Here is a 72089-nt window from a genome sequence, read left to right as displayed (position 1 = left end):
CTCATTCTTATGACCAAAAAACTGAATAGTCCTTATGCTTTCCTCAATGGTAGGCTGAGCCAAAAACCTCCCATTCTGGGGTCTATTGAAAACCACATCAATTTTTTATTTCCATATCTACATAAGCATCGATTCTCTAATTGTCTGCCAAATTTCATATAAGGTATCATTCAACCCCCCTTTGTCCCCTAAAAGTGCTATCTTCCACTAAACTTTGATGTGAATTTGCACACTACTCAAACTTCTGATCACTTCCCTCCAAACTTCTCGAGTGAAAGAACATTCCTATGAAACATGCATATGGGTTTCCTTAAAGCTATTGCAAATTTCTGGTTGATGTGCGCTGGCAAGATGTTTAGTCTTCACTATCATGTCTTTCTATGCCCCTAACTATTCAGCTAAAAAAGTATGCTTGTGGGAGAGTTTGAATAATCGGTAAGCAGGCGGTGCTATTTGGTGACTAGAATAATGTATGTTGTGCACAAGATAGATCCCATGGATTGCAGATTTGTCTTTGCATGAAAGAGAGGCTTGGCAAAAGTCTGAGTTAAGCTGCGAGCTATTTGACAGGATAAGCTATGATAGTTAGAGGGATTTACAAATGTTCACTTGGCATAACAAACATGTAGATTGCTCATGGAGTGCAGCTCACCTTGATAGAATCTACTTCAGCTAAGGTGGATGGTGGGTGAAGCCAAATGTGCAAGGAAAAATACTAGTTGAGTCCTGCAAATTTGATCATTGCCTGATCCTACTATATTTTGAGTTGGTTGAAGTGAGGGGTTCAAGCAAAGGCCGTATTTCTTTCAAATGGAATACATCCTTGATGGGTTGCAAAGAGTTTGATGAAAAAGTTTACATGGAGTGGAAGAAGGTAGTATGTTTTGCTAGACACCCAGTTCATAGTTGGGCTAAACATATTTGTGATATTGTGGTAGTTGCAAACGAGTATGGCAAAGCTAGAGCAAGAGGAAGATAACCAAAGAAGCAATTGTTGGTGTGGCAAGGATCTCACTGATTCATGCCCTTCAAGATAACCCAAATGATGCATGTCTACCTGCTTTACTAAACTCTACTATGCTCTTTCTATGAGCTCATGATCACCGTAGGCTGACTCATCAACTTTCCCTCTACTACAATAAGGTTAAAACTTTGTGTAATTGAAACTAGGTCCATCCAATCACCTCCATGTGGATCCCAAACTCGACTAAAAATTCTCAATCTTGTCCTTAACATTCTTGCAGCCAACTTGCGGTGTAAGATAGAAGACCCACTAGAAAAAGCCCAATTTGTAAGCCATAAAGATCTACCCAAAGAGGCATCTCTATAGAGTGATCTCAACCCCCCCCCCCCCAATAAACAGCCACTAGCCTTCTTCTTCCATATTTGAACCATTCTAGAATGCACCTCTGGCTAATGAGGCACTTTAAATGAGAAATCAGACAAACTCACATAATGCCAAGGATAGTTAACACCCTTTTGGGTATTCAAATAGACTGGAAATCTGGGATTTTTGGCCCATGGTTGATTACAGCCCAGTTGAAGTAACCATTTAGAACAAAGAGCCTCAATTTTTTATTTCATACTAACAAGCCCCAGACCTTTGTGTAGCCATTACATCCCAACCGTAAGCTTGCCACTTGCCTTCCCACACAAACCTTGCTATGTAGCTATCCACTTTACTTAGATTTGCATTTACAAAGGGTTAAACTGACAGCATGTAGATAAATAAAGATTCTAACATGTGCTTAACAAGTGTAAACCTTCCTGCAAGAGACAAAGCCTTACCAGTCCACTCTCAAATTTCCCTTTTATTCTTTGCAAAGCCTAATCAAATTTATCCTTCAGGGATACTAAAACCCCCAAAGGGCATCCAAGGTACCTTATTATTTATCCATTTGAAATCAACTTAAACTAAAATCTATCAGTCCAATTAGGCATGACATCCCATCCTGGCCAAAGAGCTATGGTTTTATAACTCTTTATTTTAAAATCTGACAGAGCAATAAACTCATCAACAATATCCAAGAATGTGAGAATGTTCTCCGCAATCCCTTCCAAGAAGTTCGTATTGTTGTTTGTAAAGAATTGCGAGAGAAAAGAGGACCCATCAGGCAACTTCAAACCTTTAATACTGCCACTGCTTATCTGATAATCTATTTGGGCAATTAGGGGCTATGTAATGATTGCAAACAACAGAGGTGCCAATGGGCAACCTTGCCTTATGGACCTTTGAAGAGAAAATCTATGATAATGATGCCCCTTAACTAAGACTCTAGCCCCTTAGTCATTCTGCAAAACCCCTTCCAAAACTTAGAGCATCCATAGTACACAATATGAATTCCCAACTATTCCTATCGTAAGCCTTTTCTAGATCTAAGTTCAGCATTACAATCTTCTCATTTTGTGTTAAGGCATAGGCTACTGCTAGTAGAGCATTTAAAATCACTTCATGGATATTTTTGCCAGCAACAAAACCAAACTAATTAACCTCCCAAGTATTAACTTAATCCTATCAGCCAACAGCTTGGCAATTATCTTATAAATGGGTTCAACACGGAGAGTGGTCTCCATTGACTAGGATCCAACCTATTATGTCTCTTGGGTATCAACTTAGTCACAACAGTGTTCAAGAGACTAGGCAATTCCCCTCCAAGTAGCACCAGTTAATCAAACTTAAGATCTATCCTTTATGCCTCAACGTTTGCTTGGTGTAGCCAATCGTGGAACAATTTTTGAGGCCATTTTAGGGCCGTGATGTGACGCATTGGTGGGTGAGATTTTGAATTTTGTGTAGACTTGTGCTCTCATCGAAAGTTTTTCCAACATCATGATTGCCACACTAGCGTGATAATGAGACACAATCTTATCATGGTCAATAGCACAGAGCTTGACAAATGGCACTATATGCATTTAGTCATGAGCACAGAGACTATTGCTCTACCTCTGGCCTAACTACATCACAGAGCCTTTGCCTTGCCATCTGTCATTGCATAGCTTGTCATTCTTTTGTTGCGCTGACCACCGTGCTGGTTCAAGCACAACCACCTCGATTTGATGGTGAGCTCCTGCACACTGATGCATGATCTCAGTGTGTTACAGCTTATCACCAAGTTGAGTTCTCCTTTCCTAGTGCTAAAGGTTGTGCTCAATTACGAGAGTCTCATCACCAAGTTGAGTTCTCTGCCAATGCTTCCTGACGGAACAACGACAACCCGTTTCCCTTGGCTCCCCATCCTGCAACTCCCTTGGTCATGGCTATGGCTAGTGGAGTGTTGCAGGATGGAGAGCCAAGGCAAACAATGGATCCCATGACTTGGGCAGCATTATGGGGGCATCAAGGTTGCAGTAGAAGATTCATCATAGGGGTAGAAGGGGGCTTGAAGAGAGCATGGAAGGGGGTAGCACATAAATTTTCCTGGGTGCAGTGTATTGTTTCTCTGCCCTTAAGACCTTTATATAGCTAGACTTGTCACCCTCCCACTCTTTTCCCCTTCATTTCTTATGTCAATTTGTGTGACTCTAGGTGCCTATCATTGCTAAGAGCACACAATCCACCCGCTAGATTTTAGTGGTAGCCCAGCCTAGCATAGGCAGTTATCTACATCATCATCTAGCCATGACGTGTGATTAGATGGTTGCCATGTTAGAATTTCTTGGTCATCGAAGCCAAGATTATGATAATTCAATGGGATGAGGGGGGAGGAGCGGTGGCACATGCACCCAGCTTGCTGGTAGCCTAACCTAGCCTAGGTGGTCATTTACATCATCGTCTAGCCATGATGAGCGATTAGATGGTTGCCATGGGAGAATTTCTCGGTCATTAGAGCCAAGATCATAATAATTCAATGGGATGAGGGCCACGTGCGATTAGATGGTTGCCATGGGAGAATTTCTTGGTCATCTGAAAATTCTAATAGTCTGATATGTTCTTACAATCTATCTGCAGCTTAATGCTAATCTGAGCGTGCGAATTTGATGGTCCCTCATGAAAATTCATTGCTATTACAATCTGATTCTGACTCAATGCTAATCTGGGCCTGCGAGCTAGATGGCCCCTCATGCAAAGTCATTGTTATTACAATAAATTGAAGAAAGGCAAGATCAAAATAGGACATCAGATTAGCATTGAGTCGGTTCATCAGGCTGTAATAACAATAGTTCTCATTCTAAAATATTGTTATTATAGCTTGATAAACCGACTGAATGCTTATCTAAGCTTTGTGAACTAGATGGTCCCCCATTGCAAACTCATTGTTATTATAATTTGATTTTCGCTCTCAATGCTAGTCTGACCTGTGAATTAGATGGTCCCTCGTGCACAATCATTGTTATTACAGTATGATTCTGATTGAATGCTAATCTAAACCTATGAATTAAATGGTCCCTCATGCACAATCATTATCACTAAAACAAGCTCGATGGTTGTTTGGGATTAGTATAATGTTTGGGATTTACTTTTTCCCTTGTTTGGGATTATTGATTGGGATTTACTGAAACAAGTACGGTGGTTATTTGGGATTTACCAAAGGTTATATTTTGTGGGGGTTTCAGTTAATCCTAAACCAAAAAAAATGCATTTCGTTGCCAATGCCTACCTCCTCTAGCCTTAACTATCATACAACTAACCTGTCATATTCATCAATATAATGTGTGGGGAATCTATCGATACACAGTCTTCAAAGATGGCAAAGATCTCACTAGATTATGTCATTGAGCATTTCCAGACGGCTTGATTTGACATATTAGAATATGTAAGCAATAACAACGTGGATAGTAAGAGAGCAAAATAGTTAAAAATCTCGACAGGTCTCAAGTGAAGGAATAGCGGAGGAATAAAGATGGAAAGCCACAGAGCCAATGACATTTTTCCTACCGCTTGTCCTAAGCTTGATGAAGCCATTTCGCAAGGGGTCCCTCGACAACCCAAGATTATCGTAGATGAGATTAATTGCTTGGAGGAGGAACATAGAATTCCCAAGAGTGTCATTCACAAGATGGTCATATTGCAGGAGGAACTGTGGGAAGGCCTTCAACACTATAAGAACCCACAGTTTGCGAAGTATGTTGCTGAAGGCTCCCACTGTGCGAAGGGTCGAGCCCTTGTCCTAGAATCCTTGCGTAAATATAAATTCCTTCAAAGATATCGGACTTGATCTCTTGGAATCTTGGATATATATTACCCGAGACTTTTTTAAGAGCTGACCACCCCTCTAATACAATCGGCTTTTCAATCGAACTTGAGTTAAGTAGTAAATTATCTTCTTTGAAAAAAAGAGAGTAGTATTTGTCTTTGTATTTATTCATACTTAGATACAATGGTGGTCTTTTTTTGAAATGTAGAGGAGTAAAACTTGGTTGTATACTACCTAGGTATATAACTTTAGGGATTGACTATATATTTGGCTTTTCTATATAACTACAGTTTTAAAACAATAATTCGCCATTTATCCATTCTTGAATATGACTACTTCACTCGGCTAGACTTTATAATTTGAAAATGTTGCATTTAGTTGGATTCGAAGGTTCTATTTTCTTATGATTGCTTCACTCAGTTGGCCTTTATAATTTGAAAATGTTTCCCTGAGTTTGACTTTATAATTCGATGGACATTTTCTAATAATACAATACGATTCTATAGCTTGCAATTTATTTAGGATTTGTGGCAGTGGCTGAATTCTAATAATAGATAAAGAGAACCAACCTAAAGGGGACTATTTTGGTATAGCACTTTGCAACAATACGATCCGTTTTAGGATAGTAAGGCAGTAGTGCAAGATAAGTGGTCAGGTTAAGTGTTTGCCAGTGCAATGGTTGGTTGCATACTAGGATATTAATTGCCACCAGCTTAGTGGTTTGTTTCTATTATTACAAGATCAATGGCATGCAATTCATTCGTTTAGGATTTGTGGTCACAACTTGGTGGTTGAAATTTGATAAGAGTTAAAGAGAACTAGCCTAAAAGGGACGCCGTAAACAAATGCATTTTCTAATATTTCACCAACCCGGTGGTTGAAATCTGACAATAGTTATAGAGAACATGCCTGTTTGTGGGAGCTATTTTCCTTGTGTGCAACCAAGGAAAATGCAATTGGATACCATGACGTCCCATTAGATAACTAAAAACAAGCACGGTGGTTGTTTGGCATATACTAAAAACAAGCATGGGGTTAATCTATCAAATTGGGATTTATTCTTGTCTTTGAGTTTTCTGACATACCAGGGCTTCCAATGCTCAAATCTCCTCTGCCTAATTGAAATGTTAGGATTCTGATCCATAAATTTAAGATACAATCCGTTTGCTGACCCAACATACAGGCCTCCTTTTTGCAATACGAGGAAAACAAAACAAAATAGTGTGTGCAAAAACAAAATACAGTTTGTATAAATTGTATTTAACTAATTTAAATTTAAACAAAATACAGTATGTGCAAATTAAATTTAAATAATTTAAGTACTAAGAAACACAATAATTTTAGCCACCAAGCTAGTCAAGAACTAATGTCTGTTCAACCACACTAGTGTTTGAGCTAAACCAACCAGGTTGCATGACGTTTCAACCACCGAGTTGGTTTAGTAAAATACCAATATATTGTTGGTCTATTGCAAAATATATTATTGTTACTTTCTGTTCAACCACACTGGTTCAGAACAATCACATAACTGGTGTTTGAGCTAACCCAACCACAATTGCATGATGTTCCAACCACCGAGCTGGTTTAGGACAATTACATTAAGTCTAAGCCAACTTGGTTCTGGTGTTTGAGCTGAAAATCCACATGGTTGCATGATATTCCAACCACCGGGCTGGTTTAGGACAATCACATTAAGTCTAGGCCAGCCTAGTAAGCTATCCCAAAGCTCACAATCACAAACAACCACCAGGCTGGCTTAGCTGGCTTAGGCAACCATTGACCTACATTGTATCAAGAAATGAAACAAGTAAATTATCCCAAAGCTAAATCACAAACAACCATCGGGATGGTTTAGGCAACCACTGACCTGCATTGTATCAAGCATGTCTATGATGTGCTCGTCAAACATCCTCCATCCCGTCTACTTTCTACAAATGTCCTTGTTATTTGGAGAAACTCTCGAGAGATGCTCAAAGAGGGGAAGTAATGCCCGATCATCCCAATCCGAGTAGTCTATGGGCTTCAACAGAATGCAAGAAAGGAGAGACATTCTAAGTGCAGAAGTCATTGCAATAGTGGTGACGTTTTGGCACGAAAATACGAGGTGTTGGTAGGGTTGTCACTTTATGAACTGTAGGGTGCAGGCTAAAGCTTGTGAAGACTTGAGACTGGTATTTACATGAATGGCTTGATGTTGCTTCCTCAAATGCTACCACCAATCGTGACATCACAGCTCGTTTTCTTCGCTCTGATGGCAATGATCAAATGCGTGCATCTACAAACTGCTTCTTGTTGTGATGCTCTCCAAGGAGTCTTCTATTTCTTATGCTAGACCAAGCTTTTCAGCTTTCCTATCTCATAGCCTCTGTTTGCTTCTCTTGCAAGCGATGCCGAGTTGCATGTTGCCATGGCAATGATCAGTAAAAGACGACAATACCAAACCAAGGCAAAGAGAAACTAGCTCGTGAGGCAAGCAAAGAATAGAAAACTTATCCGAAAGAAGACAATGGCAAACCAAAGTCTACGCAAGGTCACATCAAGATGCATGCGGGTTGCAGGGCATTTACAAGGTGGGGGCAGGTTGTAGCTACCAAGACTTGATGGGTGGGAGGTGTGAAAATTCAAACTTCATGGGAGTAGCGAAATTTCAACCATCAGTTTTCCCCCCTTCGGTGATACACGTCAACAAAATTGGATATCCCAAGCAAGTGCAATGTGGCCTAAGATGCTTCAAAACACAAATAGGCCAAAGGGCACGCTATCGTGTTTGATGATGTGTATTATTAAATTCAATGACCTTTGGCATGCTTATGAGCCATATAGCAAGCAAGTGCATGGAAAAATAAACAATTCAAATTTGTAAATAGTGTTGGATTTATTAAAATATATTTTCACATGCAGAAATTGCACTTTGCCAACTTCTTCCATTTAAGTGTGAATATATCTACCAATACCAACAATTATCAATATTTTAAGACCACCACGTAGAAGTCCCACTGGTTTGGATTCCAAATTTTCAATCTGTTTTGGTTTCCAACAAATCAAAAAAAAATTTATGGAGCGTGCCCTCAAATGGGTATGCATCACTTTAGCACAACATTGGAGGCCCATTAACCCATGCCTAATGTTCTCATTTAGGTGTGTTGTTGGGTTGAGGAGAAGCTCACGTAGTGTAATTTTGAATGATTACTTGGTTGCATTATGTATAGAACATAATTTGGATGTCTTTGAATAAATTGCTATATCATATAGTCTTCAGAATGCATGCTTCGCATGCAACATAGCACTTGTAATGCTTTAACGGTCTCGTTCCAAATCCTTATTCCATAACTTTTTGCTCTCATGTTCAAGTTTGGAATGTGTACTACAACTTGAAGACAAAGTTTGTCGAATTTCATTGAGCAATGTTATGGGTCATGCAAGATACCTATATACAGAAAAGTCCATGAACCTCACCAAAAATGGCTACACCCAAGCAAACAATTACCCTTATAAGTATTCCAATAATATTGAAAAAATTCAGCAGGTATCCCATCTTGTCTAGAGGCCTTGTCTTTGGCCAATTGCATAAGTGTGAACTTAAATCATTGTTGCTTCGTGAGCATATACTTTCCGAGGCATATTAGCCAGAAATCTCAAAATTCTCTCTCAAAAGTTAGAAGGCAAAGTTGGTCTAGCACCATCAATCTTAGACAAATGTTTTGCAAACCATCTTTATCTTTGATCATTGAAATGCATTCCCTTATCTTCTTCTCTCCGACAACCCTGAAAAAAGAGGGTCTATCCCCATCTTTTAAAATCTCAACCTTGACTACACTCGAGCCGTAGCAATATTCACCATCAGCATTCTAGAAATCACAAGAATCAAATGTTTTTCACTGATATTAAGGGCTATGCCACCCTTTCCTACATAGGGGAAGTTGCTGCACACATAGCCAGGCATTTGCAGACCTTCCAAAAAAAATTGGGCCAACCTTTAGTTCCTACATGTCCCCTTACGACCCTTTCCCCATAAGAGCATACTCTTGGGGATGGCTGTGGAAGCAATGGTATAGATGGGCTCTTGTCCAAGTTCTGGACTGTTTGAGTATAAATTATGTGATGTACATGTAGGTGATGAAGTATTTTCCAAATACTGCCATATCGAGCATCTTCATCGATAAAAGGAAAGAGTTAAATGCATCCTTCAAAGATCTCCTCGGGAAGAAGGTGGTCAAATTATTGGCAATGAACCAGATAGCATGGTCAAACCAAAGTGGTGGTGCCTTACAATCTAGCTTCTGCTCATTGCATCTACACTTGATATAAGGCCTCCCAACATTGAGAATGTCATTCGCATACTTCGGGGTTCTTTTTTTTGTTTATGTAATTTTGCTTTTACATCTTCCAAACACTTCCACTGGTGAGGGGCGCCTACTTGAAACAAAAAAAGACATGGGAAAAAAGTTTGCAAGAGGATAAATGTATACAATTGGGATATTAAAGTTCTTGGCTGCTCAAATTTCAAAGCTTTTGTTGAATGCAACGAGAATGCAACTTTTGTTGAATGCACCAAGTCTATTAGAAAAAGCTATGCATCCACATGAAACGGTGCCATGAGGTTCATATTGTGTAAGTCCTACATTTTGTTGTCATGAGCCATAAGCTCTACTTCCAATACTCTTATGGGGAAGAAAGGGTTGGTGTAAGTGGGGCCTACATTTCCCTTGGCACTGATCATAGGGATCACCATCAAATCTGATAAATTTTTTTCCTAGTCATCCTGAGGCAGGCCCTCCATGTTATAGAAGCTATGTTGCGGAGTGGATTCCAATTTCTACGGGGGGATAAAACATCTTAAGCCCATATTTTCTCCAGTAGTTGTGACAGTTGGGGGAGTTAAGTTAAAAGAGGATTTGAACAAACCCCCCCCCTCTCTCTCTCTCCCTCTCTCTGTGTGGCTGTCTCCCTCATGCAAGCACATAAAGGCACTAAAACATCTCTCTCTCTCTCTCTCTCTCTCTCTCTCTCTCTCTCTCTCTCTCTCTCTCTCCCTTCCTCCCTCCCTCCCTCCCTCCCTCCCCCTCTCTCTCTCTCTCTCTCTCTCTCTCTCTCTCTCTCTACCTATCACACACACACACTCTCTCTCTCTCTCTATAAGTGCATGTATAATATTTATCTCTTCATCACGTACTCACATGTGCTCTCTCTCTTATGACTGTCTTCTTGACATGCATACACACATGGCCCTCCCTTCTTGTTCTTGCGAACACCTCTAAAACCCGTATATTTTTGTTTAGGGACCTTTGTTACCTTTGTTTCAAGGAATAAAGTCTCTTGAATTAAAGTTGGTCTATGCAACAAATGTTTTGATAATAATAAAACATCTATTCATCATAGGTTATAGTAGCATCTTTCAATAAATATATTTTTTTCTTGTCCTTTTTCTCTCACCTCGGAGCCTTGCTATACTTCTTAAGCTGTGGCTCGCTTGATAGATCTCTCCACACTGACTCTGGACCCTATAGTGCAAACTTAGCCTGGATCCTACCTATCTAATACTTGGGTCTCATCTGAGCAATTAGTAGAGCCACTCTAGATAAAGATCCTTTTCAATTAGTTCATGAACATCTCATGGCATTGATTTTTGATCTATTAGAAGGATTCCTTTAACCAACGTCTACTATTTTGTACTTGCTCCATTTCTTATGAAAACATAGCAACTCATAGATGATCTTTCCATTGTTTATAGGGCTTTGTAGAATGAGGATGAGACCATGTTCTTCAAGTTTGCGAGGATATGCTCCCAAATTTTGTGAATCATGAAAATTTCTCCAATTTGTTTGGTACATACATAAAGCCTCTCATCCTTGAGTCTCACATGAATTAGAAAAAGAAATAATCAATGCTCAGTATATGATAATTGTCGGGGATTGCAGCAGCAACACTAGTCTAAAATATAGATTTATTTATATAAATATAAATATAAATATTTGTGTGTGTGAGTGTGTGTGTGTGTGTGTTTATATTTATATATTGATTTGCATAAATTTGTTTTTATATTTCACTACCTCTCCAAGGCTCCTTGGCATTGGTGCTACGATGTTAAAAGACCTTCTTCTTCTTCCTCTCTCTCTCTCTCTCTCTCTCTCTCAGCCTTCCCCTCCAAGTTTTGTAAGACTGATTGAGGCTCTGGTTTAGGTCGTGGGGTGTGTGTGTTCAATTCCTAAGAATTGCTTTGGATGAGTCCATTCGGCTCCTTGCATTTTTGCTACGAAGTTTAAAAACCTCTCTCTCTCTCTCTCTCTATCAATCAATATATATATATATACATACATACATACATACATGCATACATATATACATACATACATACATACATGCATACATATGTACATATATACATATACACAGTAGCAACACTCGTCTAAAATATAGATTTATATATGTAAATATATATATGTGTGTGTGTGTGTTTGTTTATATTTATATATTGATTTGCACAAATTTATTTTTATATTTCTCTGCCTCTCTAAGTCTCTCTCTCTCTCTCTCTCTCTCTATTTGTAATCTCCTCTCTCTCCTCCCTCTCTCACTGTCTCTCTATTGTCTCCTCTCTCTCTCTCTCTCTCTCTCCCTATCTCAGCCTTCCCCTCCAAGTTTTGTAAAATCGATTGAGGCTCTGGTTTAGGTTGTGGGGTGTGTGTGTTCAATTCCTAAGAATTGATTTGGATGAGTCTATTCAACTCCTCACATTTTTGGTATGAAGTCGAAAAACCTCTCCCTCTCTCTCTACACACACACACACATCTCTCTCTCTCTGTCTCTCTCTCTCTGTGTAATCTCCTCTCTCTCCTCCCTCTCACTCTCTCTCTCTCTCTCTGTTGTCTTCTCTTTTCTCTCTGTTTTTGTCTCTCTCTCTCTCTCTCTCTCTCTCTCTCATTTTGTTTTCGTATTTGTATTTACTTGTGTATGTGTGTGTGTGTGTGTATTGATATATATATATATAATGCCATCAACTGTCAAGTTGGACCTAGCTATTTTGGGGCCGACATCAACTGGACCAAATCCATTGGCTTCTTCACTGGCACAGAGGAGGTGCGGGAGGTCCATGATTGGTAGGCTACTTTTGGCTTTCATTGGGTCCCACTAGGGTAAAAAATGAGATACCTTGGCTATGAGGTGGAATTGGATGTCACAGCAGAGCAATAAATTTCCTCGGTTCTAGAGAGAGTTGGGCACAAGCTTTTGTATTGGAACTTGGCTAAACTCTCCCTAACAGTAGGTAGAGCATTGGTAGGCAACTAGGTCCTTCTTGCCATGGCCTAATGCATAGCCTTCTACTAAATGCTTCCACTAGGGGTGCATGAGGTAGTTGAAATGCTTGAGTGGCATGGTAGACAATGATTATGCCACAGGCACATGGAGGTTCGGGTGTCACTGATTTGGAGATGTACAGTGGAGACCTTTGGGGCAAGCTAGGGTACATGGTCTCACCCCATGTGTGGAGCCTTGGAAGCTCCTCCCCAAAATGGGGACTCCTTGGGAACACTCCTCACGTAGGTAGAAAATGGCAGCAGTCCCACTGGTGGATTTTTTTAGGAGCTCCCCCCTTATGAGGAGCCTTTTAGGGTTTGATAACAGTAGGCTGGGGGACTCACTTGGGCCAACCCTTCTTATAGGGAGGAGTTTGAGAGACAGTCAATCATATGGCACCTAGAGGTCAGAGACACCTAGGGGCGTATATTAGCCCAACCAAACACACATTGGTTGGGCACAGTAGGAGAGTGGCCCATTGGCCAGGTCCTTCAGGGTTTGGACACAACTCCCTAAGGATGCTCAGACTAGGATGTAGGCTCTTTCACATTTGAGGGGGATAGGTACACAGATAGTAGAGATTGACACATTGATCCTCGCTTCTTGGTGGGAAGGGTTAAATAGTCCTTGGACCCTACACAACTAGTATAAGTAGTTCTCGTAGATAGGGGTGCCTCTCATGGTTCGCTTTTTCTAGGAGTCACTCAGATCTTTCCATTTCACAGGTTTACAAGGTTGGGCCTGGTGGCCTATTGCATGCTAAGATAGAGATGATGTTGGGGGGATGAGGCGGATCTGGATGGCTTGGAGTGGCAGCAACAGAGAAGGACAGTGGGCCGCTTGGGCCATGGGTGGCACATTGATGCAGACACAGTCCCGTAAGCCTTGAGGAGAGCAGTTTGGTGTCTACGGCTTTGGGAGGACTGACCTCTCCATGACATTTAGTAGGACCCGGAGGATTGGTCTTGGCTAGCTCAAGTAAGCACTCAGATAGGGTAGAGGAGGTTCCTTTTTTCTCATACATGACTCGCATTGGACGATGCCTTCAGCTAGAGGAAGCAGCTTGGACATCCTTTAGGGAGCACCATAGGGTTGAGTAGGAGGTTCTTCAAGAGGTCATCTCCCACTTTTGGCCTTGTCTTTGGACTAGCATGAGACCATGGAAGATTTCCTATTTCTTTTGGTTGCTAGCTGATGGGGGATTGCCCATCGACCCTTGGCTAGAGCAAATGTGGGTAGATGGTAGATGCTTTTGCTACATAGAGGCAGTTCTAGAGATGATCTCCCACTACCTATGGGTTTTTATATAACTTAGAGGATCTAGCTAGCGGCCTTCATCATAGTGGCTCACATACAGCAAATGTAACAAGACTTTACTTGGGGGATGGTTGCATGGCTCATGGAGGGAGGGCATGCCTTCTTGATTGACCAAGCCTTGCTATCATACAGGGTCTCAATCCACTAGTAGGTCTTTCACATAGAGATGTAGATGCATCATCACCTTCCCATGTCCACCCAACAACCTTACTAGATGATAGTGTTTGGAAGACGATGTCTAGCATTACGGCCTAAATAATTGGGTCACTCGGTGTAGTGAGGTGATGGGAGGGTAGGAGATTGCTCTGATGGCTACCCTTGTGGCCATTTGGCTAGACACTGTCTTTACCTTGTGTGCCATTTGGGAGTGTGGTACTCTTGGATCAAGAGCGACTGTCGAGAGGTAGAAGCATTTCTACAAAGCCTGGCTTGCAGGAGTCTTCTACACCATTTTCATGAGGGAGATCTGCTAGATGTATAGACCACCACCTTGACTATTAGCTATGCTTTGGAGATTCTCTATTCAGTGAGCTGGGATCTCTACACATAGGTTGATTTCTCTTCTGAACAGTTGGTTTCTTTCCACATGTATTACGATCTTTAGCTCCTTGTGGAAGTTGATTTGTATGGTGTTTTTCAAGCATTAATAGAAGCTTCCTTTTCATGACAAAAAAAAAGATAGTTGAAAGCACCTAGGAAGATGTATTTGTGTAGGTGAGCAGAGAAATGCTTTAGTGAACCGAAGTAAATATCAGCTAAATGATACACTTTTCATAGAAAAAAAAGCATGAATGAATTGATTGCCTTTATTTTATTCTACTCAATTGATGGCTTGATCTATTTTGATCATTGGCTCATCCATTATGTAGCCATAGGCATACACATTGATTAATAGAATGGTTTTTCCAAAAATGTTTCATTCATTATGTTTTCATACAACGTGAGAAACAATATTTTCATTTCACATGAAGTAATCATTGGGATTTTCTCTCCATTGTGAGAAAACATCCTTGATTCTAAGTTATAAATGTAGAGTTACAAAATTTAAAGGTGTAGAAGCCATTAGGTGAACAGTAAAAAATGATGTGATATGATTATAGCAATGAAAATCATTATTTTATGGCTACCTTTAAAAATTGCAGATGCACTGGACTATCACCCTTTGGCCCCTCTTATGCTGGAAAGTATTTAGAGGATATATTGATGTGTATTGACTCGTAGTGACGATGTACTTGCGTGGAAGTCGTAATGATGGGGCAATTGTGTGCAAGTCTTAGTGAGATATATAGCCCTTTATTACGAAGAAAATCAGTACTTGTAGTGTAGTGCAAGGAGAGAGCCCACGAGATTAGCTTGCCTATAGAGAGAGTGCCCACACATAGGGTCAAAGGAAGATACTCAACATAAACATAGCTAGTGTATAGAGGTGGGCTCCAGCACCAGAAGCGGCCAACACTTGCGGCTAGGGGTGCCATGTGGCACTTTCCTACGAGCTTTTACTCAACTTATAACATGTCCCATGACACATGCATGTGGCCAAGAATGGGATGTATTTGCTACCCATGCATGCCTTAAAGACCAAATCTAGGAGACCTTCACCCCTCACCCAATTCTATCTGCATTTTGTGTATGAGTATATTATAACCCTTCAAGTAGAGGCATATGTGCAACCCCATTTGAGATATCATTACCATGGTTGAATGGCATAGATTCATAATTAAAAACTTCATGCAAGGCTTGATTTCAGTAAAGAAGTGGATCACGATGTCAAGAGCACACCATAGAGGCATTATTTTTTCTTGAAGGTTTTATGAATGATACCTGCAAAGTTTTGATGTCAACTTTCTCGGTTTTTTTTGTTATAAACAGATCCAATAGACAACAATCTCTTCACTAGTAGGCATAAAGCTCGTTTGGCTAGCATAAATCCCATTCAACAGGAAAGCAAATTTTTTTAAACAGGTGAACCTACTTTTTTGGCAAACGGCTTTCTAGATAGCCTTTTTTTTTCAGGCAATGGCTTTAGCTATTAACAAGTGAATCGGCTTTAGCGCCTTGCTCACAAATGAACACACGAGACCTAGGTGAGCAGTCTGAAAGCTTGAAGTGACTTGAAGACTTGTAGCTAGAGGCAATCGTTCTAGGGAGAGCTCAAGCATGGAGGGAGAGTGGAGTCCCTGAATTGACTTATAGCCATGTTGGAGGGAGGTAGAAAGCACACACAAGCTAAAAGCTAAAAAGCCAACAGCCGTCTAAAAGTGGAGGTTAAGAGTTTTAGAAATTCCTAATAAAAATTCCTAAAAAACTAAGAATAATCACAAAACTCCCACTCAACTCAATCCTAAAGCATCGTCTCTAGGAGAGCCAGTGCTAATAAAAGAAATATAACTCTAATAGCAGGGCAAGCTTGGTGGAAATCCTCTTTGCCCTAGAACAAAAAGAGAAAGCAATAGATCACATCTTGAACTCTAAAGCATGTAAACCATATTGTTAGTGACTTATGACAAGTATTATGTAACTGTATTGTTGTTGTTACGATTATATCAATAAGCAATGTTGGACCATCATAGATGGTTTTCTTCTCTATTTGTGTGCTTTTCATTAAACTTATTTTGTACAACACATTGAATAATACCAACCCAATGATTCCCCAATACTTTCATATTTAAAGACATGTGAACATAACCATATGATTCAAGACAAAATACATATGTAACTAATATAGTTCTAAATAGAGAAATCCTTGTACATCACATGTGCAATAGCATATAAAATTATAAGCCCATTCACAACTTGTAGCTCTATTTGCCAACAAAATACAAAAAGGTTTTGTAATTGCAACAATGCATCATATGAATTTCATTTCATACCATTTTGTAAATTATCCACTCAATTTTGAATCAGGTTGTCATGCATGTTAGAAGCTTTAAGTTTGCATTTGTCACATCCCCTATATCATTGCCCTTACCTCCTCCTTGATTAGTCCACTTTATGCAAAAAAAAGGGTCCTTGAATAGTTTTCAAGATGTCATTGAGTTTCCTTTGGAAAAGGGCATAAGGATATGCTTGGACTGGTCTAAAGGAAGAGACTAGTGAAAAGAGCTCAAAGTTATAATTTTTTAAAATAATGATACAATTTAGATACGCAAATATGGCACAAAGTTGAAGTATTTAATTGTTATCCCCTTGTGGCTTTTTACCATGCAGTATTGTCGTTGTACTTATAAATGTTAAGCATATAGAAGAGATTATTATATTCCATGCAAGTCAATGCGTGGAAAAAAGCTTGATGAATATCGAGGGACTACATAATTCATATATTGCATGTTAGTTAAACAAAGGGTTCTAGTCTATCATTAAGATTTTACATAGGATATTGGGCATTGATGAAAGTAAAGAAATGTATAGAATGGGACAAACTCAAAAGTTGTAATAACTTGTAATTTGAAGTGTTTTTTTGCACCTTCCCCCTCTACCCTTGCATTAGATTTTCTTTGTTTGAAATTGATGTGATGTCCAAACAAGGAGGAATAGCAAGCCATGACTAACATTCTTGTTGTGAATATGACATGCTTTAAAATACTTGTTGCTGGTACGAAGAGTGAATTTTCGGCAATAAAGACCAAAGAGTAAGATTCATGAAAACGACAGGTTTTATGATACTTCTATTGAAACAGATGGAGTGTCCATCCAAACAATCAATATAGACTAGTATTCTCTCCCCTTGTAGATTTGACACATTTCATAGTACTCGAAAGCAATAAAGAAGAATAGAAGGAAATGCAAGTCCTTTGTGTTTTGGAGAGGAAGACTCAAAGAATACATATAGACGTAGAAAACCAAGCACCACCATTTGAAATGTTTTAAAACTTATTTGAACTTTTAGGTTATCATCCTTAGTGCCATCCATCAAGGAATGGTGATCCTTTGGTTTAAGGCTCATCACATTCACATGGGGTGGATACCAGTGGGTATGGTCAATATGACCCACCATTGCGTAGCATCGGCATCGTGCAAGGGTTGTCATATGTGGTTATGGAAAACTCTATTGACTTGGGTACATAAAGTGACTAAATTTAATAACCCTATTGTATCACAACTATACTACCTGCAAGGGGTAGATGCAAGGGGTAGATACTGTGTGTTACCTGTCATGTTAGAAAGAGTGATCATATAGCTATTCCCTATAGTATCACATACAAGCATGATAGGCGTTCGATGAGTCATGCATGAGGATGAGGGCCAATGGTTGCCATGGTAGAGAGAAAATGGTTATGCTAACATATTGATTAAATGATGCACCATGGTGGCGAGAAGTATAAGGTTAGGTTAAGGGGGTTCTAAAGGTAATAGGGCACATGTGGGAGTTGATTCTACTTGAGCATGGAAACAATAGTCTAGACCAGATTATCAAAACTAAACTTCATGCTCAAATGCTCCCCATAGGTTCATAAAATGCTTGATATCCTTTCGGTGAAAGTAAAATGCACTTGCTCATAATCATTCCTAGAGGAGTGCCTTTAAGATCCATGGAGTTCTCAATCGCGAAACACTTTTTTTGGGTGAAATTACACACACACACACACACGCACGCACGTGATGAGAGTAAGAGCATGTGAATAGAAAATGAAAAAACCTTCACGCAAGAGAAACAAACCGTTCCTCTCATTGTGACACACGGACAAACCCCTTGTAGTAGAGACCCTAGAAGGAAAGATAGCGACTTAAAGTGCAAGACAAGAAGGGAGAAGAGGTACGGAAGGGAGTTGGGGACCGAGGTCGTTCTGAGATGGTGGTGAGCTACGACAGAAGGGAGCCATTGGACAACGATTGGACAACACATTGCGTCCGAGGCGTGGGAGTGGATGTGTTATCAGGTTCCTCATCGCATCTCCAGAGACAAACCACGGTTAGGAAGGTGGTTGGGGGCGGAGTGAGACCGCCAAAATGAGACCCCTTTGATTTGCTCTTTGGGGTCATCGTGAATTTCAAAGTGCCCATATTTCCAAGCTCTTTTTCTTCTTCTTTTCTTCTTCTTCCAAAGCCTCGGAACTTCCCCCTCTCAAGCTTCCTCCTGCTCGACAACCTTGTTGGTCGCTTCCATTCTCCCTCATCGAGGTCGCATTTTCTTCCTTGCTCCCTTTCTTCCCTGCCCTTCACTTTCGCACAACCATATTTCTTGCCCCTTGAATGCCCCCTCATACGCTGGATTCAGCGTCCCTTTCCCTTGGGTCGCATTAACGTCCGGCGATTTCGCTGCGAGATAGCATGCCGGACACGACCAGCACACGCAGGGGCAGCGATGCCGCTGTAGCTGCGTCGGCTGCGCGCAGGGATCCATACGAAGTCCTTGGAGTGGCCAGAGATGCCTCCGACGAGCAGATAAAATCGGCTTACCGAAAGCTGGCTCTGAAGTAAGTAGCGCGTTCTTTACAAAGCTCCTCTCGATCGCTTTAGCGCTACGATCTCAGGAGATTGATCTGTACGTCTTGCCAGTTCCAGTGGATGCGATTGGTGTTTATGACCTTGCTGTAGAGTGCCGGACTCGTTGCAGGCCTCGTTACTTTGGTGTCCACACACTGAATGCGGACTGTTCCCTTCGTAGGACTTATTGATTCATGCGTTTCTTGAATGACCCATGCAGAATTAGAGTTGAAATCAGCAGTAACTCAGCGTTAGCGAAGGACTATGTATTTCACTTGCCAATATATTTGTTGCTGCCGTGTCGTTAAATTCATTGATGTGATGTCGCCTTGCCTATGAAACTGGCTGCAATCTGATGCGATCTCTCCCCTACCTTCTCTCCCTCTATCCTACCTGTCACTCTTCTTGTCTAGAAAGTTATATTCTAAATTTATGGTGATGAGATTCCAGAATCCTCTGAAAACAGAGGTTAACTATGAGAATACAAGGGTAGCTTTGCTTACTAACTACTTTTCTTCCCTAGTTTTACTTTTGTTTGGGGTCCTCTTTAAATAGTTCCCCCCCCCCGCCCCCCTTCTCCTGCGGTAGTCCGTATCGCTTAGAAGAAATATCTGAATTTGGAAGATTGGACAAATCAGACAAGCTATACACAATCCTTATTAAGTACATGCCACAGCTGTTACCTTCCTCAAGCATGTCATTTTTTGTAAACTTAGTATTCATTCTCATAATGTTGCCCATCATGCAGCTGCTAATGAAATAGTAGAGGGAACAGGGGCTGGGCCCAAAATCACATATTTTAGCTAGGTGATTTGTTTTTGCTTCAGGATTAAAGCATCTCTGGTACCCTATTTTTCACTCCCGGTTTGGCCGTCATCAGTTTGGCATAGTGAGATGCTAGGGGTAAGTTAATGATGAGTTTTGACCAAAAGTTGCCCGTAGTGGGTACTTTTTGAATGACTTTATAGATTTTAGTAAGAAAGGAAGAGCATAGAAGACAATTGAGAGTTGTGTCGAATTTGTTGAAGGAGCCAAAGCCAGTTCTTTCTTCTAGAGAGAGAGTTATTGGGGCATATGGTTTCTGAGATGTCACAAGGCACTACAAGAAACTTTTGGGATGCATGCCAATCGGTGGAAGGTTGACTGTTACTGAATTTGTTACACAGCTATGTCCATGATACTCTTTTAATGGTAGAGTTTGCCTACAAAAGCACTGTTTTTTCGTCTATAGGTAAAGCCCAGCTGAAGTTGTTTGCTAAAAAGAGTTAACCATGCTCATGAAAGACGATATTTCTTGCAGATCAGGTTGTCAAAGATAAAAAATCAGCATATGAATATGTGTTTAAACATATTATTCAGGCCCAGGAAGTCATAGGAACGCTGCTACTAAGCAATGAATGGCACATGTTTAAAGGCAAAAATTGGGTTTTATTGCGCTTTAATAAGGCAAAGTTGAAGTCCAAAGTTGGAAATTGTGCTTTCATGTAAAGCTTGCTTTGATTTGTTTCATTACTTTTCAGATCTCAGATAAAATCAATTGTATTTTATTTGATTACGTCTTCCACCACATCGGAAGATCAATGATGCTTTCCATGTTAGTGTTTTGAAGCATTATGAGGGACCTACTGAGGTTGAAGATGAGGATGTGATTGCAATTCCCAAATTGGGCCCCCTAGTTTGAAAGAATAGGTATTAACTAATTAGTTGTTGAGGAGGGGAAAAAAGGAAGTGGCTAAGGCCATGAATAAATTAAGGGATAAAGGGGGGAGGGGGAGAGTTTCAATTAAATAATAATGAAGGGTAGGGGCATTAAAGAGGGAGGGACGTGAGATTGGGGAGGGGGGGCATTAAAGAGGAAAGGACATACCAAAGGGGGAGGGGGATGAGAGGCCATTTATAGTATTATTATAACAAACATGGGACATGCTATTACTCTATTGCTCAGTGGTAGGGCACACGTATGGGGAAAACAAGGTTTTGGTTTTGAATATTTTATTGAACCTTTGGGGAAGCTCCTCTTTGAAATAGATTAACCTATCCATAAAATAAATTAACCCATAGAAAAACATAGGTTAATTAGCCCCCATGCACCAAAAACAAAATTAATTAATTGATGAGAGCGTAGGAGCCATTTTGCGCAAGGTTTATAGTGGTGTAACATGCAAGGGACTCACTCACCCTCTCTCGGGCCCGTTATCTAACTGCAAGTGCATAAGTGTACTGAAATGAAAGTCACATAATCTCATGTGCTTGCTGAGCTGCATATGGAGAATTGTAGGCCTAATGAAGTCGTTCCTAAGCAAATCTTCCAACTAATTCCCCCCTTCATGGCTTGTTGAGCCGGTAGGGGTACTTGTTAGGTGGAGAGACTCTTGGAATGAGCTCGATTCGATGACCCTTTAGTTGAATTGGTGGTAAGGATGGTGGTGAGTTGCATGTTAGAAACACCTCCTTAAATTCTCGAAGGCTTCTTGCTGTGGGTTTGTGGTCGATGGTTCTATGGCAGTGTTGACTTATAGACTAGAAAAACTTCCCCACCTTGACGAACCTCTTTGATCAGATAAATGGTTGAGATTAATGGTTGTGAGAAATGTCTTGAAGCCAAGGAATAACCTTCGAAATGGTGAGATCCAAACCTTTGGTCTGATAGTTGGGTCGGACCTCAAATTGGCGCCACCATCGGGCTGCCAAAATGACACCCGTTGCCCATGTTGGTGCTATCCTCAGTGGCTGCCTATCGACCCACCTGGAAATTTTTAGGATGAATGATTTGGACTCCATTCTGCTTTCAACACTTAAGCCGATGAATGCTCCATTCAGTGGTTTTTCGAACTGGGGTATGAAAAAAGCCTCTCAATATGCTGAAAGAAGGTGGCTGACTTCGGTATATCCAGCTCATGAATCCGGATCTGATGAACCTGAACCTCAAGCTCCTATGGTAAGGAAGAAGCTCAAGCTAGTCTTGGTTCTGGTAGTTTGGTCGAACCTCAAATTGGTGCCACCATCGTGTTTCCAAAATGATATCTGCTGCTTCAGTTTGTGTGACCCTGAGTGGCCAGCGAGATCTTCAGAGTGGCTGAAGTGACCTCCATGTTGTTCTCGACTTGCTGTCCCCGAAATCCGCCATTCAAGGCAATGCTTGGCGGCTTTAGTGGAAATAATATCCTCGGCATTCCATGAATCTGCAAGGATGTGGACTTTCTGAGAACTGATCTAGCTGTAAAACTGAGACATTGTGGGAAACTTATGAGGCTCCCTCGTTTGCTATCTTCAAGCTTCTTGATGACCACTGATATTGTACCGGTAGGTGTTGAAGGTGTGGATGAACCACTTGACGTGGCTTCTTTTGCCTAGAGCTTCTTGAAGTGAGGGCAATCCTGCTTCTTGTGGCCTTGCACACGACAATGGAAGGATTGGTTCTCTTTGGCATAGGTTGCTTGGGTCGCTGCATCCAAGAAACCACCATAGCCATTGCTATCCCTCCTCTTATAGCTCTTCTTCTGCTGCCCATTGAGGTTTCTAAAATTAATGTTGAAGATATTGGCCCTTCTTTTTGGGGTTCTCCTTGGTATACCATAAAGAGATAAGAGCTACAAGGGAGTTTCAAGCCATTGTACTTGACACGACCATGATCGCTCATGGAAATCCGAACCTGCACACAAGCACAAACCAACGATCATAGAACCACAAAGAGAGGCGCATGCATTCTCACCACCCAACCATGATGCTCACGGGTCTAGGATCGGTAGAATCTGAGCACCCCCCCTTGAGCCACAGGTTGGGCTGCTGGCACGAACATCCGCATCCAACGAGTCACAACCTCCTGGTGTCCCATACCACCAAAAGGTGCCCATAGGGCCTCAGGACTATGTTGGGAATCCGGGCTACTCTAGAAAGTAGGTACACGTCCGCAACACGATCCAGGATCCAGACTAGCAAGGAAGAGCTAGACCTGCTTTGACTTGCGTGAATAAGAACCGAACCCCTGGGCCCCTTATATAGGCTCTGGCCTAGTGTTGCTAAAAATAGTTGGAACCCCAACTCGTCCGTTGACCTTGCAAGCATGCCATCCTTCCTCTATTTTGCTCGTTCCCTCCAATGAATTGATATCCTACCTCCCTAACAGGCACCAACCCAACCTGAAGTCATCCTCCCTCACATGGAAATCTTAACTTTCCTACCAGCTGACGAAACAGTTGCTTTTCCAGCCTTCTAGTGCAAATTCGCACCCCACCCTGAAGATCCAAACAGGAATCGAAATCACCTCCAGAAATTCGCCATCCAAGAGTGGCTCTGATACCAATTGACACGACCATGATTGATCCATCGCTCGTGGAAATCCAAACTTGTATACAGGCACGAACCAATGATCATAGAACAACAGAGAGAGGTGTAGGGATGCTCACCTCCCAACCATGATGCTCATAGGTCTAGGGCCTATAGAATCTGAGCATATCCTCCCCCCCCCCCCCCCCCCCCCCGAGCCACAGGCTGGGCTGCTAGCACGAACATCTGCATCCAACCAGTCCACAACCTCTTGGAGTCCCATACCTCCAGAAGGCGCCCATAGGGTCTCAGGACTGCGTTGGGAATCCGGGCTCTGCTAGAAAGTAGGTGTGCGTTCGCAACATGATCCAGAATCCAAACTAGCAAGGAAGAGCTAGACCCTGCTCTGACTTGCGTGAATGAAAAGTGGACCCTTGGGCCCCTTATATAGGCTCTGGCCGAGTGCCGCTAAAAATAGCTGGAATCCTAACTCGTCCGTTGCCTTGCAACCCATCCTTAGAAACGCCTGCCTAGCCACTAGCCTCCCTAGGCTATCAAAGCTAGTCGTGTGCGCCGAAGCACACATTAGATGCAATCCGTGCACATGATAGTACTCTGGGAAAAATCCACTACCTTGCACATTTGTATGCCATGTAGAAATGAGCTATTGCATCCATAAGTGTGCAACTATTTTTATAATAAGAGGTAATGCAGTTAAGCTTGTTAGGTTATGAATTGATCATCTAGTTTGAAATTACAGCTGCCTTAATTTGAGAAAGGAGAGGTAAAAACTAGAATGATCCAGAGGTTCAAAGTAGCCTATCCGTTTTGGAAAGGCATCTCCCCAATGGTGTGAGGAGGCACATATCGTAATGTAGGGGAAGAAATTTGACGGAGACAAATTGAGATGACAATGTTGTCTTCGGGAAGGACTATGACTTTGTTTGCACTTGAAATGAGAGTTTGGCTTCTGTAAAAATATTCATATTCGAAAAAAATGCTGTAGATATAGTCATGTTGTGGCATAGCACCATTGCAAGGCCAATTTTCAGGAGGGTCAACAAGGAATTGCCACTAGACTAGCAACTTAGCGATTGTCTTGTGATTTGTCTCAAATATTCTCTAGAAAAATGGCATACCATCTTTGTTGTTTAATAGCCAAATTTTAAAAGGCGTTCGTTGCAGGCAGTAAACCATTTTAAGTTAAGAGTATAAAGACTACTAGTGTGAGTTTTCACCTGAGGCGGTGGCAAATCGAGTGTGGATTCCGTAGTTCCAGGGGTTCTAGATTATGAAACAAAGACTTATTACTCAAGAAGTCTTGTCACAGCAAGATTTGACCCACAGCAATTGTGGTATGATTTTCTAGGCGCAAGATTTGACCCACAGCAATTGTGGAAGATCATTTGGGAGTTAAATTGTTACTACTGGTAAATTTTGTAGATATCAAGGTCATCTATTGACATGCATCACGTCGGGAGTGTGGCATTTATCAAAATGAATTTCCTCCTTGGTCAAAGAGGGTAGAAGGACAAGAAGAAGGTGAGTGTTACACAATGGAAAAGCTCAATGAAGAGAGAGGAGCGTTCTATTACGGCAATGTATGTGTATAATTGGTTATGATAGCTTTGGAGAGGAAGTACTATTGATGGGGGTTTGAGGGCTTCTTACAAGAATACCCAACTCCATGCCTCTCGAGTCTCTCCTTATAGATGTCAAAAGCTTCTAGAGTTCTCATGATTACACAAAATATGTTAGAAAATAGAGATGGAGGTTGCTTGCTGTAGCCAACACTTCCGCAGCAGCAGAACAATATTGCCTAAGAATCACACAATGCTCAATCAAATCTCACTCCCATGAACGTGTGCACACAAGTCCTCTTGAGGTTTAATCACAGATATGAATCCGGAGCTACTCATGAACTAGAATAGTCAAAACATAATATAGAGTGCACAAAATAGTCAGATCCTGTTACAAATTTCCATGCTCAAACTACCACAATCTAGCAGCCTGTGTGCTGCCTAGATACAGAAGTCTAATATGGGTATGGCAACTCTTTTTTCTTTTCAATGAAAAAACTACTATAAAGTGTCAAAAATACCCCAAGAGCAAATGCTCATGGCAGAAATGCATCATGCATACCCTTCGCTATTAGTAAGGAGCGGAGAAGAAGATACCAGGGTCCTGATGCCAGGGATGTGTGACTTGCCTGGAGTCGCCCAGGCCCTCAGCTCACTACGGTAAACCGGCAGGTGCTTTGAATCAAAAGAGTTGACATGGGTCCACAGTTGAGGAGACACCAAGTACATAAGGTGCAGGAAAAGTGTTCTTCATGAGATGTCTGGTGGGTGTACATCCTACATGGAAAGCTGGCTAAATAAATTGTGGACTACCTTTTGATTAGCCTTCTCCTTTAGTGCTAGCCTTCGTCATGGCTGAGTCTGCCCTTCACCTCCGGAGTGCCGACAGAAACTCAGTATGAAGACTTTGTATAAATGGATGCTCAAGTATGTGTGGGTGTGTGGATTTGTATGTGTGAGAGCATATGTTTATACTTTTGTTGACACCCACTGTTGGTTGCTGATGAAATCAGTGGGGATGTCATAGTAGCTAGTCCTTGCTATGCGTGATGGAGTTTATGGTTTTCAACCTTATGAGTGACTATCATGAGATTGAAACTGCACTATGTTGAGTTTTTAGAGGATGAGTTTGGGCATGTTCCTGGACTCATCTAGGTATATAAAATGTGGACTGCTGGCACCTCCACAGAGTGCCTCTGATCTTTATCAATCTGCGTGCTCCAATGGAGCTTCAGTGGGGTGGAAAGATCCTGTTCCAACGCCTCTCTTTTCTGCTCTTCTTTCTCCTGACGCATCTCTGGCCTCCCTGCTGCTCTGAGGCACAATGGACATTGATGACTGACCTCCCATGAATAGCCCCTGAGCAGCCACAAACTGCTGTTCCTGCTGCTGCATATGCTGCAGCCACCATCTGCTCTTCTGCCCTCTTCCAAGGACTGTGCAACAAGTTCTGTATGCTGCCTACATGACAGGCTTCATATGCACTCAGATCTACCCATGTGGCAGCCTTTGGACTGCCCATGTGGCCTCTCTCTGACTCCTTACACACTGCTGGTACACCTCCCCCATGTCCTCATTTGGGGACGCACAGGATCCCAACAAAAATTTCCAGATGTTCCAGAATATCTAGTCTACAAAAATCGATGATTTACTGATGTGGCACATGAGCGCTGACTGGGATTATGATGATTAGAGAGTCATTTTGGCTGGGACCCATAGGAATCACCATAAATATTACATACCTCTTGACAAATGAGAACTATTCAATGGTTCACACCACTCAGCCAAATTTGAAAAACATGAAAATATCTTACAAGAATAAGTGGCTGCTTATGTACAAACCTATGTTACATGAGAGCCATTATGGTTTCCAACAAGAGGAAGCTTCTGCCTCATCAGCTTTGTCCACAGAACAAATAAATACTTTTATCTTCGACTTCATTGCCATGCCATTCTACAATTTAAGTGCAGTAGGCAGAGGCAAAAGCAGTCTGACCTTGCCAATTTATTGGAAGTACAGGGCTTGTATGAACTTTTGTATTTGATAGCAGCCTTTCTTGTTTAGAATCTTGCTTGATGCAGGTGTATGATACCTTCCAGTGGTTCTACTCATCTGATCCATTTGAGTATTTTCTTCTTCTTTTTGTGATGGTTTCGGAAAAGCCTGAAATCTTCATACTGTTCTTGCAATGGTGGTGGCTTGCAGGTATCACCCCGACAAAAATGCAAACAATCCAGAGGCAGCTGAATTATTTAAAGAAGTGGCTTACTCTTACAGCATCCTCTCAGATCCAGAGAAGCGCCGGCATTATGATGCAGCTGGTTTTGAGGCATGTGTCTTCCAGCCTATATTTTTCCTAGAATCTATTTTTGGCTTGTCTTGTATGATTTGAAATAGCGCCAGGGAATATCGCTCTGAAAAGTCTAACAAGATGCAAACTCAGGAACTTGAACTAATTATGGCGCAAAACAGAACTATTTCAAATACATGGAAGAAGTCTCTTAACTGTCCAAAAGCTAATAGATTGGCTTGCTTGTCTGAAAATAAGATGGAGATACCAGCTTATACGATCTAGCAAGATTTGATATAAAGTTATTTCTAATTCATAAAAAGTAAGCCTTTTTCTTGATTCTTCACTCCTAAATTTGGATCCCATTATAATAAGAAAGTCAAGCCATTATGCTCTGAAGTCGAAATGTTTTTGTTCTTTTTCTTGATAAGGAAGTGTGTTTGCATTTTACGTGCCCTTTTTGGCCTTTTTTGGAGATCAGGGTTGTTTGGGAGGCTTGGTTTTGTGTTGGTCTAATATGTTATCTCATTGTTAAACAATTTGCAAATCTCGAACAGGTATTCAGACATGCACACACATAATTTTTAGTGAGACAATTAGAGTTTACAGATTCTTTTGGGAATTAATGTGCCATTATGTCCACAACGTAAGCATATAGTAAGAGCCAAAGCACCACGTGACGAAGGGTCAAACCCTTGAAACTGAACTAAACCAACACAAAATTTGAATACTCTAGGGACATGCATAGTTATATCTTCATTGCCCAGGATAATAGAGGTTTTTGATTTAGAATTGCATTTCAAAGAAATTATAATTGCAGGAATGGAAATCTGGTACTTGGACGGAAATGAAAGGCATAAGAGCTGTCACCGAGCTGGACAACAAACAAAGCATCTGGACGAGGAGTCCACTTGACAATCAGCCATGTGGAAGTCGATCTTTGGCTCCGATGATCTAGTAAAGATTCATGGAGTTCTTGATGGGAAGATGATAAGAGCTATGGTAGATGATAGTGCCATCCATAACTTTTCAAAGTACTCCCTCATTAAGAAGTGTAAGTTACGAGAGAGTTTCAGTGCCCATGCGTACCTTGTCTCGTTTGGCTAAAAAAAGTTTGGGATACAATGGTGAATAACGTGAATTTGAAAATTCAAGAGTATGAAGATACTCTTGATTTTTTAATCATGCACCTTGATAGGACTGATATAGTCCTAGGTAAGGCATGGGTTGGGCCATACTATACAGAGGAGCTATTGAATAATTTTATTACTTTTCAGAAAGTTGGACAGTTGATCCAACTTCAGGGTGTGCATGACATACCTTACACTCTCCCTCATTAGTTGCATGCAATTGTATCATTTTTTAAAGCTTGACAATACACATATATTCTTTGTGATTTTGTGCATTTACTTGAAACAAAAAATGAAAATTTTCTATTTTGTCATATGAGTTTGTTGATATTTGTCATTAGAATCTTCCTTATGTTATCTTCAGAGAGAGTTGTAGATCACAGGGTGCTCTTATTTCTAAAGTACCCTACTGGTTAACTAAAACGGTAGAGTAAAGAAAGAGCAACAATCATTTGAGTATTTGAAGAAAGGGCAAATTCAGCCCGGTAGTTCAACTTCTGCCCCAATTCTTTTAGTTAAAAAGAAAGATGGGCCTATGCAATTGTGCATAAATTTCAGGCTAGGAGCCATTTCGATAATGTATCTAAGATTTTGTTTAGAACTCGAAAGGGTGATCACCAGTTTACAGTAATGCCTTTGGGTTAATAGCTCTGCTTCTACTTCATTCATAACTCGGATAATTAGTGTGCTTAGTGTTGGAGAATTGATTAGGGTAAGACTTAAAATACTTTCGGTTCTTCAACTTGTCACAAGCAGATTTTGCATGAAATATGGGGGTAACCACAATCACAACACTTTATTACTTCCGTTCTGGACACTAGACAATTCTTGGCAGAGCACACCATCGTTCCATGTACATGTGCCAACATGACACAAATATGAAAGGCGAACTAACCTCCATGCATCGTTATCCATGTAAAGTATTCAGGAATACTATGTGTTACTGCAAATATATCTGGTTCTTGTATCAAATCTGGTTCTTAATTCTAATTTTTTGCTGAATCCAGGGGGTCGAGATTGAAGGATTTGATATGGAGTTGGATCTTTCAAACTTAGGAACTGTAAATACCATGTTTGCTGCTCTCTTCAGGTATACATGGCTTGATGGATATCTGCCAGCTCTGGTCAGTTTGTTTCAAAAAATCAATAGAAAAAGAAATCAAGAGCAACAATATCAAGGCATGTTTGTGATGTATTTCTCTTCCTTTGTTTATGAATCAAGCAAACTTGGAGTGCCTATCAAAACCACAATTTCAGCTGCCATATTAGAAGAGGCTCTAAATGGCACGGTTACGGTACGGCCATTGCCTCTTGGTCGACCTGTGCATGACAGGGTGGGTAAGATTTTGGTGTTGATCACTTTTTGTAAAGGTTTACTGTCTTCATTACCAAGGTGTAAAGCTTTACTGTCTTCATTACCAAGGTTTCCTTCTGCTCTTCGTCTCAACTTAAGTCATGTTGTTTGACAGGTTGAGAAACAGGGGGCTCACTTCTTTGGAATAACCATCACAGATGCGCAGGCGGAAGCTGGGATTGTGGTTCGGGTTACATCCAATGCACAAAGCAAGTTTAAGGTGAGTCAAAGCTCGGCACATTACCTACATGCTCTCCTGTGATGTTAAAATTTGGCACCTAAAGTGCATGAATTTTTTGTAATGAAGGGGAAAAAAGGCCAAGTTACAGGTCCTTTAGGTGGAAAATGTGGAGGGACTATATAAGTCTCCATCCACCACCTACTATGTACTTTTTGATGTGACATCTAATCCTATCTACTCTCCCTTCCTTCTTCCTGCCTACGCTCACACACACACACTCTCTCTCTCTCTCTCTCTCTCTCTCTCTCTCTCTCTCTCTCTCTCGGCCGATTGCCATGTATGCAACACCTTTCTGGGGAAGCGACCTTTCAGCCACTGACTGGAAGGGATTCGAGCGGCTACAGGTGACCATGGGATCTAGGATGATTCAGAGTAAGCCTTCAGTCCCCCATCTGATCATACAGGCAGAGTTCACCATGACACCTCTCTAGGTGGACGCCCTCTTCCATACAGTGACCTTCCTACATAGAGTTTTGGCCCTACCTCAGTGGAGGCTAACGATACTGGCACTGGAATTGTCCCGACGACTGACAGAGAGAGGCTTTGATACATCATGGAATGCATGTGTGTCCACATGGTTCGACAGCCACGGTATACAGATGGACAGGTTCCCTCCTTAGCACCACCAGAGCTCATTCCACATGACGAGATCAACCATATTATCCGGTTAGATCTCCTCTAGCTCCACACATCTCGGGCTTGGGAGGGTGACCAGGAGTTCCCCACCAAGACCCAGTTCTATTGCGATCATTTTTTGAAGATTGTCTGAGGGGGGGGGGGGGGGGCTAACATTTCTGGAAGTATTACCGGAGGCCTAGGGCCACTGGTGCGAGAAGCAAGTAAGACATGCCATAGGTGTCACTGATGGTACGTAGGCGAGTGCTAGTTGATGGTGTCAACTATGTGCAAGCGGTACGAGTGCTGAAGTGATGTGAGCAAGAAGAAGACCAAAGCGGAACAACATCATAAAAGCCAACCCTCGACATGAACGGAGAAGAACTTCAACCACATGACACAGGGTCTGTTGTACCAGGTGAAGGGAGAGGAGGGGAGGAGAACACAACGGGAAGAGATCTTAGAGAAGCGAGCAGAGATGGGAAGTAGCATAGTTCATTAGAAAGCAAGATGACTGATACAGTAGGAGAAGATACACACGAGGCGAGCTCTTGACTCTAGCCTCTCACTCCTTCACTCACGCCCCCCCTGCTAGAATGTCCCCCCCTCCCTTTTCTTTGTTTTCCCCTCTTCACCTTCTCCTCGTCTGCTCCCCCCGCTGGAAATCTCCTTTCCTTCTTGCTATTGGATGTCTTCCTGCATCCTTAGCCATTCCACCGTTTGTGGGTCGCTTCGCCCTTGATGGCTTCTGCAACACTCCAGTCTGTTTTGAGTCAGTGAATCCCGTGCTGCATGTGTTCTCGTATCTATTCCATGTGCTTTTAACGCTAGTTGGTTGCAAGGGTTGGAGCACCATCTATACCTCTTAACTGTTGGACTGCTTCCCATGTGCACCAATGAGTACCGCCTGTGCGCCTGTGCACTTTGTTGGACTGCTTCCCATGTGCACCATTGCGCCAGTAGTTCCCTCTGATCAACTTTGACCATGGTGGGTCGAGGTTGAGGTTTGGTACTCTTCAGTCATGTATTGCTTCCGTCATATCCAAGTCATGTCCAGGTTCTCTATGAGTCAAAACAGATCTTCATTTCACAGCTGAAGTATGCTGGAGAGATACTGAAGGCATTTGGCATGGTTAAGTGCAAGATAGTTGGCACTCCTATGGAGGTTGACGTGAAGCTCTCAAATGAGGATTCATCAGTTTCATCTCTTACAAACACCATCTCCACCTCAGTGTGAAACATTCTTTCCATTTCATATGAAGCTACATCAAGTGATTGTATTTGCAAACATCTACAAAACCAAACGTTTGTCTCATATTTAGGCTTTAGGTTGAGCCATTATGCAGAGATTTTGAATATCTTATCAAGTCATGTGTCATGTCCAAGTCATGTCCATGTTAAGTTATGTACTGTTTGTTTCAGAGTGACCAAGATGTGAACACATGTGAACACGATGCGACTAGGTATGACCAAGGTCTAACAACTTGGCATGTTGCTGAGGTGACCATGATGTGACCCAGGTGTGACCCTTGGTGGGAGTCCCGGAGAACAGATCCCCTGCCACTATCATTCACCGTCCCGGTGAATGACTGAGTGTCTGTGTGAGAAATTTAAGTATAAATTGCAAATAAGAAAGTGACCTTGTGGCTGACATCCCAAAACTGAAAAAGAAAGGGCTCATGGCCTCACCACTCCAAAACTGGAATACAACTGGCTCATGGCCATACAACTGTAAAACTGAAATAAAACTGGCTCATGTCCATACAACTCCAAAATTCCTTTATTTACATGAGGACTGCAGAATTTAAATGCACAGAGCTCGCAAAAAGAAATGCCGAAATGAAAGATCCAAGAGCTACGGCTTGCTGGATGAAGGTAAGGGAGGGGAAGGGGGAGGGTGTGGTGGGTGTGCTGATGTTCTGGGGGTGGTCTGTGCCTCCTCCTTAACTGTGTCCATGAGGTTGCGGATGTCCTCGTATTCGGATTTATATCTGTGGTAGCCAGACCTGTAGTGATCACATCTAGACTTGAGTGCAGAATTTTCAGTTTGCAGCCCATGGAAGTCGTCTTGCGACTTGGAATGTGAAACTTGGAGACCGTCCTCCTCCTCGAGAATCTGCTTCATCTGACTCTGCACCACCTCCACCTGTTGATCCACAGTATGCTTGTCCTCTGCCAGTGAGGTGTATCTGTCCTGTAGGGCTGCAAGCTCCCTCTGGATCTCAGCCTGTTGGGCTGAATGACTGTCCTCCAAAACTTTGTTGCTGGCTGTTCACTCTGCCTCTTTTGCTGCAAGACACTGCTGAATCTCGTCCTGCTGAGCTTTCCACGCAGCCTCCCTTGCCTGTAGAGTTGCTCCCCACTCTGCTTCTTTCACCTGTAATGTTGTATCCCATTCTTTATGCATGTTGGCTACCTGCTTCTCATGTTCCAAGCGGAGGTGTTGCTTCTGTGACAAAAGCTTGCAAACCTGACCCGTAGTATTAAAGAGGGAGGCATCCATCTGAATGAAGCTGTCATCTATAATGCGCTGAGCCATATGAAGGGATCTTTTAGCCCATGCATACCTGTCCCGATAGGTCATTCGGTCAGCTATGTTGATGAGTTCACCATATTCCTCGAAGGTTGCTTTCATCCCTTCCCGTTCTGGGTCCTCAAGAGCTGCTACCGGAGCTAGTGTGTCGATGTTTAGGTAGCAACTTGGAGCTTGGGATGCTTTCTTGTTGGAAGCGATCGTCTCCTGCAAGGGAAGTGTGAAAATTTGGTCCAGGTCCTCCTCCTCCATGCAAACAAGAGACCGCTGCTTCCGCTTTAATGCATATAGAAGCCGTTTGTGTTCCTTGCTCTGTTCCTCTATCTGGGCCTCATGGGTGAATAGATCTCCCGAGGAGGATGCGAAGTAGATATCCAACATATCATTCTGAGGCAGTGGAGGACAATCAGCTTGAAAAGGTATCTTACTCCCAACAAAAATAACCTTGCCAGGTCGAGTTTCCAATGGGTTCAGTTCAGCAGTCTCCATACTCGGATCAGGGGTCAGTCGTCGAGACACCCGGGGTGGTGTCTTCGCGTCACCTGTGGCTCCCAAAGTAAGATTCAAGTTCAATAACCTGTGTCGCTCTGATGCCTCTCCACCATGAGATCCCAAGGCAGAGGTCCCTGCTGCCATAACTATTGCCGATGGACCCCCTGGAGCTGTGGGGCCAATGTCCGTATCTGTGTATCCTACTGACCCTGAAGAGATGATTGGAGGGGGGATGGTCATGACTGGGAGGGGGGTAAGTGGTAATGTCATGCCATGGTGGGTGAGACCTGAGGAGGGCAAAGGAGTGATCGGGAGAACATCATCAGAGAAATCAAAATCGGCCTCCAAGGGGATGGATGGAGAGGCAACTCTTGCATGAGCAATGGATGACAAAGCTCCAAAGTCTGGCCCAAGAGGGGATGGCTCAGAAACATGTGCTGCAGATGTGGGTGGAGCAAGAGTGGGTGTGGAGACGAGAGAGGAAGAGGGGACAGAGACTAATGCAACAGAGGCTGATGATGCTGGGGCTGCACTAAGAGTTAGTGAAGATGATCTCAAGTGGGGAACCATAGGGGCGGAAGGTGGACGGTGAGGAGAAGATGAAGTATGTGAAGGTGGAGGAAAAAGTGTAGGTGTTGCAGCCTGCCACTGGTGCAAGAGGTAGGTGAGGTGAGGTCCACAAGTACATGTGTGTGTGCCTATGCATGTGCGGTTTCGAACAATGGCCCGGAATGTTGAATAGAAGAGGGATGCCAAATCATACCGAGTGATGGTGAAGAGAGCATTCTGAGTAGGATGGATACCTTTCGTGATGTAGTAATGCCCGTTGCTGAATAGAAGCGAGTGATCACTGCTTCTCTGCTTGCACCTTCCAAAACCTTTTTGCAATCATATCTCCTCCTGTTGGGTTTGCGCTGTGAAAGGAATGAAAGGAGATGTGGTGAATCGTCGGAACGAGGCTGAATAGGGAGAGCAGGGAGCCCCATGTACTGTGAGACCAAATTGGGTGTGAGAAGCTGCCTGGAGCCCATGAACTCAAAAGTGTCAGTGATGGAGTCATCAGATCTGATGAATTCTGTACACAGTTCCACATCCACAGGAGGGAAGATGACCTTGTTGAACTCAGTCAGACAGAGGGTCTGGATCTCTGAAGATGTCAACACCGAGGATAGTTTGAGGTTTGGGAAGAAGAGCTGTAAGTCCTACGTAGCTTTGGAAGGTGGAGGTGCCAGATGGATGCGAGATGGATGCCTGGAGTAGGGTGGCCAAGAGCTGCCAAAAATAGCAAGGCCCTCACCAAAAATAGCTAGGTGGCAGGAAGCACTAGGCATGAGTTTTCAAAATCCCGTCAAGTTCAAAAATTAAAATTTACATGGCTCACTCCAAAAGAGAGAGAAAAGATGGAAGGATGGCATGGGGTGGCAAGTGGTGATAGGGTGAACATGTTCACCTCTAGGTCACCCCTGTTCACTCCTAGGTCACCCCTATTCACTCCTATGTCACCTCCCCATGTTCACCTCTTTGTCACCCATGTTCACCTCTAGGTCACCCTGTTCACTACTAGGTCACCCCAGTTCACTCCTAGGTCACCTCCCCATGTTCACCTCTCTGTCACCCATGTTCACCTCTAGGTCACCCATGTTCACTCCTAGGTCATCTATGTTCACTCCTATGTCACCTTCCTATGTTCACCTCTTTGTCACCCATGTTCACCTCTAGGTCACCCCTGTTCACTCCTAGGTCACCCCTGCTCACTCCTAGGTCACCTCCCCATGTTCACCTCTCTGTCACCTATGTTCACCTCTAGTTCACCTCTAGGTCACCCTGTTCACTCCTAGGTCACCCCTATTCACTCCTATGTCACCTCCCCATGTTCACCTCTCTGTCACCCATGTTCACCTCTAGGTCACCCCTGTTCACTTCTAGGTCACCTATGTTTACTCCTATGTCACCTTCCCATGTTCATCTCTCTGTCACCCATGTTCACCTCTAGGTCACCCTGTTCACCCCTAGTCCACCTATGTTCACTCCTATGTCAGGCCTCCATGTTCACCTTGTGTCACCCCATGTTCACCTCTCTGTCACACCTGTGTCACCCCTTGTCCACCCCTATGCTCATCCTATGCTCACCCCTAGTTCACCACATGTTCCCACCCATGTCACCCCTTGTTCATCCATGTTTACCTCTATGTCACCCCTTTTGTTCACCCATGTTCACCTCCCTGTCACCTTGGTTCCCTCTCTTGTCACCCTAGTTCAGAGAGGTGAACATGGGGAGGTGACCTAGGAGTGAACCGGGGTGACCTAGAGGTGAACATGGGTGACAGAGAGGTGAACATGGGAGGTGACATAGGAGTGAACAGGGGTGACCTAGGAGTGAACAGGGGTGACCTAGAGGTGAACAGGGGTGACAAGAGAAGTGAACATGGGGAGGTGACATAGGAGTGAACAGGGGTGACCTAGAGGTGAACATGGGTGACAGAGAGGTGAACATGGGGAGGTGACATAGGAGTGAACAAGGGTCACCTAGGAGTGAACAGGGGTGACCTAGAGGTGAACATGGGTGATAGAGAGGTGAACATGGGTGACAGAGAGGTGAACATGGGGAGGTGACATAGGAGTGAACAGGGGTCACCTAGGAGTGAACAGGGGTGACCTAGAGGTGAACATGGGTGATAGAGAGGTGAACATGGGTGACAGAGCGGTGAACATGGGGTGACCTAGGAGTGAACAGGGGTGACCTAGAGGTGAACTAGAGGTGATCATAGGTGATAGAGAGGTGAACATGGGGAGGTGACATAGGAGTGAACAGGGGTGACCTAGGAGTAAACAAGGGTGACCTAGAGGTGAACATGGGTGACAGAGAGGTGAACATGGGGAGGTGACATAGGAGTGAATAGGGGTGACCTAGGAGTGAACATGGGTGACCTAGGAGTGATCAGGGGTGACCTAGAGGTGAACATAGGTGAACATGGGTGAACTGGAGGTGAACACGAGGTGAACATGGGTGAACAGAGGGTGAACCTGGGTGACAGAGGGGTGAAGAGGGATTAAGGAGAAGTATGTGCCAGAGAAGGCAAGGGCTGTTTCCATCTTGCCAGAGAAGGAGAAAAAAAACTCAGTTTTTATTGATCTCCCACCAAAAGAGCACAACTTGGCAGAGAGTAGAACCTTGATAGGGTTAGGAAAAGGAATACATTGTTTTTTTTTTTTGAATGAATAAAGATTCAAATAATAGGAATGGAAATCGTTATCCAAAGAGAGAGTCAATGAGGATGATACTTATTTACCTGTGAGCCATTTACGGGTGCTGGTAATTTCTTGCCCTCCAAGGTGGCCAAATAAACCCCTCCACTGGGAATAATCCTTGTGATAAAGAAGGGCCCTGTCCAGCCACTGACAAATTTGGGTTTATGCTTCAGGAACTTAGTGGAATATAACAAGACCAAGTTGCCAACTTGGAATTCCCTCTTCTTGAGATTTCTGTCATGCCATGCTTCTCGAGCAAGGATTGCTTCACGACGATGTTCATCCAAGGCTTCAAGATCCCATAATCTCTCAAGTGTGCATGCCTCCAAGTTATCATCCATCTCTGCCATGACCCTAGTGGTCTTGTATGCTGTTCTGTAAGCAAAAAGAGCGGCTGGTAGTAGAATATCCCAATCTGCCAAGGATTGAAGCCGAGCCACAATATGAGACATGGTCCGATCGGAGCTCTTGGCCAAACCATTGGCTCGAGGGTAGTATGAACTAGAGGTCTTGTGAACAATTTGCAGTTGGGTGATGAGGTCAGTAATGACATTATTGAGAAAGTGGGTACCTCTGTCACTCATCAATTCCACAGGACATCCAAACCTAGAAATGATTTGATCATACTAGAATGAGGCCACAACTTGAGCAGTGCAGGTCTTCGCGGCCTTCGCCTCCACCCATTTAGTGCCATGATCAGTAGCAATCAAAGCATACTTGTTCCCTCTTCGAGTTGTAGGAGAGATGGGTCCAACAAATCCCCATCTATAGAAGGGTGGTACAGGGTTGGATGGCTGAAGGGGAAGGTACTCCCATCGGAAACGCCAACCCTCGACATGAATGGAGAAGAACTTCAACCACATGACACAACTAGGTGAAGGGAGGGGAGGGGAGGAGAACACAACGGGAAGAGATCTTAGAGAAGCGAGCCCTTTTGGGCTTTGTACCTCTCTCTTCTTCCTGTTCGTTTCATGGAGTGACATTAGACTTTGTCCGTCGTTGTAGAGAGAAGATAAATTCATAATTCCAGCGCCAACTCTCGTGGAGGTCGCTTAACTTCAAGTGGATTGAAAGACCACTCCAACGACGTTCGCTAGGTCAGCACGTCTGTCATAGGTGTTGGAAAGGTCACCTCCCCATTTGTAAGCCCCCAAATGAGGAGAGCGTGGGGACGGAGACCTAGGGCAGGATGTGCCCTGGATGTGTGGATCTGGGACAGATCTGGAGCATTCATGGTTGGTGGGGTATCCCAAGGATGAAAGGCTGCATTAGGAGTAGCTCATGTGCAGGAAGATGGCGGGGACACATTGTCTTGGATCAGGCCTGGCATGAGGCACTCAGAGGACAGCTTCAGGATGTCACAAAGGTGCGGTACAGGCAGGTCAGGAGCGCAGGTGTACGGATCAGGCTGGCGCAGCAGAACCAGGGTGAACAGGCGCTGACATGGCGGGGGGATGGAGCAGCACATGGCAGCCCATATGGAGGGCTGGTTGGGCTGGGCAAAGCCAGCCAACCAGGTCCTATCGAGGGCTGGCCAAGGGCTCAGCCCTTGCATGGAAGTGTGGGCCAAAGGCCCTAGAAAAGAGAGCCCCAAAGGGGCGTCTATATACAGTCCAGGTCAGGGCCTGGTCGGCCTGTTTGGGTCGGCCATAGGCAGCCTGACTGGTCGGTTTTATGACAGGCCTTAGGGCCTATAAAAGCAGAGGCACTTGCCTCATTTCAATATCCAGCAGCCAGCAGTTCCAGGGCAGAAAGGAGCAGCAGGAAGCCTACTCTCTGGGCCTATCTACAGGAGGTGAGAGAGTGCAACAAGGGCTGCAGACTTAGCCAGGAAGGGCTGGACCTTGGCTATCTTCTAGGGCAGCAAGGTGCTGAGATCATCACACCTTCTGGAGCAGCCATTCACAAGCAGGTTGGAGCAGTGGAATAGCTATCTTGGGGCCTACATTGAGGAGGACCAAGGGGACCTGTGTGGTGCAGACAAAGCTTGGCAGGGGCTGCCCACCTAGGCTGATTCACAGGCAGTAAGGTGGAGAAGAATACACTGGACGGAAAGTCTACAGACGCTCGAGGTGGAGCACGCGGGCTCGAGTCTAGAGATAGCCAGCAGATAGGAGGAGGACCCTGTGGTTAGATCAGAGGACCACACCATTGGTGGGACTCTGGGTCTATCTATTTTGTATTGTGTCCATAGTTTTGGACGGAAATATATTATTTTGGTGGTTTCTCGATCTGGCTGGTTCATTGTCTATTGATGAGTCTGCACATCTATGTGATGCACATTAAGTAAAGAAGTTTGTGATTTCACACCCACACGCACACTGTGTGAGCTCGTGGGCATTACTATAAGTCTTCCGCTGTGCGTACCCTCTGTTGGGTAATTTCTAACAATAGGGAGATGTCCCGGGCAGCTCCACAACACGTACGACCAACAACGCCCACGACTGAAGCTGCTCCAACAGACTTGGCACAAGGTAGCGACAATACGACTACAGACCTAGCCACAAGGCAATCCCGACAGCAACATCGACTCAAGCAAAGATTTGCAATGAACACAACAGTAGTGATGCTTTGTACATCGACCCCGGGTGTACCTATCCATGCAAAGGTGTCGTTGCCTCGCACAATCCGATCTGCTATTCCGACAGCCCGACACGCCTCACCTCGTGCCCCCATCTCCGTTGCTGCGCTCGTGCATTGCCAAGAACGCCATGCCAATGAACCTTGTCCTGCCCTCGCTGATTTTTGCCTCCACTTGCGGCATTCATTGACGTCCGCTGCCCCTTTCTTTTTTGCAGCTGGCGTCGCCCGCAAAGTACACCTTAGCCTTCAAATTTATTGATCCCTAGGTTAGATTTTTACCAAGGTTAGTTTAGGTGGTTAGGTTAGTAGGTCTAGCTAGGTTAGGTTAGTTCTGACTAGGGTTAAGCGCTTAGGTTAGCCTAAGTCAGTGTCTTAATAGTCTTAGTAGTCTTAGGTTAGGGCTGTCATAGCTATCTTAGGTGACTTAGGACCCCTGCCCCCCAACCCCCCTCCCAAAAAAGAAAAGAAGGGCAAAACTCAGAATTTCCAGCCTTTTTTAAGAGCTTTCCACAGCCTTATTTTGGCTCCTCTTGCCCCCGTTTTGAAGCTTCTTCAATGACCTTCCATTCGAGCCTCTCCATTGACCTTTTTCGTGTTTCCACACACTATCTTAGGTACTCATTACAACATGGATTTGCTATCGATTTCTCCTCTCTTCAGGGCCAATCACCATGCCACCGAAGCATGCCCCTCATGATATATTGCATGATAGTGATGAGGCTGCTTAGTATGAGCAAATGCCTGCCAGAGTGGCTGCATCCACTGGTGGTATAGAGGCTCCTTCCACTCAACCGCGCAGGCAGCGCATGCATAGTTTTTGGATGCCCTTTCCTCTATGCTCCACGGCGCTTTCCGCGAGATAGGACAGGAGTTCAGCCAGCAGCTTACCATAGCCATGGCTATGCAGGATATCGCTCTTGCCCAGATGGGACAACAGATTGGTCAGCGGATCACATCTGCCATTGCTATGCAGGATCATAGTCACAACAAAACATGTTGCTTTTGGAAAGAAACGTTTCGAAACGTTTCTCACGTTTTGAAACGTTTCTATCCCAAAGCAACGTGGCCAAGGGTAGTATTACTGGAAATTCTACATGTTAGGCATCATTTGAACATGCCATGTATTTGTGGGACATATTTTAGACATTTTTGACACTAAAAAGTACAATCAGGCGTTTCAAAACTTTTGCTTTTTTTTTGAAACGTTTCACGTTTCTACGTTTCGAAACGTTTCACCCCAGCAAGGGGAGCTGTCTGAGGAGAGCTTGCATTCGATTTAGAAATACCCCCAAGGTCTCTGATTCATCCATTTGAAGGTCAAACAAATCTTGCTTTAAATTAGACTTCAAATGCTTCATTTTAACACCGAAAAGTGTTTCTAGAGTAAGCCAATTCTCTGCAGCTGACTTACTAACATCAAGATGATAGAAATAATCAGGTCCAAGAGCTCTTCCCATTAAATCGACTGCCTTCTCATCTCTCTGCTCCCAAAGCGATATTTTATCAGCATCAGTGGAGCCTTCTTTTGACTTCTTCTCAGTAATGGCCACCAAATGCCACAACCTTTTTGCATGAATAGCAAACGTGTGGCTAATTGCCATGATGCAAAATTCTTTCCATTGAACATTACAAGGATAGCTCCATGCTTATTCTTTCTAGTCGAATCCATTTTACAGTCTCTGAGGATTGAGAAGGACTCGGAAGCTGGCTTCTGCAAGTATATGAAGAGAGTTCTAGTGTCTATGTTTGTATGAATTCAAGGTGATGCCTTTTGGATTGACTAATGCACTGGCCACCTTCCAGGCACTGATGAACAAGATATTGCAGCCACTTATTTTCAGATGCGTGCTAGTTTTCTTTGATGACATTCTCATTTAGAGTAAGGATAGACGAGCACATTAAGCATGTAAAGCAAGTGCTGGAAATTTTGAGGATGCATTAGCTTTATGCAAAAGCCAGCAAATTCACTTTATGGCAAAGGAGGTTGAGTACTTGGGGCATATTGTGAGTAGACTTGGCATTCGGGTGGATCCCGCAAAGGTGAAATGCATCAAAGATTGGCCACAACCACAAAATCCCATCCAGTTGAGAGGATTTTTAGGTCTTGCTTCCTTCTACAAGCGCTTTATTCGCAAATTTACCAAGAGGGCAGCTCCTCTTACTGACCTCTTGAAGAAGGATGCTTTTTAGTGGTCGAAGGAAGCACAACGCAGCTTTGAAGAGCTCTCACTCATGCACCTATCTTGGTATGCCCTGATTTTTCCCGTCCTTTGTTTGTGGAGGCAGATGCCAGTGGCAAAGGATTGGGGGCTGTTCTTAGGTAGGAACATGGGGTAATAGCCTTTGAAAGCAAGAAGTTTGATGCCAAAGAACTCAATTTGCATGTTTATGATCAGGATATGTTGGCTATCTTGCATGCTTTCAAGAAAGGGCACCACTATCTGTAGGGAAGTATAAAATAGATCATAGGGCACTCAGATTTTTCTCCACCGTGCCAAATTTGTCATATAAGCAGAAGAGGTGGTTGGCTGCAGTCCAATCCTATGATTTTGACATTGAGTACAGGAAAGAGAAGGAAAATGTGGTTGCAGATGCCTTGTCCAGGATGTGGGCTTGCAATTTGTCTGCTATCTCTACCATATATCAGAAGTGGATTCATAGCATTCAAGAAGTGTATATGTAGAATTCATAGAGTTGCAGAAGACTTCTAGTCAGGGTCATCCAGATTTCAAATTGCATAATGGGCTGTTGTGGTGCCAAGACAGGATTTATTTAGTGCCAGACTCAAAATACTGATAGCTGGTTTTGCAAGAAATGCACTCCTCTCCCATGGCTGGACATACGGGTATCACTAAAACATTTGAAAGAATCAAGCAGAGCTTTACCTAGGAAGGCATGTGGACAGATGTGGTTAAATACGTGGCTGAATGCTTGCCTTGCCAACAGAATAAAGTGGACAGCAAATTACCTGCAGGCCTCTTGCAGCCATTACCCATTCAGGAGGGCAAATGGACGGACATAGCAATGGATTTCATCACAGGATTGCCTTCTACAGAGAGGGGATGGGACAACGTCTTTGTTGTGGTGGATAGAATGACAAAACAGGCCCATTTCATACCCACTAAGACCCGGTATTCAGCATCGCAGGTTGCTTGGCAATTCATTGAACATGTCTTTAAGCATCATGGTTCCCTCAGGAAATTGTCAGTGACAGAGATGCAAAGTTTATGGGTCACTTTTGGCAGGAGATATTTACAGCAGTAGGTACTTTACTCACACCTAGCACTGCTTACCATCCTGAGACCGATGGACAGTCGGAAAGGGGAGCAAATGGGTGGAGGAATATTTGAGGCATTTTTGTCATGATACTTAGAAGTCTTGGATAAACGGCTGTCACTTGCTGAATTTTGCTACAACAGTACCAAGCATCTTTCCATTGGCATTAGCCCGTTTGAGGCAATGTACGGATGCAATGCCTTCTTCAATTGGTAACATGGCCGTTAAAAATCAGCAAGCATGGAATGACTTGGAGAGGATGGATGCCCTTCTGCAATTGGCAAAAAGGAATATGCAGGATGCTCAAGCCAAGCAGAAGAAATATGCTGATGAACGCAGGAGATATTTATCTTTCAAAGAGGGAGATTGTGTGCATTTGCGTCTCCATAAAAACCGTTATGCCTCACTAAAAGGTAATACCAACACAAAGCTTGATCATAGGTATTAGGTGTTACGGTCCTTATAGGATCATACGTAAGGTTGGAGAGGTAGCATATCAATTGGAGCTACCCATTACCTCCAAGATCCATGACGTTTTCCATGTGTCTTTGCTGAAACCACATGACAGCATGTCCACGTTCTTCCAGAGTTTCTACCTATGGATGAAGAGGGCCACATCCTCTATGTCCCGGAGCGCATCGTGGGTTTTAGAGACCATGTACTCCGGAACAAGGCCTACGTAGAGTACCTTATCAAGTGGCGGGGACTCCCTGAGGATGAAAATTCATGGCAGCCAGAAAGCATTGTCCAGGACTACCCCTATCTCCTACCGGATTGATTAGTAGTTGCTGTTTGCTGCACTTTTGGACAGCCATGCTGTGATATTTTGAGGGCAAAATTCTATGGGAAGGGATGGCTGTAATGAAGGGGAAAAAGGGCCAAGTTAGAGGTCCTTTAGGTGGAAAATGTGGAGGGACTATATAAGTCTCCATCCACCACCTACTATGTACTTTTTGATGTGACATCTAATCCTATCTACCCTGCGTTCCTCCTTCTTGCCTACGCTCACTCTCTCTCTCTCTCTCTCTCTCTCTCTCTCTCCCCCCTACTCCCTCTCATTCTCTCCCTCTCTTTCCTACCTCATTCTCTCTCTCTCTCCTACCCCCTTCTCCTCCCTTCTTCCCCTATCTCTCTCCCCTTCTGCTAGTCTATCCCCCTCTTTCTCCAAATCTGCCCCTACCCCCTTTTTTTTACATTCTGGGACATTGAAAACATGTAAATAGACATAATGATGCACATAGACTGGGGGAAGCTCTCAAGTCTACCTTCCCATCTGTGACAACGTAAGACAAGGTAAGAGGAACCGTGCCAAGGTAAGGAAGAAGAGAAAGAATTGAGCTGGATGTAGCCAGCTGCCTTCAATATCATGGTCTACAAAGATGGCTCTTGATGCAATTTGAGCTAGAAATTCAATTAATTGTCCAGGACAATGATATTTTCCACATCATGAGTGCGAGTATCCTTGGTTTCAATGCAGGGCATCATGTGGAATTTTCATGTGTGCCCTGGTTGATTTGAGTGATGGGGATTATCAGATATTTCTGTGTATGACTCTAGAATCCCTTAGCTGTAAGGGGTGTGCTACGTATTATCCACCTAGATAATTGAAAGGTTGTTCAATCTACTTTCTCCTCAATAGGCGTTTCAGCTTGATGCTCTTGTTCTTCATCGCTATCTTCTGGGTTGCTTCTTTTACCCTTGCTATGACCCCCCTTTCCATCCCCTTAAAAGGAAATTCCATAGCGGCCCCCGCCACTTGCGCCTTCCTACTTCTGCGGTTTTTTTATAGTTGATGCTTGTCTTCTCCAATCCTACAATGGAAGTATTACTGACATTAATAGATACATCCCTGCGTGCGTGGTACTGATGAAGGCATCCTCTACCTCAACAAAGTCAGCATCAGCGTATGAGATAGTACCACTTGGAACAGTCATAAGTTCACTCTCCAGCCTCGATAGAGGTCATGGATTAGGGCAACAGGCTTAGTGGACATCCTTGTCACTTACCATTGATGCCCTGTCCAAGAAATCCTCTTTAGAATAGTTGTCGGTTGTGCATGTCCGTTGTCAGGAACCTGAATTGACGCACTGATTAGTGTGTCCATAGAATATGGTCTAGTGCTTTTAACTTTTATGCTTTGGCAATTTGCAATTGAACTTTTTGCTAAAGAGTAAGCAAACTGATATGAGATCGTCTTTTTAAGGCAGTGCTTATTTTTTCAGGACCATAAGTCAAGCTCACATCAACTTTCTGACCTTTGGATGTGGACAGCTTTTGTATTTTGAGCAGGAGGATACTGGTGGGCTTGGACTCGCTTTGCAGGTATGGATACTGGTGTGGAAATTTTGTGAGAATCATCCCAATGGAATTCATAGAGTTCGTGAGTCCGCTATTATTGTTTTTGCTGTTTTGCATAATACACCTGGACTTTTTAATGGTGCTTTATGTTTTGCGACTTCTTGCTTTTCAGGAGGATAGTGTTAGAGCTGGCAGAATTACATCTGCTGGGATGTACTTTCTTCATTTTCAAGTCTATCGATTGGATCCAACAGCAAATGCGGTAGGCTAGGGCATATGCTAATTTTTTGGGAGCATTTGTATCCACAAGAAATCTTATGGACAGTATTATCAATTGTTATAATGACTGTGCAGATGGCTATGGCAAAAGATCCAGAAGCAGCTTTTTTCAAAAAGTTCGAAGGCCTTCAACCATGTGAAGTTTCCACCCTGGCAGGAGGAACACATATCTTTGCCGTTTACGGTATTACTGAGTACTCTTAGTCTTTGTTTCTTCCATATTGATCTCTAAGCTTTAGTCTCAAGTAATCTAAGACTTGACTTTCTGACCATTCTGCAGGCGACAATTTCTTCAAGAGCGCCAGCTACACCATTGAGGCTATATGCACAGATGAATTCACAGAATTCAAAGCAAAACTTAAAGATGTAGAATCTCAGATGTTGAGAAAGCGAAACGAGCTACGAGAATTTGAGGCTGAGTATAGAGAGGTTTGATTATTGATGCCTTCAAACACTTCTTTCTTTTGTCATACTACAAGAACACAGCTGGTTCTCTGTGTGGTATTTGTTTATCTTAAACTTTTTATCTATGGGCTTTTGTAGCAGACCTAATATTATTTTCTTGCTTCTCGGGATTGTAGGTGTTGGCTCGCTTTAACGCAGTCACAAACAGATATACACAGGAGAAACAAGAAGTAAGTCATCCTTGCCTGTCAGTCTGAACTCAATTACTTAATAGAGAAGTTGTGCTTCTTTTCAAGACACACTACTTGATATGAAAACCTGTTTACGAAACGTGTTTAGAGGAGATGAGAATAAACACACGAAACATAGGGCAATAATGGTTGGCCTCTAATTGCAAAGAAGTTCAGTTCTATGCCCATAACTAAAATTAGCACATGCTTGGAGGACAGCTTGGGTTTTGAAAAATTCATGGTAAAATAAACCATCTTGTACTTTAAACGTTATGATAGAGGTGAGCTCACTCCAAGATAAAGGGCTAGCATGCTGTTGTGTTGGAGTTTAGAAAATTATTTACAAGTACTAATAGGAGTCCATGAGGGAACCTTGATGTAACCATAACTCTTTAGAGAGAGACATCACATGCTACATGAAGACCCACTAAAACCTTGAGAGAGAAGTATCGGTAGTACACGGATCTACACACGAGCTAGCTTCGTAAAACCATACATGAGATGATGCAGTTGTCAGAGGCTTTGGGGGCATGGTTGTCCATTTTCATTCAATGTCTTCGCGGTCATTGCATGTTTTGCAAGATTGAAATAAGTCATGGCTTGGTATAAGGTTCCAACCCTTATGTTGCCCTCTTCCCGGCTATTGTACAGTTTGTAATCTGTTACCACTTAATCTTTGACTATTTCTTCACGATTAAGCTGGCTGTACAGAAATAAAACCTTTACTCTCAAATCACACACTCTCACACTTCTCCACTCTCACACAGCTCTAGGGCCAAGGACAAGCATCGGGTTGGACTTCCCCGAAGGTATTTTATTACTTGAAAGATTTGAGTACAAAACGTTCAGTGGCTGTGTTCCAAAAATCCAAAACGTGAAGTGAGTACATGAGCTCTCAGGCTCTCTTTCTTGGCAACTCCTCGGGTCTTTAGAAACCCAGTATAGTTGCTTAGCTTGGGCACTGATGATGATATAAGTGTTGCTTTGCTTGCTAAGTAAGTCTTCCTTTTGTTTTTCATGAAAGTTCTTGTTTACCTCTTTTTTCTTCTCTTTCATTTTTTCTTTTATTTTTTTTTGTAAATTTTTGTTCTTTAGAACAACAAAAAATCTAATTTGTATGATTGGACTTATTCTAGTCTTACAAAGGTATATATAAAAACTAGTTACATGCCACTAAAGGGCAACTTCTGCAGTCCTCGAAGCACTTGGTCACGCGAACGTCCTCCTGGATGCTTGTTAGGCTCCATAGCGCTTGGGTTTTTAGTCCCACTTGATACTTGCAATTAACAACTAAAGCACACAACCATGGTATCCATTAATGGCCAACGCTTTCACATGCAAATAATGAACTCTGGATTAATCCTAGTCACTGTGGGCGTCCCCATGAGACAAACATAACACATATGGTTGGCCAAGGCCAACCCTCTTGGTCGTAATTAAGGGGCGCGACCATGATTTAAAGTGCCTTAATTATGGCCAAGTCTCTCCAACCAAAGTTGAGGCACTTTGGTTAACGAAGCTAACCCTCTTGGCGTGAGCCAAGTCTTGTTGACCGCAGTCAATGCTCTGTGACCGAAGCCAACACTTTAATTGCTTGGTTAACCGTGCTTAACCATCTTGGTTGAAGCCAAATCTTCCTAATCGGGGTTGGCTTACTTAAGCGAAGCTAAGTATCTTTGACCAGAGTCAAGACTTTGACCAAATGAAGGTAACTCTTTGAGCATTATTAAATAAAAGAACTCCTCATTAATTATGATCAATAAATGGTCAACTTATGCTTTGACTTTGGAATATTTACAGCTTGGTGACATCCGCTCTATTCGGTTGACCTCGGCTGAAGAGCTTCCTTGTAGACATCCAAAAGCTGTGGGTGATGAGACAACATGTCTTCATCGATCCACTTGGCATCCAATGCTGAATAATTTTTTAACTTTACAAGATGCCTGTAAAATTCATTGCCTTGAGGGCCTTTGTGTACAGTATGGTACACAATCTGCTTTTTTTGATTTCCTCTAGCTCATCCACTTCAGGTGGATCCTCTGTTTCTAGCTATATAGGCTCTGGCCCTTGGAATTTCTTTAGCAGACTCACATGGAAAGATTGTGAATCCTCTAATGCTCTGGCAATGCTAACCTGTATGCAACCTCATTAATCTTTTCTGTAACCTTGAAAGGGCCATAATATCTGGGAGATAACTTTGCATACACTTTCTGTTTGCCTTTAAACTTGCGGAGCCTAGCTTTCTCGAACATCAAAAGTACCCAATCCTCTTCCTTGAGATCTAATTGTCTCCTATGCTTATTTGCAGCTGTTTTATGCTTTTCTTGAGACCTTTCAATTGCTGTCCGGATTTGGCTGAAAGCTGTCTGGGGGTCTCTCACAAACTCATCAGCTGCAAATATTTCATCTTTGGCCCTCAGGATAGGTGGCAAAATTACCTTTCCATAGATGATCTCAAAGGGGGGCTTTCCTTGTAGAGCCGTGAATTGTATTATTGTAAGCGAACTCCACCAATGGTAGGTACTTGTCCCAGTTTAAACCTTGGTCACCCATGTAGCATTTCAGCATATCCAACGCTGTAGAATTTGCTACCTCACTTTGACCATTTGTCTGGGGGTGGAAGGGAGAAGAAAAATTCAGATTCGTCCCCATATAATCAAATAAAGCTCTCTAGAATAGACTGGTTATTCTGGGATCTCGATCACTGACAATGGACTTAGGCATATCATGGTGCTTAAAGATGTGTGCCATGAAAAGCTTAGCCATATGGTTTGCCTTTATGGTTTTGCGAACCGGAATGAAACGATCTTGCTTGCTGAATCTATCAATGATAGTCCCAATCCCATCATTTCTTGATTTGGATCTTGGCAAATAAAAAATAAAGTCCATTGCAATACTTACCCACGGTGCCTGTGGCACGGGAAGAGGCATAAGTAGGCCAGGTGCCTTCCGTCTATCATATTTCAATTTTTGACAGGTAAGGCATTCTGAGAGAAAGTGATGTATATCTTTTCGCATCCCTTGCCAAAAGAAATACCTCTCTAGCGCTTGAGTTGTTGCTGTAATTCCTTTATGCCCAGCATAGGGAGGTGCATGGCATTCCTCCAAAATCTTTTTCCTCATCTCTTGGGTGATGCATAGGCAATCATCTTTCATTAGATACCCATCTTTAAGAGAATAATGACTAGTGGACTACCCCTCTTGAACTTGCTGTAAAACCTCACCAAAATCTGCATCATTAGCATATTGCTCTAGCCTCTCTTTGAGGGTGGTGAATGCTGTCTTTTGAGGAATTCCCCATCTAAAGCTGCATTTTTCTTAGTAAGATCATGAAGTGGAGCGGCTATATCTGCAAAATGCATGATAAATCTTGTGTAGTAAGAACACATGCCTAGGAAACTACGAACTTCATGCACAATTTTCAGCTCTGGCCATTCCTGAATGGCTCGGATCTTTGTCGGATCCATGCGTATCCCATCTTTGGATGTTATATGCCCCAAGTAATGGATCTCTTCCAGGATGAATTCGCTTTTCTTGCTTCACCTCCCCATCTGTAAACCCCCATATGAGGAGAGCTTGGGAGGGGGGGGGGGGGACTTGGGATCTGAAGGATGCTCACATGGGAAGCAAAATGGCTGCCAGGGACAGGAATCAGAGAGATCAAAGGCGCCTGATGTGGAAGGTAGGTGGGCAGGTTCAGGGCCTGACAAAGACCTGCAATGATGGCGCAATAATGGCAGGGTATCCCAGGAGAGAAGGCGAGCCAGGTGGCGGAGCTTGTGGGCAGGAAGACGGGCTGCAGCAAGCATTGTACATGGCGCAGCATTGAGAGGGCAGCCAGCAACCAGGAGTCGACTGTTTGGAGGCTGGTAGGGCGGTCACAGCCAGCCTACCAGGCTTGGAACAGGTCCATGCTATGGGGGGCTGGACCCCACAAGGTTTAAAGGCATATGCCGTGGTTTTATAGCCCACAGGTTGGTGGGGAGGCAAGGAGCAGGTCGGCCAAATAGGCCTGCAAGAGGGCCTCAAAAGGTGAGCCCCCCAGTCGGTTTTGGGGGGGCAGCAAAGTCGGCCAGAAGTCCTTTCTGGTCAGTCAGTTTTGAGGGGTTTCTCCCGTATAAAGGGGCATAAAGTATCCAACAGTGCAGTTTCCAGGAGAGCAGAAATGAGCAGCAAAGCACCATCCTTGGGGCCTACATCCAGGAGGTGAAGGAGTGCTAGTGTTGAAGCGGACTTAGCTTAGAGTGAGGCTGAGACTTGGCTGTCTTCTAGGGCAGCAAGGAGATGAGATCTCTGCACGGAGAGTCTACATATGCTCGAGGTGGAGCACGCGGACTGAGGGTTCTAGAGGAGACTAGCAGATAGAGAAGGACCTTTGGTAAGATTAGAGGACCACACTTTGGTGGGACTATTGTTGTGTCCATAATTTTGGACGGATTCTATATCTGGTTGTGTCTATTGTTGATTTCTAACAGGATAGAGAGTGGAGAGAGCAAAGCGTGAATCCAAAATGTTGTGCTGTACTTTTCTTACCCTTGCAATATCAGTACACGCTTACGGTTATGCACCTTCACACTCTTGAGAATAGTCCTAAGTAGCCCAAGGGGAAAAACCCTAAGTGGGGATAAAAGTTTCCCTTGGGTGACATGTTTCACACTAACCCGCTACTAACATCTTGCACGAAAGGTAAGAGGATCATACTTATTTTGTGACTCTTGGCATGTGATCATGCAGAAAATATTTAAGAAATCCAAACGCTCTTGAAAAAAGTGTTTGAGATGACAAACCTTGGCTTGTTGCATTATTTCCATGGTTACCAGGGAAGGGCGTTCTCCGGAAAGCAAGGTGGAACTGGAACGGCCCCCTTTTTTTGTTGCTCTTTGAAAGTTTAAAATGGGTATTTTAGAGCTTATATAGAAAGTTTAAATCTACAAAATGTTAGTTTCTTTCATTTTCTAGCATGGTTTTATGTCATATGATGACATGGCATTTCGGTCCCCGTCCCCCATTTCCCCTTCCTGGAACTTTCCAGTTCTAGTACCCAAATTTCTGGAATGTTCCTGTTGCTTGGTAACTATGATTATTTCCTCAAGATGGAGGCTCCTCAGGAAGGAGATGGCATCGTCATTTCGCAACCAAAATAAAGAAATTATGGAGGCTTATATGGTGGAGAATTGCACTTTGGCATGAACTCCATGTTGGAAAGGTCACCTCCCCATCTGTAAGCTGGCCAATCAGGGCCTGCAAGTCGGCCAGCAAGAAAGGGATAAGGGGGGTTGGGCAGCAATTCACTTGGCACACAAAACAAGGGGGCTGGGTCCCCACATAAATGCAGAGGGCACACAGCCCAAGGTAAAGGGCATGTGGGGGCGGTTTTAGGGGCAGACTGAGTCAGCCAGAAGGCCTGCTCCAGTCGGCCACTTCAAGGGGCCCTTGGGGCCTATAAAAAGGGAGGCTAAGAGCCTCATAACTCCTCCAACAGCTCAGCAGAAAAAGGAGCAGACAGGAGCAGCCTGAAGGCACTCCCTTGGGCCTCATGATGGTGGTAAAGGAGAGTATAAGGTGTGCTGCAGACTGAGCTCTCAAGGGCTGGACCTTGGCTGTCTTCTAGGGCAGCAAGGTGTTGCGATCTGGGCGAAGAGTCTACATACGCTCGAGGTGGAGCACACGGGCTCAAGTCTAGAGATATCCGGCAGTTAGTAGTACATGGTAAGATCAAAGGACCACACTCTGGTGGGACTTTGTATCTCTCTTTGTATTGTGTTCATAGTTTTGGACGGAAATATATATTCTTTTGGTAGCTTCTATATCTGGTTGGATCATTGTCTATTGATGAATTTGCACATGTATTTGATGCACATAAGTGTAAGATGATTCCACTCACCACACACACTGTGTGAGCTGGGCTATTCTATCAGTCTTCTGCTATGTGTACCTTGTGTTGGTTGATTTCACTCGAATGGAGGTAAATGCGAAGTTGTCCAAGTATGATTCATCTTGCTGGTTGACATGACAGAATACAGGAGCTTTATTGGCAGCCTCATATATCTTTCCAATAGGAGACTTGGCATCAGCTTTCCAGCTGGATTGCTAAGTCAGTTTTTGATGAAACCAAGGGAAAACCACTGTCTAGCTCCCATGAGAGTCCTTAATTAAACACATTTGAGATACTCAGGACCATGGCATCAAATATAGGTCAAGGGGCTTCCTCAAGGGTTACTGCGATTTATTGGGTATGAGATCCACACAACTGGAGATCTTTCTTTGGTTATTGTTTCATGTTGGTTGGTAGCTGAATCTCTTGGCTGTTGCACTTTCTTCTACATAAGGGGAATTGTCACTAGGGCATGATTCTAATTATTAGAATTTACGTGTGACAGCCCAAGCCCTAGAGTGGTAAAAAGGCTAACTGACTGCATTAATTCCTAGATTTACAGAGGGGTGAAAATCTCTTTTGCTAAAAATAGCTCCAGGAGCCACGTTTGGCTAGCTGGCTTGTAAAGCAAGAATCAAAGGAGAAATTTTCTTTGAGGCAAACATAAGAAGAGGGAGAGGCAAGTCACTGACTGGGAGAGTGCTCCAAGGGTAATTTATCACATCGCCTTGCTGATTTTCGATCACCAGGGAAGTTTGTGGGCTGCTAGGGCTGCCAGAAGCTCAAAACCAAATTTTGTTTTTGTGCCAAGACCCTCCAGATCAGTTCATTTTTTGCTGCATACCTGTTGTGCGCGCCTTCTAGAGCCCCTAGGAGCCTTCCAGGCCAGGCACGATCAGTTTCGCAACTTCTCAAGGCTCTTTTGAGCTCCCAAGCAGGCCAATTTGCTTCTTGACTGGGCAAGATCTTGAGTCGCACCTGCCGGGGGCCTTCTGGGGCTGCCAGACTTGCTGTTTACCAGTTTTGCTGCTTCCAGATCCTTCCTAGGGTCAGCACACAAAGTTTTTGCAGAATTCGCACCTATTGGGAGCTGTCCCGGGCCACCAAAACAGGTCGAAATCCTGTTGCAGCTTCTAGGTCTTGGATTGTGTGTTGGGAGTTTATTTGTTTGGTGTCTTTAATTTTCTAATTAAGTGATTTGCTCATAATTTCGGATTTACTGCCCTTTGGAGAACCCGAAGACTGGTGATTGGAGGTAGTCTAGCTAAGATATGATATGAGTTCTAGAAAGGATGATGCTACTATCCTTAATTGCAACAACATAAACTGTATAGCTATCGCTAAAATCTTGTATTCCATTCATAGACAAAGCATATTGAAGTAATGTATCATTTTGTTCGGGAAAAAATTATCTCTGAGGATGTAAGTTTCCTTTATTGTCATTGGAAGGAGAATGCTGTGCAAACCTCTACAAAGACATTCAGCCTTGGGGCATGTGTAACTTTTGAAGCTGCTTATATTGGACTACAGCAAGTGTTGAGACTTTGGACATTTTGGGGAGGGGGCGGAAATCGATGCTGCACCGTCTAGACACCCCGTTTTGTTGCTCACCTGTAAGTCCCGCTAATAAGGAGTAGCCATGGACAAAAGCATAGGTGGTTGGTGGAGCCTCTGGCATAATGCTCGAGCCCTCTGCCTGTTAAGTAGAGAGATTGATGTGTAGACAACAGCATTGGTTATCAACAGACCCAAATAGGATGTATGACAATGTGTAAGTTAGTGCCGACGTTACAATTGGCCACATGGCCTTCCTCTCCTTTTAGGAAAGTAGAAGACAAGGAGCATGTCTTGTGCCCATTACTCCCATTTGCCATCTTAAGAGTGTGCGAGAAGGCTACTGACATCCAGTTGAAGGAGAGTGCGTTCTCTCTCTCTCTCTCTCTCTCATGTGAGTGTGAACAATTCTTGGATTTACATTTGCTTCAGCTGGTTGTGCATGTGAGAAGGTTACTAACATCAAGTAGAAGGAGAGTTTGGTCACTTGTTTGGGATTGTTGTGGAGCTTCTATTTTAGGGTGATTTGGGTAGAATTCGCTATGACACCACTCCAGATTGATCCCATCTTCTAGACGGTCACTTATCTTCATAGGGCTTGGGCCTATGTAGAGGGAGACTATCGAGGTTGGCACTGGAGTAGTTGAGTGTGGGGTCCACATGGCTTGGTATAGACACATATCTAGATGGTTTGGCAGCCGAAGTATCCAGATGGACCGTCTCCCCCCCTTTGAGTACAACTTGGATGCCCTTGATCCCTTGGTCCCATGGGATGAGATCAACCGTATTATACGGTTGGACCTACTCCAGCTTTATATGTCATAGATCTGGGAAGGGGACCATGAGTTCCTTACCAAGATCTAGTTCTACCGCGAGCACTTCGTGAGAGTATTTGGAAGATGGAGTGATTATCAGACCCTAGTATCTAGAGGACATGCGAGCCTCACACGCCTTGAGGATTGCCATCGTACAGATACGGGTCTCATTCTATTAGTTGTGAACATTGAGGCAAGAAGAGCCATAGGTACGCCTAGAGAGCAACGGATTGCAGATTACGCACGATGGATGAGGTGGAGACAGAGGAGCTGTTCTTGTGTACTTGCCTAGTTGATTATGAGATCCAAGGACGGTACCACTGTCTCTTTCAAGAGGGACACGGTTTGTGTTGGCCTTTATCTGATTGAAATGCGGCGACATAGAGAGATCCTACTGTGCCAGATTAGACAGTAGGATGAGATGTACCTTGGGAGACAGGGATGGATTGTGCTAAGCAACACATTACAGATTTCTACGCTTTGAGTCTGCCCTTGGACATTGTGGAGTAGATGATACGAGGGCAGCATGGTTTAGTGGGATGAGGCGACAATGACCAGGGGAGATGCAGCCAGAGATGCAGGGGCCACACATGATGTACAGACAACCAGAGCACAGCTCTACTCGGAGGGGTTCGCCCGAGTAGAAGTGTCACTCTCGATATATGGCCAATCACGGAGATCGTGTCCCCTGCCACAGCGAGAGATGTTCGGCAGACACTGATACGAGATATTTTTGCAGCTCATAGTTTGCTACCTTGGCACCTGGTTATGTGTTTTGATTAGTATTAGAACAATTCTTGGATTTACTTTTGCTTCCACTGGTTGTGTGCACATTGATGCGACTCTTCTCATATGCATGAGAATTGCAGCTTTGATGCATGGCCCATGTAGGTTTAGATTTTGATGATTCCACTTTTTTACTGAAAAGTAAGATTGGAAATTTTAAAGTTTTTGTGGCTTTTTATCTTCTGATTTTCTGTTTGTCTTGATAATCATGCTTTATGGATATTAAAACATAAGTCATCAATTTATGAATCATGAACGTTGAATGTTTAAAACTTAATGTTTGGAATTAGATGTAGGTATGCAGATGCTGAGCATCAATATGTTATTTATACTTTATTTTGAGTAAACTGAAGGCATCTTATTTTGTTTGAGAAAGCAGATGTTTCAATTGATCAAGGGATGTTTCAAAAGATCTTTTGAATCAAGGGATGTTTCAAAACATCTTTTGAATCGATTGGGTTGAACTACTCGGCACAAGGATTTGTAACTTTGGTTTCAGAGAATGTGGTTTAATTTTGGTTAGCCTTCCTTCTAGGTACTACCCCTCGTCATGGCCGAGTTAGCCTTCAGAGATTCAATATGAAGACCTCCAAATTCTATAATCTGCCCATGTGTCTGTCCGGTGCTGAGGAGTCGATGGGGTCATGTTAAGTAATCCTTGATATAGTATGGAGTTGGTGTTGGCACCAGTCTGTCAAAATCTGCATGTACTGTTTTATTACAAATATGATGTATAGCATCCAAGCAGCATGCTTAAAAGGTGAAATATGTCTATTTATCAGTCTGATTGTTAATTCATTATCCAAAGTGTTTCAATCTTCAGCCTATCTCGCTTGCACAGATTACTGCACATTTGGATGTGCAGTTTTTCTGAAATAGCAGCTAGCTTGTTGGTTTGTGGAAAGCATATCTCCAGAGTAGTTTTGGTGGCAGATTCTATTTCCAAATGGTCTTGAATAGCTTGCATTCTAATTGATGAATTCTGTTTCTGGCAATTGAGAATAGGTTCTAATTTATTGTTCTCTAAGTTTGAGGGGCGCGAACAGATCTTCACTATAGGCAGTAGATTTTTGTAAGATGCAATCTGGATAATCAACGGCTCCCAATTTTAATGAATTGGCATAAGTTGCTCAACATCAGACATATTAATTTGCTTCATTGCAGGTTGATGAGCTGCTGAAACAACGGGATATTATTCAGTCATCGTTTTCATGCACGCCAGTTTTGAAAAGAAGCATGAGCAGTACGAACCTGAAGTTTTCAAATGAAGAAGGGAAAGACGATGCCATGTTGCATAAAGAGGATACACATGCAGACAAGGACAAGTCACACAAGAAGAAGTGGTTCAACTTCAAAACTGACAAGAGGACATTCTGACAGAATCTGGATGCTTGATTTTAGTCTTTGCTTCCCATAAGTCTGCACAGTATATGTACCTTTCCTTTGTATGCAGATGCTACTGTATTTTTTGGTGACTTAATGAGCATAGTGCCTGGTGAGTGACTTACTACAGGCGTCCACATTTTTCTCATCGCAATCTGCATGCCATCAACTAGAGAGTGTAAATATGAAATGCTGCCTTGACATATACATATTTTGTGCCAAATATGGAAATGGTACTCTCATTTTCAGCTTACTTCCAGAGATTGTCTGGAGATGACTGGCACCAAATAGGTCAGCATAAAATTCACGGACTTTAAATAGAGGAATAGGGTGGTTGATTCGTTCTGTCACCCAGCTATTCTTTCACTGTCAGAAGTGCAGTAAGTAGTTCTCTTTGTCAATGGAATGCCAACAATATCAAGCTGTGGTGCAAACTTTGAACATGAGATTGTGATGTATTATCATTTCAATGTAACATGTATTGGATTTGATGGTATATAGCTAAATTGTTAATTAGTGCATTTTGGATATGACATCTCGACAATGGTGCTTTTGAGACCTTCGGTCCATTAGCCTATCAAATACATTGACTGAAGTTTGGGTTGGTTGTTTGCATTTTTCCTCAACATGATCTGCAGGGCATAAATTTGGAATGCTGGCTTGGCATACAAAATTTGTGCCAAATACAGAAATTTCAGTTTTTCCCAGCTTCCATTACAGAGAGTGTCTGGAGATGATTGGGACTGAATATTCAGTGGAAAGTTACAGGCTGCAAACATGGTTTATTCATTCCATGTAACCCAGCTATTCTACACTCCCAGGATAGCTGTAAGTAGTTGTCTTAGTTGATGGAATTTCAGCAACATCAAGCTATGGATTAAACTTTACTGCAAACATGAGATTGCGATGTATTATCATTCAGACTAAAATGGATTTCGTGAATAAGTCTTTTTTGTCTTATACATTTTGGGTATAAACTCTTATTGAAATCTGTAAAGAGGGCGCTACTGTGACGTTGTGTGCTTATGGGATTTTGTTCACATTCTGAAAGTTTGCGAAGAGAGTAAGTCTTGCAAAGATTTCCAGGCTGCAGTAGAACCTGCAAATCTATTGTTGAGATTTTGTTAAATATGACAGGAATTTGGATTTTGAGATACATTGAAGTTCTTTCTTAACACAGTTTGCATATGAAGCAGTCAAAGTACTACACGACTGTGCTGAGTCCTCCGGCAAATAAATCATATCTAGAGTGGATTTGTTGGGCAAAGCCTATGTTGTATTCCTGGGTCCCTAGGCTACAAGAAAGCCTGTATTTATTTCTATGTAAAGTGCAAAGATGGGGTTGAAACGAATTCAGCAGGAGCCCTTTCCATGTGGTCTATCTCCCAATGAACACAGACTTAAATTCACAAGGCAACCTGGCAAATGTGCTTGTACTCTATATACTGAAGTACCCACTTGAGTGTTTTGATGTTGGGTTGTGAAGGTGTCAAGACTTCTGACATCTTGGAAACTTCCCTGTTGAATCCATGGCTGCTACAAGCCATTTAGAATCTTATTGTTTGGACCATGATAATGTAAAGTAATCCAAGAGTGGGTCCTAATTGACTTCTAGAGGTTGCATATAGAGGGAGCATTTCTAGGAGCCAGGCTTGCTCATGACAATCACGGAAAGTTGCTGGAGGTGGCGCCATGCTTCTCGGAAGGTGAGAGGCTTATTGCCATTGGTGGTCATGGCTGACTGAACAAGCTTGAATCTATGGTTTGTGCTATCATGTGTGGTGGTGTTTTTAGCGGTGTATCAGCACAAGGTGGCCTGCTGCACAATTTACTTTAGTCTTGTGATGAAGCATGTTAATTTCTCTTTTGCAACAAGATTTTAGCCGCAGTTTTACAAGTTTTAAGTTTTGCTCGAGAGTCCACGTTTGTACTTGAGCCTCAGGCCCTGACTGGGGTAAACAGCATTATGAGTTGTCTCAAGCTGTACTTGAAACAATTGGAGGAAGTTCCCACTTCTCAATTTACATGCAGTTGCTGTTAATGGAAGGTGTAGTTTGCCTTGTGGTTTGGCAAGGAGGACAAACCCTAAATGGTGCAGGAGGGCTGTTTGTGAGAGGTCAAACCTGCTTATGGCGGTGGACGAGTTATCAAACATCAATTTATGCTTGCTTGAGTCTTTGTCCTTTTGAAATCATATTAAATACATAAGTTATAGGATCAAGCTACTTAGGGGAAGTATTATGTCTTTTGATGCCATAAGCATGATCTGCTAGTATTAAGGAATATTCGAAAAGATTGCCACAAAAAAGGATTGGGGACTACGTTGGAATTTGAGTGCAATGAAAAAAAAAAAAAGGGTGCAATGAAATCTTTATTTAAATGCTTTAGATATGTCTTTTTGGATGTATTGGCAACATAGATGAATGAAGGTACAAGGGTAGATATATATGATGATAGCCATTGCCCTTTTTTTTCACATCGTAATTGAGGTTATTAGGACTAATGTGTTGTAGAAGCATGCATTATGTATTGTACAAACATGGATGTAGAATTGCATAGAGATGGTTAATGATATGCCATTGGTAAAGAGGAGTGCAATATGTCATTGTTATTTAGGGGAAAAGTTATGACACGGTAATTGTGGGATTACCGAACTTAGCGGACAATCAAAATTATGAGACGTGGAAGTTGGAATCGAGGAATCTCATCTTATCGCCCTACCTCATACAAATTCTTATCCTTAAACTAGGAGGATTGTTCGTTGCACGATGTCAATGAGGAGAGTGATTGGGGGAGAATTGTGTACAAGAAGATGAGATTCAATTCCTCCTTCCTTTTATTCCCAACTAAGAATATAGGAGAATGATCCATGTATTGTTGTGAGTTGTTGTTCGAGTGTTAAATGTCTTGAATAGAGTAAGAGCTCTCGTGGTATTCTTGTATACTCATCTAGACTCTTTTGTGGGTGTTCAGGTGAGGTTGAGAGAGGGAAAACTATTAAAGAGGAGCATGTGTAAGCTTTACATGGAGTGTGGTCACAAATAGTAAAGTGGTTGAAGGGCGAATTCTTTTGGATTGACATGGATCTCTATGTTATTATGATTACTGAAAAACTTTTTTTACAATAATATAATTGAAAGGGACAATCGAAAGCTACAACAATCAATCATGTAAGTAAATTAAAGACATCATCCCTAGCCTTTGATTTGGCTAATATGGTGCTTTGGGATTTTGTCCCATAAGGGGGTGTTGGAGATGATGGCCTTCACCCCTCATGTTATACGAGGGTCGTCCAAATAAAACCTTGGTGGAATTCAAAGGAATTGGGTGGCTACGTGCTATAGACATGTAATTCAATCGTCTAGAGTCATCCCTTCTCAAGTTTTTTTGGAAAGCTCTAGAGCTTGTGCATGGCTTCGGGCTAGGACCTAGGAACCTTGCTCCCGGCTTTTTTTGGGCGACTATGTGGTAGCTCTAAATTAGAACCATCCAGCCATATCTCTTGAGATTGTTAGCGATTTCATACTCATTATGCTTAAATGACTTTAGGCAAGAAAGCCGCCACCAACAAAAGCGGCAAGTGGATAGAGGTGATGTGGTGGGCCGTGGACACCCATCATCAATGTCTCATCACCAGTTGCAAAGGTTTTTGTGGAAGGTGTTGATGCCACATGGAAATCCAATAAAATTAGTGCCACATAAGCACAGACAATGATTTCTAAGAACATTTTGCAAGAAGCATGTGGGCACATAGTGCCACATCACCCATATGCCACATCATCATTTTGATCCCACTCCTTGATCCAAACTTTAACACGCCATAAGTTTTGATCCAAGGAGAAGTTGCATAAGGTCTCAGACATTGTTCATATTAAAAGAATTTAGTTGGTAAGACCTTTGCAACAAATGGCATGAAGTGCCTCAACTATTGAGTTGTTCAGTGGGGAAGGGTTCCACACCTTGGCTATAGAAATGAAGTTCCTCTTAATGCACAAACATCTTTGGAAAACTATTCAACAAGGAATACCTAATGCACCAATTGAAGCTTGGGAAGAAAATAATGAACAAGCATTATCATTCTGTCTGCACGTGCATACCAATCTAATCCATCACATAAAATCCACATAACATGCTAAAGATGCATGGAATGAGTTGAACATTGTGTTTGTAGAGATTAAGCAAAGAATTAATAAATGCAACTCAAGATTGACTTTTATGGATTGAAAATGAACATCAATGAATCCTGGCACAATTTGTGAGAAAAATAATGAGCATTATGACCCAATTGGAAGGCATCGATGCAAAAGTAGGGAAAAGTAATGACTTGCGATCCTCCTAGTATGAAGTGGAAGCTTCTATGTCGGAGGGCTACACATAAGGAAGGAAGTCATTTATTGATTTGTCCACGTCTTACAAAAAGTCTTGCATTGTTTGGTCATCTGATCCCAAAAATTAGGGATCTTGGACGCTTGGCTCAACATCAAACCTAGATAGCACCCCTAGGAGACCCCTATTGCCTCATCCTCCCACAATCCCAAAACCATCTCGATGTCATGGAGGAAAAGATACTCTTCTCCATCAACAAGGAGCGAGGATATTGACCATATGTCTGCTGGAGGCTCGTCAGTCTCTCATGTAGATGCATGCATTGTGAATATATAGTTAGAGCTTTCAATCACCCAATACTATGAATCATCCACAAGTCAATGCTAATTAACACTCCTCATAATGAAATCTACAAAGTAGTAAATAGCAAAATCACGACCTACTTACCAATGTATAGACCATTAGATAGCTCTAGCGCTCAAAGGCACACAACAAGATAAAGAAAAGAATTTATATCAATATATAGTACACACACTGCCTATCTCACTTCTGCATGAAGACAAGGCTACCAACTCTTATTGTGGAAATAATACAGCCACTCAAAGAGATTTCACAGCCTTGCAGACATTGTTTCAATGCTCATCTTTCTAATTTTGGAGTCCTCCAACCATGCACAAAAATCTTGTAGGTTTGATCTTGTTGTACTAAGCAGGGTCACCTTTGCATCTTCCATTTTGGTTGACATTGATAGAGGACCTTCATGGCATAGTGGTTGGCCCAAATTAGCCTAATGTTGCATCACCTTTTGCCATGCCTTCTTGCCTATTCCCATAGACTTGCAAAGGGAATATTCATTACTGGCCTTCTACTTCAGCATTTGGTTCTCCAAATAGCCTTGCTCTTGCGAGTCCAAGACATGATGCTCAACAAACACGGCCAATGCAATACATTTATTTGGCTTGTCTTCACCGTTTGTACTAGCTAGATACTTTTGCAGCATGTAAACTTGAGAAAATGCAACATTCATGTCTTTGTTTGTGACAGCCTTTGATACACCATGTGATGAACAACATCATCTCCTTGTAGGGGTCTTATCTAATGGAGTTACTTTTCAACTTTGCATGGTAGGCAATGTCTTGTGGGTGTTTGGAAACACTCAACCACTAGTGTCTTGTGAGGTCTTCATCCTTCAAACTATGTCTCCAAATTTAGACCATATTTTTCATGGGGATTTGATTGCATCATGCAAAACTTTCTCTGCTTTGGGTATTCTATGGATGGTGCTTTCCAACGGCCTACTAGAGTTAATGTGGCAAACACCCAATTAAGCCATGCAACCAGAGAGAGAAAGAGAGAGAGAGAGAGAGAGAGAGAGAGAGAGAGAGAGAGACCTATTTAGAAGATGATGCCACTAATGTTGGCTTGCATGCAGGCAACATCTTTGTTTTCAGCCGGATACTTTTGCTTTTGTGGCAAGCTTCTCCTATGCCCTATGGTCTTTGTTGTTATTCATTTCACTTTTTAAATCCCACTCTTTCTATCATGAGTACTTCACATGTTTGAAAATAACCCAATTGCCGTTTTTTATCCCAGTCAAATCCAGGCATGTACTTCTCTGTTTTTTCATACCACTCTTCAAATCATTAAATTCACAAAATAGGAGGTTCCAACATGGTTTCAAGGATGCTAGCAAGTATTTAGCACTAGAAGTGTAGCAAATTTAGGTGCTTACACCCAAATAGGTTTTGTTGATACAGATTTTGTTAACCCTGTGGCAACAAGGGCCTGAAGTGCAATTTAGGACAACAACTATGAGAGCATTGTGTGTGTAGAGTAGCGGCAAAGATCTGCTTGTAATATCTTGAGCCAGAAAGATGGTATAATGAATCTTAAAGGATGAGGATAGCCAAAATCCTCTCTAGAAAAGATCCAATCATACTTGCAAAATCAGGATCTAGATTGAGAAAGACTAAAAGCCTACACTTTTTGAGGTCCCTGCACTTTGTGTAAAGACACAAAAGGTCCCCGCACTTTGTGTAGAGACCCAAAAGGTCCCCCCGCTTTGTGTAGAGACTCAAAGGTCCCCCCACTTTGTGTAGAGACCCAAAAGGTCCCCCCCAAAAGTGGAGGGACTCCTGTCCAAAAGGTTTCATACAAAAGAGGCCCCACCATGGAGGTACGTACGGATTGTGTAGAGACTAGCATGTATAAATATCTCTCAATGGAAAGAAACTCCGACTCTTTGGGGTTCAATGTTGCGATTGATCTGCATTGCATCCATGCTCTCTTACACTATCATGTTCTAGCATGCCCTTACCCTTGCACTCTCTACCCTTGTACTCCCTCCTCCTCCTCCTTCCTCCTCCTTCCTCCCTCCTCCTCCTCCTCCTCCTCGTCCCTCCTCCTTCTCCTCCATCTCCTCCTCCTTCCTCCTTCCTCCCTCCTCCTCATCCTCCTCCTCCTCCTCCATCTCCTCCTCCTCCCTCCTCCTCCTCCTTCCTCCTCCTCCTCCCTCCTCCTCCTCCTCGTCCCTCCCCCTCCCTCCTCCTTCTCCTCCTCCCTCCTCCTCCTCTCCTCCCTCCCTCCTCCTCCACTTTCCTCTCTCGTCCTCCTCCTTCCTTGTTCCTCCTCCTCCTCAACGCTTACCCCTCGAATCCGTGAAGGAGACTAGCTCTCCACTCCTCAACCTTGGACTCCTCCTAAACCCTGCGAACCCCTCTGAACGTTGGAACTCCTAGTTAGCTTTCTCAACCCTGTTCCCCTTTCGAATCCTGAAATCCCCTTCTAAACCCTTGAACTCCTGTGGAGGCGAGAGCCTCCATCAATCATTATGATCAAGCTCTCTTTCTCATTCACGCACACATGAGATCTGCTTTCCACACTTTAGCCTACACCTCTCACCAGAACACGACCCGGGACCTATGCTACACTTGTGAACACTTATGCTACAACGAGCAGCGACACGATTGTAGGTAACCAACACCCTCAAAACTCACACTTGGGAGAAACACTAACAACATTTTGGTTCGTTTTCGGGGAAGTTAGCGCCTAAAGCGAAAGGGGAGCACGTGTTTGCATGTGTGAAAAAGAACCTTATTCAAAAAACCATTCAAGATACATCCCTTAAGGGAAAGAGTGAAAAAATGCTTCCAAATGGTGCAAAAGGATAATGTCGACTTACGAAATCACATTAATACACTAAAAATGGTGGCTCCGGGGTGTGCTTTCGTGACCTGAATGGAGGCGTGCCTGTAGTGGTTGGATCCTCTTGAGTGGCTTACTTGGTGGATGTTTCTTTGCCTTACAAGTCTTCCAAGAGGAACTTGGAAGGCATGCGGATCATGGCAGACAGAGTGCTTTGGGAGTCTGCTGGGGCTAGTGGCCTCTGGAATAGGACGAGGGTGGAGTCCCAGGTCTGTTTCGAACTCGAAGAACTCTTGTTCGATATCCATCAGAAACAGGGATGGAAGTTGAGTGATGAGGGAGTCAGTGGATGAGGAAGTGCAAGAGGACATAAATAGGCTGTTCAGATTGTAGTAAAAGGGGGCAAGAGACTGTCGGATTTTTGGGCAAATTTTGCAAGAGTTTGGGGGCAATTGTTGTGGCAACGACCCAGTGGGATAAGCCTGTTTATATAGATTCCCTACCATCCCTTCTTTGAAGATTTCTTGTTACGTTGACTTGATTTATAGCCATCACTGTCGCTGTCAGAATCGGTTGTGCTGTCCTCAATGTCAATTGTAGCTTCATGAACGTTGCAGAAATGTGCATACCTACTCACTTTTTTCATGTCCTTGCGAATGGATTTTTTAGGCCAGAGGAGGATGACAACACAATGTCAAAAATTGTAGAGGCCTCCACCCTTGTAGCTCGCTTCATTGCACAACGGCTTTGTCGCCCATGAAAGCACAACTCCGCAAGATTTGGAATAGTGGTAGAAGTCATTTCTGCAGTTGCATCCATAACAAAATACAAAACCCTTTTTAGGTATGTATTGACTCAATTGTATAATTGGATCATACCGATTCCCTAGAATTTACATGAGCACAAATCAATTGATATGATTGCCAAATCAAAAGTGAGCATACCAACATATTTAAGAGCTACATACCCAAAGATTCTAGCCAATCTCGTCCGTGCAAAGAATTTGGATTCAAGTTGGATGGCTTGGTATCTTTGTGAATGAGCTCTTGCCAAGCGAACCCATGCAAATATTTTCCAATTTAAAGTCGGTTAGTTCGTCATCATTGTCCAATTGTAGAGATGCTTGCTTAGAGTGACCAAGGATATGGTGGTAGGAGGTAGAAATCATAGGGCATGTTGGAGGGAAAAATCCACATGCAAGGCAGTAGGCTCTAGCATCCAATTCAAAAATCAAATCCCCTTATCCTCCTCTTGCCATGCATTAGCCTCCCCTACCCACCCCACGACATTTGATACCTTTAGGTGAGGGCTTTACCAACCCTAAAACTGAGACCTTAGTCCTATGATCATCACCAAGCAATATGTTTGATGACTTTAGATCCTCATGTATGAAGCTAAGCCAACCACCTAATATGAAAACACGATGCTCAGATGCATTCTTGAGTTCACAAGTGGTGGGTTCATCATCATACAATTGGCTTAGAGTGCCTAAGATGTGGCAGGAAGAGCCAAATGCCATGGGGTGTATTAGAATGGAAAATCCAATTGCAAGGCAAAAGGCTCTATCCTCCTATCCTCCTCTTGCCACGTGTTAGCCTCACATGCTAGTAGGTTCCAAATAAAAGCATAAGAGCTATCAACAAAAATAACATTATAATGGATATTCTGTGCACACTATTTTCTTGCCTAAACTGTAAGAAAACAATACAACATCTGTGCTCAACAGATAACAGGATCTCGTATGCAAGAGAGAAAATAGATAGTATGGAGAATCAAAAATTTGATTACTGTAAAACTGATACAATAGATGGCGCTGCCTCCTAGTCGTGCGCTCCTGTGAAAGAAGCTTTGATGGCGAGCTGGAAATAGTAGAAGATGGAGGCTGGATGCTAAGGAATCAGGGTTGCTGTAGCCAGTGATGAAATGGGCTTCACGGGCTTGCTCTTGTATAGCCACCAGTCGTAGTCAGTTAGACCCAATTTGGTGACCGACACCCAGTCTACCCAAAACGGTCGACTGGGGGTCGGTCCCGAAATAGGCCATCGACCACACGATAGAACCGGTGCGCAAAACAGAGCAACTAACCTACAGTATTCGTTCGGCCTAGAGCCATCCAGGATCATTTGGGACCCCAAACAGGCCTCGCAACCCAAGAGTGGGCTGTCCTAGAAAATGCTCCATCTACCCTTAGTGCGGTCAGTCAAGGGATGCCTTCCTGCACTTGCATGTAGCCTAGTTGGCAGTGTGCCAACTCTATCTGAAGTTGTCTAGCCATCAGGCCACACATGGCCCCCATCTGGTGTTCAAACCAGGACCTACCGGATAACCGAGCTACTCAAATGCCTTCTCCTCATATGGGGGCTTACAAGTAGAGTTAGTTGGTTCCCGCATAGTTACACGAGAGTGGAGCATTGATATCTAACACCCCCCCCTCAATGTCCATCCGCAAGTTAACTTACTTTTTCGGCCCAATGCCAAGTTGATGAAGATGCCTCTCTAGCAAGTCTCTTCCAAGAGCCTTTGTGAAAATGTCTGCAGCATTCTGTGTAGTCGGACAGTACACCAAGTCGACCTCTCCATCCATGATGAGCTCACGTACAAAGTGATATTGAATCTCAATGTGTTTTGTGTGAGTGTGGAACACAGGGTTCTTTGCAATTGCCATGCAACTATGATTGTCACATGATAACTGCATAGGCTTGTTCTGCATTGCACCCATGTCCCCCAAAATCCTCCTCAACCACATTGCTTCGCAAGAAGCAAAGCATGCATATTTGTACTCAGCCTCGGTAGAAGAAAAAGCAAGTGTGGGTTGCTTCTTGCTGACCCATGACACAGCTCGAGATCCAAGTGAGAAACAGTAACCTATTACTGATCTCCTGCTATCCACGTCTCTTGCCTAATCTGAGTCACATAATCTGGTCAAGATGTTGCCCTTGGTATAGGTGATGCCATAATCAAGTGTGCCTTTGATGTATTTCAGCACCTGCATCCTTGCCCTCCAATGGTTCTCTTGGGGCTTATTGGAAAACTTGCTTAGTACACCAGTCGCAAAACTGATGTCCGCATGTTGCACAAGTAAATCAAGCTGCCCACAAGCCTTCTGTACTTCGCTTCGTCCACTAGTGGTGATGAATTCTCGTTTGAGAGCTTCGCGTCAACCTCCATAGGGGTACCAACAATCTTGCACTCAACCATGCCAAATGTCTTCAGTATCTCTCCAGCATACTTTAGCTGTGAAATGAAGATCTGTTTCGACTCTTGCCAAACTTCAATCCCCAAACAGAAATGCATCAGCTGTCATTTCAAACTCTCTTCCTAGCAAATGCTTTGTCTGTGAGATCCTCTCTTCATGGTTCCTTGTTATGATAAGGTCGTCCACATAAAGGACCACGATCATACACTTGCCTCCTTCTCTGAAGATATACAAATTTGCATCAGATGGGCTCCTCTTGAACCCTTTGGTAGAAAGTAGGCATCAATCCACTGGTACCACGCTCGTGGGGCCTGTTTCAGCCGATAAAGTGCCTTCTTCAGTTTACAGACTTTACCTTCTGAATCGGGGACCACAAAACCTGGCGGTTGTTCCACGTATACCTCCTCCTTGAGATCTCCATTCAGAAAGACAGATTTTACATCCATCTAAAACACGGGCCAACTTCCCTGGGCAGCTAAAGCCAAAACACTACGAATTGTGGTTAGTCGAGTTGTGGGAGTAAAAGTATCCTGATAATCAAAACAATGTACCTGTGCGAATCCTTTTGCCACGAGGCGAGCCTTGTACTTATCCAACGTACCGTCAGACTTGTACTTGGTCTTGTACACCCACTTGGTTCCGATTACCTTGCGTTTGGGTGGTCGATCCACAAGGTCCCAAGTGTTGTTCTTCATTATGGAGCCATACTCTGACTGCATAGCCTCCACCCACCTATCATCACCCTGTGCCTCTTCAAGACACTTGGGTCCATTAGCACGGATCACCTCTGTCATCAACGTGCAGTTGACCAAGTGTTCCTGCGCCCTTCTTTGCTCCTCTAATCTCTTGGACCGGCGGTGTTCGGATGGTTCCTCCTCAATGGCTGGAGGTTTTCTGCCATCCAAAAGCTGCTTTACCCACTTAGGGAATGGCCATTGCCATTGTGGTTCTGTAGGCTCTTCTTCCTCTTCTTTATCTTGAATCCTCCCAAGCATCGTTGGGGGAGTTCGGTCTGCTATTGGTGGTTGCACTGGATGGATATCCTAGTCTTGGTTGTCTGGGAAAGAAGCATCCTCCTCCAATTGATGCGGCTGTTCTGAGAAGACCACATCACGACTTACAATTACCTTCTTGGTAACAGGGTTATAGAGATGGTAACCCTTCAGCTCTACACTGCTGTAGCCCAAGAAAATACACTTCCGGCTCTTTGGTTCCCATTTGGTCCTGGTAGCATCAGGGACATGCACAAAACAATCACATCCAAAAACTCTGAAATGTGCAACTAAAGGTTTCTTACTAGAAAAGGCCTGCAGTGGAGTCATCCCATTCACTGCCATTCCTCAATGGCTAGAGGTTCTTTGCCATCCACTTCGGGAATGGCTGTTGCCGTTGTGGTTCTGCAGGCTCTTCTTCATCTTCTTTGTCTTGAATCCTCCCAAGCACCGTTGGGGGAGTTCGGTCTGCTGTTGGTGGTAGTACTGGATGGATATCCTGGTCCTGGTTGCCTTGGAAGGAAGCATCCTCCTCCAATTGATGCGGCTGTTCTGAGGAGACCACATCACGACTTACAATTACCTTCTTGGTAACAGGGTTATAGAGATGGTAACCCTTCGCCTCTTCACTGTAGCCCAAGAAAATACACTTCCGACTCTTCGGTTCCCATTTGGTCCTGGTAGCATCAGGGACATGCACAAAAAAATCACATCCAAAAACTCTAAAATGTGCAGTTGAAGGTTTCTTACCAGAAAAGGCCTACAGTGGAGTCATCCTCCTATTCACAGCCTTCGTGTAGCTACGATTGAGAATGTAAACTGCAGTGTTACATGCTTCAGCCCAGAAGGTCTTTGGCAAATCTTTCCCTTTCATCATTCCTCTTGATCCCGTGACTTTTGCAGTAACTTTCGGATTCAGTTGATGTAAACTCTCTACCTCTGTCTGATGTCAACTTCTTCACCTTCCTCCCCGATTCTTTCTCGACCATTCCATGCCATTCCTTGAACCTACTAAAAGCCTTGTCTTTAGTCTTCAGGAAGTATATCCATATCCTTCTATAGTAGTCATCGATCAGCATCATGAAGTAGTAGGAACCAACCAAAGCTTCCATCTCCATCTTTTCGTAGAGGTCCGTGTGAACGAGCTCTAGAGGAGCCTTTGCCCTGCTGGCCTCTTTAGGAAAGGGCTGTCGATGCTGCTTGCGCATCTTGCAAGCTTCACATACATCGGGCAGATCTGAAATTTCTGGTAGGTTTGCAATCATTCCACTTTTATGCATCTCCTTCAAAGAACACTAAGGTCTAGATGACCAAACCTCTCATGCCATAGCTTAGTGTTCTTCACATCTGCTCGAGCACTGAAAGCTGAGAGTTCATAGATATTGTTGCGCCATGTACCTTTACCAATGACCTTCCCTTGAAGATCCAAGATCTGTGCACCATTCTTATCGAATTGAACTTTGAGGTCCCGTCGCACCCTACCCATCACATATATATAATCATATATTTATGTGATATATGCATACATGTAAAGGTATGGTTGTTTAATTCAAAAAATGGGTTGCCTCCAGACATAGTGCCAGCTCTTCAAGATGTTCTTGGGAAGGAGTAGCAATGCTTTAGAGAGAGACAAATACAATCAAATATGGTGGTAGGAGATAGAAATCTTAGGGAATGATAGAGGGAAAAATCCACATGCAAGGCACATGGCTCTAGCGTCCAATTCAAAAATCGAATCCCCCTATCCTCCTCTTGCCATGAATTAGCCTCCCCTACCCATCACATATATATAAGCATATATTTATGTGATATAGGCATGTGTAAAGGTATGGTTGTTTAATTCAAAAAATGTCTTTTTTTTCTTCTACACTCAAACTAATGCTCAAACCATGAGACCTAAGGAAGCAAAGAATTCCAAATAGAAAGCAAGGGAAATTGCTAAAAAAATAATCACCTACCTGAGTAAACAAAATTTGTGGAGAGAAGCTAATGCTGGTCCAACAACAAAATCGAGCACCTGCAAGAAAAACAACCCCAAAAAAAAGGAAAGCTACGTGAATAGTACATCTCTCTCTCTCTCTCTCTCTCTCTCTCTCTCTCTATGTTGCAAATAATTTTGCACTAAATTTTGCACTAAATTCTTGCTCTAGGGGAAAAAGCTCTATCAAGTCAACTCAATTGGGCTACACAATGCCAATTGGTAATCTGAGGCTCACAATTGAGGCAACTGATTTTGCATGTCCTTATTCAGTCAGTTGGAATGGAAGTCTACATAAATGGTTTGAAAAATATTATTTTACAAAATAAAATCATATGTGGGAAATTAAACACAGAGCCACCCTTCTATGTAAGTAAATCTAAACACAAAGCTATGTTTCTATGTAGGTAAATATATAATCTAAGCACAGAGCAACCCTTCTATGTAAGTAAATGCTAAAACATCTAATCCAAACTCCTTAGAATTATTTAAATCATCTCTAACTAATAGACTAACTTATTTCACTTCCGGCCACCATTATATTTTCCCCTCTCTCTCTCTCTCTCTTTTAAAAAAATGGGTTCTTAGTTTAGTTTTCCCCTCCCAATATAGCAGCAACATCCACGAATAATAAGATCAAAATGGTTTCGATAATTTCAAAAATGTAGCTTATCTTAAACGATGCAAATGTAGCTTCAACATATAGATAGATAAATCCATCGCTACTCTCTCTCTCTCTCTCTCTCTCTCTCTCTCTCTCTCTCTCTCTCTCTCTCTCTCTCTATGTAAGTAAATATATAATCTAAATATAGAGCTACAATTCTATGTACGTAAATGCTAAAACATCTAATCTAAACTCCTTAGAACCATTTAAATCTTCTCTAACTAATAGACTGACTTATTTCACTTCTGGCCACCATTATATTTCCCCCCCCCCTCTCTCTCTCTCTCTCTCTCTCTTAGAAAATGAACTGCATACCAAAAATCACCATGGCCCATGCTGAGAACACCACTTGAAAAGAACATTTAAGTGTTGAATATATTATTAACCTCGGTGTCATCCCTTTTACATAAAAAAAGGCTTGGCCCATGCTAAGAAGAGCACACTTGCTAAGAAGAACACAATTGATTCTACCCTTTGAGGAATATCCAAAATAGAATATGCATAAAGAGTGCACTAGTACTTTAGGAAGAATAGGACAACTCTGCAGGGATCGATTGAATAGGATGAGAGAAAGAGTGTGACTCCGTGCCTCAAGTTGCACGTAGACTTGCTGATTGGATTTGGCTAAATCCGCAGATAAGGCTGGTGCAGGGAGATGCATCGACAAAGAACAAGTAAACGCTAAAACATCTAATCGAAACTTCATAGAACCATTTAAATCTTCTCTAATTAATAGACTAACTTATTTGATGTTTCGACCCCACCAGTATCTCTCTCTCTCTCTCTCTCCTCCATTATCCTTTTTTAAAAACGGTTCTTAGTTCAGTTTTAAAAAAGGATAATGGAGGGGAGAGAGAGAGAGAGAGAGAGAGAGAGAGAGAGAGAGAGAGAGAGAGAGCCTTCAAAGAGAGCCATCGAAAAAGCAGGAGAGAGAACCTTCAAATGCACTACATGAACATTGTTTTCCATCGCACGCTAGGCGAAGTGGTGGGGGGGGGAGAGAGAGAGAGAGAGAGAGAGAGAGAGAGAGAGAGAGAGAGAGAGGAGGCGGGCACCCGGCACTAGGCAGTGTGGGCACGCACTTGGAGATGCGCATGGACTCCACAGAGCATGGAGGTGGATCTTGGAGATGTGCAGACTCGAACAGAGAACTGGAGCAGTGCAGAGCATGGAGCATGGAGTCATGAACTATGGAGTAGCACAGAACATGGAGGGCCAAATTCATCGAAAGGTTTGAGCTCAGAAGTCCGCGAACTTCGAAGGTCTACATGCACCTGGAGCAATGGCATGGGAAGGAGCTGGAGGTGACGGAGATGATGGGAGGGCAATGGAGGTTGGAGTTGGACTCTAGAGGGAGCAGGACGGTGGGTAGAATGGAGTAG

At 43.1% G+C, this 72089-nt stretch overlaps 1 protein-coding gene across 2 annotated transcripts; it reads left to right on the top strand.

Moving 5' to 3' along the window:
• Positions 1 to 18735: 18735 nt before the first annotated feature.
• On the top strand, positions 18736 to 57333 carry LOC147891698 (chaperone protein dnaJ 15-like). 2 transcript variants are annotated; one of them, XM_087388106.1, is made up of 11 exons: positions 18736 to 19162; positions 27225 to 27348; positions 29447 to 29529; positions 29662 to 29773; positions 29909 to 30013; positions 45054 to 45104; positions 45253 to 45342; positions 45435 to 45543; positions 45640 to 45788; positions 45941 to 45994; positions 56189 to 57333. In XM_087388106.1, exons 1-11 carry the CDS (start codon positions 19017 to 19019, stop codon positions 56399 to 56401), a joined length of 1236 nt encoding a protein of 411 aa, XP_087244232.1. In that variant the 5' UTR covers positions 18736 to 19016; the 3' UTR covers positions 56402 to 57333. The 2 variants fall into 2 exon arrangements, with proteins under 2 accessions (XP_087244232.1, XP_087244231.1); XM_087388105.1 differs by having other exon boundaries at positions 29447 to 29773.
• The last annotated feature ends 14756 nt before the right edge of the window (positions 57334 to 72089 follow it).

The sequence above is a fragment of the Dipteris shenzhenensis genome, chromosome 17 (genome assembly GCF_047967505.1).
Source record: "Dipteris shenzhenensis isolate YYH24624 ecotype China chromosome 17, Dip_SZ_1.0, whole genome shotgun sequence".
NCBI lineage: Eukaryota > Viridiplantae > Streptophyta > Polypodiopsida > Gleicheniales > Dipteridaceae > Dipteris > Dipteris shenzhenensis.
The sequence above is the reverse complement of the archived record's forward strand: the minus strand, read 5'-3'. Positions and strand labels throughout refer to the sequence as shown.

Excerpts from the sequence above, each read along its gene's own strand:
- LOC147891698 (XM_087388105.1), top strand. The coding sequence starts at position 19,017 with ATGCCGGACACGACCAGCACACGCAGGGGCAGCGATGCCGCTGTAGCT. Across the intron at positions 45,105-45,252 it reads GGCTTGGACTCGCTTTGCAG|GAGGATAGTGTTAGAGCTGG; the intron begins GTATGGATACTG and ends CTTGCTTTTCAG. Across the intron at positions 45,544-45,639 it reads ACATATCTTTGCCGTTTACG|GCGACAATTTCTTCAAGAGC; the intron begins GTATTACTGAGT and ends ACCATTCTGCAG.